The sequence below is a fragment of the Phodopus roborovskii genome, unplaced genomic scaffold (genome assembly GCF_943737965.1).
Source record: "Phodopus roborovskii unplaced genomic scaffold, PHOROB, whole genome shotgun sequence".
Lineage (NCBI taxonomy): Eukaryota > Metazoa > Chordata > Mammalia > Rodentia > Cricetidae > Phodopus > Phodopus roborovskii.
In genome coordinates this window covers 53796874-53864411 of record NW_026126480.1, presented here as the reverse complement: position 1 = coordinate 53864411, position 67538 = coordinate 53796874, and the positions used below count along the sequence as shown (strand labels likewise).

General features: G+C 46.0%; 2 protein-coding genes across 7 annotated transcripts; both read right to left on the bottom strand.

Annotated features, from left to right (window-relative positions):
* Nucleotides 1-10991: 10991 nt before the first annotated feature.
* On the bottom strand, nucleotides 10992-20772 carry LOC127228660 (RNA-binding protein 4B). Of its 3 annotated transcripts, none has more exons than XM_051193597.1 (4): nucleotides 20531-20772; nucleotides 19463-19886; nucleotides 14117-14787; nucleotides 10992-11196 (listed from the first exon to the last, which is right to left on the bottom strand). In XM_051193597.1, exons 2-3 carry the CDS (start codon nucleotides 19872-19874, stop codon nucleotides 14126-14128), a joined length of 1074 nt encoding a protein of 357 aa, XP_051049554.1. In that variant the 5' UTR covers nucleotides 19875-19886; nucleotides 20531-20772; the 3' UTR covers nucleotides 10992-11196; nucleotides 14117-14125. The 3 variants fall into 3 exon arrangements, with proteins under 3 accessions (XP_051049554.1, XP_051049552.1, XP_051049553.1); XM_051193595.1 differs by having other exon boundaries at nucleotides 10992-11115; nucleotides 20531-20771; XM_051193596.1 differs by lacking the exon at nucleotides 10992-11196 and adding an exon at nucleotides 11513-12124.
* A 3943-nt stretch (nucleotides 20773-24715) lies between these two features.
* Nucleotides 24716-64856, bottom strand: Sptbn2 (spectrin beta, non-erythrocytic 2). Of its 4 annotated transcripts, none has more exons than XM_051193587.1 (37): nucleotides 64375-64856; nucleotides 58126-58304; nucleotides 53274-53425; nucleotides 52684-52857; nucleotides 51819-51910; nucleotides 51612-51692; nucleotides 51179-51294; nucleotides 48919-49031; nucleotides 48594-48781; nucleotides 46439-46556; nucleotides 45726-45884; nucleotides 45115-45417; nucleotides 44009-44162; nucleotides 42922-43792; nucleotides 39468-39605; nucleotides 38350-39106; nucleotides 37279-37481; nucleotides 36862-36952; nucleotides 36627-36773; nucleotides 34786-35049; nucleotides 33014-33238; nucleotides 32669-32758; nucleotides 31925-32185; nucleotides 31708-31838; nucleotides 31296-31500; nucleotides 30291-30665; nucleotides 29236-29480; nucleotides 28995-29133; nucleotides 28456-28540; nucleotides 27989-28185; nucleotides 27570-27712; nucleotides 27407-27482; nucleotides 27283-27333; nucleotides 26876-27096; nucleotides 26455-26628; nucleotides 25884-25926; nucleotides 24716-25560 (listed from the first exon to the last, which is right to left on the bottom strand). In XM_051193587.1, exons 2-37 carry the CDS (start codon nucleotides 58280-58282, stop codon nucleotides 25333-25335), a joined length of 7167 nt encoding a protein of 2388 aa, XP_051049544.1. In that variant the 5' UTR covers nucleotides 58283-58304; nucleotides 64375-64856; the 3' UTR covers nucleotides 24716-25332. The 4 variants fall into 4 exon arrangements, with proteins under 4 accessions (XP_051049544.1, XP_051049545.1, XP_051049543.1 ...); XM_051193588.1 differs by lacking the exon at nucleotides 64375-64856 and adding an exon at nucleotides 63713-63862; XM_051193586.1 differs by lacking the exons at nucleotides 58126-58304; nucleotides 64375-64856 and adding an exon at nucleotides 55514-56008 and having other exon boundaries at nucleotides 27283-27318.
* Between the last annotated feature and the right edge of the window lie 2682 nt (nucleotides 64857-67538).

Sequence of the window (67538 nt, the reverse complement as noted above, 5' to 3'; positions counted from 1 at the left end):
TTTTGTTTTATTTATATTAAAGATTTGTTTATTATGTATACAGTGTTCTGTCTACATGTGTGTCTGCAGACCAGATGAGGGCACCAGATTTCATTACAGATGGTTGTGAGCCACCAACCATGTGGTTGCTAGGAATTGAATTCAGGACCTTTGGAAGAGCAGTCAATGCTCCTAACCCCTGAGCCATCTCTTCAGCCTGAAAATCTTTTCTATTGTTTGCTTTCCAATTATTCCTTCAATTGCTTAGTTTTTTTTTTTTAAACATTTATTTATTATATGTATGGGGGGCTTATGTGCTCTGGCATAGTATGTGGAGGTCAGACGACAGCTTCTAAGAGTTGGTTCTCATGGGTTCTGGGGATGGAACTCAGGTTGTCAGGATAAGTGGCTGAGATCTTTCCTTCAGTTTTCTCTTAACCTATTTTAGTTCAGGCTCTGTCTCTACTACTCCAGAGTTAGTTTGCACTAAGCCATGTCATGTTTCATGTTAAAAGACTTAATCTTATTCCTATTCTGTTTGTCCTACAGAACAGTAAGGAAGGAGGTAATAAGACTGGTCAAGAAGGCAGGGATGGGACTGAACATTTCAGGTCTTTTTTTTTTTTTTTTTAATAGGATAAATTTGTGTTGCTGGGTTTTTGCTTGTTTGTTGTTGTTGTATGGGTTTGTTTGTTAGTTTGTTTCCCCCTCTTGACCCCCAGACAACGGTTTCTCTGTGCAGGGTTTTAAGTATATTAGTGATGTGATGTAAATTTAAAGAAAAGTTTTTGAGGAATCAACCTAGAACCTTGTGTATGCTAAGCATAATTTCCCTACCACTGAGCTACATACATCTCCAGACTTTTAACACAAGGTCTGGCTGGCTAAGTTATCTGGGCTAACTCCCTCTAGCCTGGGCTAGTCTTGAATTTAGGATCTTCCTGCCTCAGCTTTCTGGATAGCTGAGGGTAATGCCACTAAAATTGAGGTTCTGCATTTTTTGTTGTTTACTTTATTTTGTATTAAAATTTTTTATTCTTTAGGTGGTGGTAGTGCACACCTTTAATCCCAGCAGTCGGAGGCAGAGGCAGGCAAGTCTCAGAGTTTGAGGCCAGCCTGGTCTACAGAGCTAGTTCCAGGACAGCCAGGACTGTTACATAGAGAAACCCTGTGTGTGTGTGGGGGGGGGGGGTAGGAGGAGAGGTACAAACCAACAGCAGCAGCAGTAGCTTACTCTAGGGTCTATTACTTCCCCAGTCATAGGCTTTTGACTAGATGAGAACTGCCTTCTGTGCAGTGGTGCTCTAATCCAATCAGAAAGTGGTTGGTTGTCTTCATCACAGCAGTCATGTCATTATTGTAGGCATATTTTGGCTGGCAAATAAGTGTAACACACAGCTGAATAACCCTGCTGATTACTTTTCTCCCCAAATTGGTTTTGAATTTACTGTGTATTTGAAAGTAACTTATACTTCTAATCCTCTTGCCTGTATTTCTTTAGTGATGAGATTTACAGGTGCATTGCCTTAAACTTGACTTAATTCACCTAATTTCATACAATGCATTGTACTAGATTCTGAGTATAGGTCAGTATATTTTGACAAATGCACATTAACAAGTGATGCTGGCAGTCATACAGTCAAAATGAAGATCTTTCTCTTTTTTTGTCTACAAACCCTTGTGGTGCTTTAAAGTAGTTAATCTCAACCCCTGATCAATTCTTAGCTTTAACATACTTAATATCTTGGGCATTTTTAGTATTTTGACATTGTCCATTATTGCTTGAAACAGGTTACTTTGTTTTCCAAGGTCTTCCAGCCTCTTCTGAGTTTTATCTTTCCCCTTCTGACCTCTTGGTATAGGAGTCTCCAGAGCTCTTAAATTTTGTTCCTTGTCATCTTCCTGTCTCTAGCACTCCTAACTGATACAGTGAATTCATTTGCTAGCTATATTCAGAAATTACTCAGTTTATATCTTCAGCTCAGATTCTCTTGGAAAAACTTCAGAATTCTGTCTTATTGCTCATTTGACATTTTTGTTTGTGTGATGTTTCTAATATAACTCTACAACTCATCATATAACTAAATTTCTAGTACCCCCTCCAGTATACACCCTCCTGTATCCTTCCATTTTAGTTGATAGTGGCTACATCCTTCACTCAAAACAAAACATTGGGGGTAGCCTGGGAAGAAATCCAGTAGGAGCTATAAGGTGGTATCACACACCTTTAATCCCAGCACTTAGAAGGCAAAGGTAGGAGGATCTCTTGAGTTTAAGGCCATCGTGATCCACAGAGTGAGTTCCAGGACAGCCAGAGCTACAATAGAAAAGAGGAAAAACACAGGTCCACTTTACCATTAGCATCCTAGTCAGAGATACTACATTTCTTACCTAGCTTTCCAAATTGTTTATACTGTAGCACCAGCTAGTCATACTACAGTAGCCAGAATAAATTTTTTTTAATTAGATAATCTCACTAGTAACAACATTTAAGGTTTTTGTTTTGTTTCGTTTTAATATGTGTAAAGTCTATCCCAGGGCCCTAGAATTTCTGTCTTTTTTTTTGTTGTTTGTTTTTCCTACTCTGTTTCAGGTACATTACACACTGATGTTAGGTCCCTTTTCCCTTTGCATTTGGATCTTTCAGTCCCCTTTCCAATGCTGTACCACTCCATGTTCCACAGTTCAAGAGACTTAATTTGTATTCTCAAGTATGTATTTCCTGGGGCTAGTGATCAGGTAAAAGCTTTCCCTCATACTTGAGTTAGTACCAAGACATCCTAGACATATTTGTAATTTTTCTTTGCAGACAGTAGTCCTCAGTAAATCTTACTGGTTGTTGGGAAGGAGAAATAAGAAAAGATAAGCCAGACTTACTGGTATATACCTGTAATCTTTATTTACGCATGAAACTAAGGTAGGAGGATAACATTCAAGGGTTACCTGAGCTATACAAAGTGAATTCAAGGCCAGCCTAGGAACTGACAGGTTTCAAGCATATGATTCTATCTCAACAAGTAGAAGAGTACTTGCATATGGAATACTAAGACACTAGATTTTAGTCCCTGTATTTTACCAAAAGGGCAGTGGGAACTGAGCTAGGACTGTATTCCCCTGTTCCTGAGTCATCTTTGGCTGTTTGACAATCTCCCTCTAGGTGTTTTTGTTTGTTTGTTTGTGTCCACCCCCTCACCCCCCTAGCTTCATTCTGCTGTGACTTTTGGCAATGTCTAAAGGCTACCAGTGTGCCTAGAGTGTCTATTTTTGGTACTTGCCCAGTTTCTTTGTTTACTCATTGACCATTCTCATAAAACTGAGACAGGAAATTCTCTGCCATAAAAATATATGCCCCAGGGCTGGAGAGATGGCTCAGTGATTAAGAGCACTGATTGTTCTTCCAGAAGTCCTGAGTTCAATTCCCAGCAACCACATAGTGGCTCACAACCATCTGTGATGAGATTTGGTGCCCCCTTCTGGCCTGCATGGATACACTCAGGCAGAACACTATACAAAATAAGTAAATTATATATATGTGGGGGGGCCGTACATACATACATACATACTTACATATATGCACCCCAGTGTCTACTACTGATCTCCAACCACTATAAGCCTAATTTTTTTCCTGCAGCATATAAAATGGGCAATTGGTAGTAATTGTTTTATAGAAACTATCCCTTGAATATATTACCCCTGCCTTTTCTGCCCCAACAGGCTCATTTCTTTTTTTAAACTATGTTGTGTGTGCATGTGTGTTACCCAAGAAGGCCAGAAGAGTGTTAGATTCTCTGGGATTGGAGTTAAAAGATTGTTGTGAACTACAATGAGGGTGTCAGGAATCAAACTTAGGTCCTCTGCAAAAGCAGCCAGCGTTCTTTTATTTTTGTGGTGACAGTGGTCTCCATGTAGGTCCTGGCTGTACATCAGCTCTCTATGTAGATCAGTCTGGTCTTGAACTCACAGATTGTCCTACCTCTGCCTCTACCATGTAGGATTAAAGGTGTGTACTATTTCCCCTGGCTAAAAAGCAGCCAGTGCTTTTAACTGCTTTAGCATCCATTTGTTATGCAAAAAAACCCACAAACAAAACACCTGAATGACAGTTGAGGGCCAGATTCTGGATTTTGGAGTGGTACTACAGAACTCGAGGATGGTCACTTTCAGGCTAGAATTGTCCCAAACAATGAATTTAGGAGTTTAGCAGTCTAAATAAAGCCCATGTTAAGTTACCCCTTGAATCAAGTACTTTGGAAACTGGAGGATTGCCACAAATTTGATCTCAGCCAATTCTACAAGTAAGTTCCTGAGATAGAATAAAACTCTAGAAAGTTAATTATGTGGAAGTATCTCCTAGGAGTGCTCATTCACTTGGAGATGTGAGTCCTAAGGGAAGAGCTGCTTCCCTCAACCTGACCTGGGCTGTGCCTGAGGCTCATCTCCTATTTTACTTATTTATTTATACCCCCCCCCCCAAAGATAGGCTTTTTTCCATTTAGCTCTGGCTGTGCTGGAACCACTGTGTAGACCAGAATGGATTCAGATTCAGGAGACCCACTCATTTCTGCTTCCCAAGTTTTGGAATTAAAGACATGTGCCACTATACCTGGTTCTTTCTTGATAGTTCCATCCTGGCCAGCATGGGCCACAGTCAGCTGCCCAGTTGGCCTTGTCCTATGAAGAATGACTTTCTCTTCCTAATATGTGTATGCTGGCAAAACTCCTTAGCTTTTCAGGGCCTTTGCCAGTTTTTGTCCTTCAGTTCCCTCTGGTGAACAAGCACCAGAAATTGGGGTGGGGGCTTTCCTTTGCTATGAGGAATGGCATACCATTTAGCATTTCTAAACTTTAGCTCCTTTAGTTACTGGGAGAGCCAAATATAATCATTTGGTCTTATGGATTAGCAGAGATGATGATGGTGGATATGTGATTTCTATTTGATCTGTATCAAACTAAAGGCACTCTCCAGAGTTCACCTTGTCAATCTTCTATTCATCCTGTGAATTCTTGGAGCTGATTCTATTTCCTGCACTTAAGTTCCCATAGCATAGCCCCTACCAAAAGGATCCCTGGCACATATTCTTTTTTTTAACAAATTAGTGATTCTTCCCTGGAGTATATATTTTTCTCCTTTCCCTCTCAAATTTGCAAGGATAGGAAACTCCCTGAGTTATCCTAGTGAGCCAAATTCTGAAAAGCCATGAACCAGTCTTAGGCAGGCTACTTCCCTTTGCAGTGGGGGGAGGGGGCATTTTGCAGACAACCAACCTCATTCTGTCCTTGGGGAAAGCTCCTTGCAGTACATTGCATACTTTTCTGTGTCTGTCTTCACTGTGTGGCTGGAAATCAGAGGAAAGCAGTAGGTCATAGGCTGTCTCAGGCAGACCTAAAAGATGAAGCAAGGCTTTGTTACAAGAGCTTTTGACAAGCAGAGCTGAGCCTTAGTTCTGTGCCTCTTTCCCAATCCTACAAAGGCACTGCACTAACAGGAACCTGGTAGTGATTTAAGACAGCGTTTACTTTCACAGAATGCTGCTGTTTCACAGAATGCTGCTGCTATGGCTGGGCCTTGCTTGGAGGTCTAGGGCTCTGCCTCATAGCAATTGCATAGGAAGAAAGTCATGGAGGCAAAAGGCCTCTCATTCTCACTCCCCCACCCAAAATGGATCAGCAACTTCCCTCAGTTCTCATCATCTTACATTCACTCTCTCTGTAGGCAACTGATAAGCATAGTTTTTTGTTTGTTTGTCTTCGAGACAGTATCTCATTGTATATTCTAGCTGGCTTGAAACTCATCATGTAGAGCAAGCTGGCATGAACCCTCAGGGATTCATCTACCACTGACATTAAAGGCATGTTCCACCATACCTGGCTAGAATAGTTCTGCTTTAAAAAAAAAAAAAAAACATTATTAGTGTTTTGCCTACATGTGTGTATCTGGACCACATTTGTGTATGGTACCTAGGGTATTGGATCACTTGGGTCTGGAATTAAAAGTTAGGAGCCACCATGTGGGTGCTGGGAATGGAACTTGGGTACTCATTCCTTTGAGACAAATGCTTATGTAATTCAGACTAGCCTTAAGTTCACTCTGTAGTGGAGGGTAACTTTAAATTCTTGATCCTCTTGCTTTGACCTACCATGTGTTAAATTACAAGCGTGTTTCACCTCATCAGGCTTTCTATTCTTAATCTTTAAGTGCAGATAAGTGGTGGTAATGCAGTAATAACACCAGATCTTTGAAATCAGACCTACATTCCTAACCTGCCTGTCATACTCATCTCAGTAGTCTCATTAAGATCTCCAAGTGACTCTGTCATCCTGTGTTCTGTACTATTCAATTAAGACATGGCCTGGCCCACAGCAGGTGCTCAGCTACTGTTGAATAGAGAAGTCAGCTTGATCGGTTTCAGAGGTTTAAGCCTGAGACTTCCACCTTGAATCTGTGAACCATTTCCTATCTACATGGTATTTTTTTCAACAGTCTGTTCATACTTTTTCCATCAGTGATCTTTGAAGAAAAATTAATGAGCATATGATAAGCCTGTATCTTCTGAGAAATTTCTTCACAGTCCACTACAAGGCTCAGAGCATGAGTAACTCCCATCACTTACCTCTTCTGGTTTCCTCCACAGAGGAAATCGCTCCATCCTCAGAATTAATGGTTGTGCCTCTCTTTTCCCTCCATTTGGGATAGCCATCCTCTATAGTACTCTCACGTTTAAACATTAGAGTATATTTGACCCTTCATAGTGCTTAGCACAACTGAATTAAGATTAACATCTTTAGTAGGAACATATTGCTCACCATATTCTGGTATATAGCAGTAGTTCAAAGAGCAGATAAAGGAGTTCCAGGAGCATTAGAGTGAGAGGTATCATGGGACTAGGAACTAGTCTGTTGAGAAACCCCCTCTTGGTTTGTACCTACAACATGCAGCTTATGTAAGAACATCTGTTTACTCCTTGGCAGTTCTAGCTTGGAACCTGTCCTGGAACTTGCTCTGTAGATCAGGCCAGCCTCAAACTCACAAGAGATCTTGCCTTTCGGGTGCTGGGATTAAAGGCACGTACCACCACTGCCCTGCTTCCCTGGCAGTTCTAACTGGCTAAACACTTGAGGCTTTCCCAGGTTTATTACAGAGAAGTAAAAGGGAAAAAATACATATGATTTTATTGTCAATGTTGTAGTAGTCACTAGCCACTTAAATTATATAAAAATTTGTGGAGCTGGAAAGATGGCTTAGCATGCTGTTCTTCCAAATGACTTGAGTTTGTTCTCACCACTCCCATGGTGGCTTGCAACCTAGAACTCCAGCTCCAGGGTATCTAATGCTCTCTTGGCATTCATGGGCACCTGCCTAGAAATGGCATATAGTCACACAGATACACATAATGTAAATTTCTTTAAAAATTGAGTTTCTGAGTACTACTATGTATAGTTTAAATACCTAAGGGTTACATGTGGCTGAAGATTGAAAATTCAGTACAAGTTTTGCAAGTCTTATCTAGCCATGGCTCTATAAAACTATTTGTACATGTTTTTCTTGCATGTTCTGCCAGTGATTTGAGGGTATAGAGGATCAAGATACATTAAACTACCATATTAAGTTTATCAAAAAAAAAAAAAAAAAAAAAACCCACAGAATATCAGTAGAGATTCTGGTGAGGTCAATAATGGCTTTGTTGTTGTTGTTGTTTTGGCTATTTATTTATTTATGGGGGGGTAGGATCTCTCTGTGTAGTCCTGGCTGTTCTGAAGCTTTCTATGTAGACCTGGCTGACCTCAAACTTACACAGAGATCTTCCTGTCTCTGCCTCCTGAGTCCTGGGACTAAAGGCATGTACCACCATGACTAGCTGGATAGCTACAAATCTCTTTCATTTTGCCTGGCCTTATACATACCAATCACAAAGAAATCCCAGTGACTCTGTCTTAATTTCTTTCATATGGCAATAGTCCAAATTTCTGTGGAAATTTGAAATTAACATGAGTCTTTTGTACTGCATTTGCTAGTTGAAGTGTGGGCATGGACCTCTGTAGATTGTCATTCTGGCCTCTACTCAAAAAGTAAGATAACTGTTTAGTATAAAATATTTGGAGTCAGAAGTGGTGGTATACTCTTGTAATAAAAGCATGAGAGTGATGCTGGATGACAGAGTTTGAGACAGCCTGGATAACAAAGCAAGACCCCATTTCACAAGAATGTAAAAGGGACTAGACAGATTGGCTCAGTGGAAGGAGGAGGATCAGAGGTTCAAGGCCAGCCGTAACTACATAGCAAGCTGGAAGCTACCTTGGGGCAATTGAAACAATCAAAAAAAAAAAAAAAAAAAAAAAAAAAAAAGATTGTGGATGTAGCTCTGTTGGTAGGGAGAGCACTTTGTTTTGATCCCCAGGACTGCACAGAACTAGGTGCAGTAGTGCATGCAGGATGATCAGAACACGAAGGTCCTCTTCAGCTACATAGTCAGCCTGAGACTGTCTCTAAAACTAAAATGCTTACTGCTCAGACTCCTGAAAAACTGGGTGCTGAGGAGAACACCAAAGTTGGGAGATGTAGGAAGGGGAGACAAGAGGATCCTCGGACTGGTTGGTCAACTAATGTAGCTAAATAACCTGTATTGACCTCTTACTTCAGCCTTTGTGTATACATATGCAGGTACCACAACCCAAAAAAAAAAAAAAAAAAGGTTATTTTTGTTTTTTTTTTTTTTTGAGACAGGGTTTCTGGCTGTCACTTTGTGGACCAGGCTGGCCTTGACTTCAGATGCACCTGCCTTTGCCCAATTTTGTTTTGTTTTTGCAGCTTAAATTCTTTTAGAAGGGTCAATGAGGTAGGTATTTGCTGCAGAAGCCTGATGACCCAAGTTCGCTCTCTAGAACCTATGGTGGAAGGAGAGAACTACCCCTGAAAGTTTTCTTCTGATCTCCCCGTGCTTCTGCACTGGCATTCAAGCACCCAGTCTCTGTTTCTCCTCTCTCTCCTCTCTCTCTCTCTCCCTCACAAACAATAAATGAATAAAACTTAAACCATTCAAAGGGGCTGGAGAGATGGATCAGTTTTTGTGAGATTTGGTCTCATATTCCAGACTTCATTTGCTATGTAGCTAAGGCTGACATACAACTCCTGATAATCCTCTTGAGTGCTGAAATTACAGGTATATTTTTCTAATCCAGCAAAACTGTCTTAGTGACCCAGGTGTACTGATGGCATACCTGTAATCCTACCACATTAAAGGTTAAAGGGGTAGTAGGATTAGGAATTCAAGGAAAGCTTCAGCTACATAATGATTTCAAGACCAGTTGAACTACTACCAATCCTGTCTTTAAAAACTAACCCTCCCATGCCCCCTCCCCAAAAATCTTAAATATTAACACTTCGAGTAGAAATAATTTTAAGAGCTCCTAAGTGAATTTACATGACCCCCTCCCCCTTTTTTGTGAAGAAAAATAGGGAACTGACACTGGGCTTTGTGCTTCATCATATGGCTATATGCCTAGCCTCTTTACAAATTTTTATTAGTTTTGAAATTTTTATTTTATGTATGTGGATGTTTTGTCACATGCATTCAGTACCCTTGGAGGTCAGAATGAGGACATCAGATTCCCTGGAACTGAAATTACAGACAGTTGTAAGCCACCAATGTGGGTGCTGAGAATTGAACCCAGGTCCTCTGGGAAGAGCAGTCAATGCTCTGGGAAGAGCAGTCCAGCGCCACCCCTCCATCCTCTGTTCCCTCCCACAGTAAACAAAGGATAAACATCCAGAAATGATGGGTTATGTCTAATTCCAAGACTTGGGAGGCAAAGGCAGGAGGATCAAGACTGCTGTCTATTTGACATGTTCCAGGGTAGCCAGGGGTACATAGGTGCAGTTTGTCTCAAAACATACAGGAGTGGTGAAAGATAGATCACAACAGAGCGGTAGGGATGGGGGTGTCTATCAAGCCTGCTGGAGAGGGTGGAAAACGTTTGTTCTCAAACAACTTAAAAGAATTTTTCTGTTTGTACGAGTACCTGTATGTATGTACACTGCTGTGCCCTGATGAGGTCAGAAGAGGGCATCAGAACTGAAGTTATATAGAGATGGTTGTAAGCTACCATGTGGGTGCTGGGAACTGAAGTAGGTCCTCTGCTTGCTCTTAACCAGTGAGATACCTCTCTAGCATGCTATGTTAAAATAAGTCCACTTGATAGCATAAGTAGGTTCTTTAGCCTAGCCGCCTTATGATACAGGACTCCTGTGGGGCTTTATCACTAGTGCCCTGGGTTCTCTGGGTTAGCCTTTTAGCTGTAGGATAGCTCAGGTTATTTGGAGAAAGGAGCCTGACTACTAGCTATACAAAAGTGACCAGTGACTCAAGATTAGCTAAGTTTACTCAGCTGTCTATTTCTGAAACCATATTGCTCTACTCAGTTTTTCCTTCTATGTTTTAGGCATTTACTCATTTGAATTTTGTAGCTCAAGCACAACTGGGGAAAAAAAAATCAGAAGACACTAGTGGTAAATAACAGTCACTCAATTAGGAAAAGATTAAATGTTAGAAACATTTATTTGTCAAAAGGGGGGGGAGAGTAGGATAAAACAAAGCTAAATTTCAGCTAAATGCTGTACCACGATCACAGGTCAGACAAAACCGGGAAAACAAACAAACAAAAAAACCAACCAAAACAGCAACAAAACCCCAATGGTTCTAGCAACTTCAGAAGATTAGCTTCAGTGTTAGAGTCCAGAGGTAACAGAAGTGTTAAAGACTGCTTGCCACTACATGGTCATTTTAAGGGGAAAGGAGATGCTGCAGGATGGCAGGGAGAAGGGCTCACTCAACTCCTAAGGAAAGCAAGATTAAGAGGGGCTCCATTGTACAGGAAAAATGGGGATGCCAGCATAATCCTTACCTAGGGATGTTCAGAGGCTGAGAATATAAGGAACAGAGTGAAAAGCTACAGACAACTGGCATCAAGGAAAGAAAAGTCAATTTAGAAGAATTAAATTAAGAAAGAAAACATAGTTGGTCACAAATTCCTTTGTTTACTGAAACATGAAGCAATGGAAACATCCCGGCAAAGGGAACCTCGAGGACCAAGTTCTCATATATGACCGCAGCCCGAGGGTTCAGTCCGCAATTATCCTACCTGAAAGAAAGCACAACACAAGAGGCTTACACTATGCCTGGAGAGCAGCCTGGTTCCGAGTACAGGGGCCCTGGTCCCGTCCTGTATTCCAGGGGTAAGGGTGGGGGTGGGGGGAAGGGGAGAAACAGAACAAAACAAAATCAAGTCAGACTGGGTTGAATGTATACCCCACAACATCACCCAGGAGTCTAATAACTATATCTAGGAACCTATTTATAGCTATATGCTACACAAGATGCAAAACTGCTAGTAGTGATGATAAACTTAGCTTTCCTGTCTTTTAACTTAGGTAACCCCTGTAGTAGAAGGCTACCACGGCTTCAAAGAAGGTATATATTTTTAATAACTACAGATTAATTTTATAGGAATTTTTGTTCAGGAAAAAAGCAAAAGATGGTAAAATATCAGATATTATCAATTTTGTTTTAAGAGATGGGATTTATGTTGCCAAGATAACCATGAACTTCTGTTCTAAAGCAATCCTGAGTAGCTGGGACTATAGGCATCCACCACCCATGCCCAGCCCAATTTTCCTATTACAAATGTTCCAAAGAAAACATTCAAAAAAGTCACAAAGACTAGAGTATCAAAGAACAGTTGGTCAATCACCCTTTAAAGTATCTACATGTCACACTGTCAGTTCAGAGCCATTAGTTGCAGTAGTTTCCTAATTGAGCAAATATCCCTTGACAAATCAAAAGAAACCACTGCTAGGACTGTCTAATTCTTCCATTGATGATGGGAAATCCAGACACCAATGGCTGGGGATAAAAAAAAGTTAACTCACACCAAGCTCCTCTACTTAATACAGACACAGGGCCAAATCTTGGTCTTGATCTGTGCCAATCGACTTCAAAAGCTGTGATGTTCTTGGATCAGTTCTGTTAGGGTGAGACCCGAATTTGGATCCCCAACAGTTGTGGAGTATTTCATCCTGGCAGCCTCATTAACATCAGGCTCCTGGGACTGCAACCAACTCAGGGTTATTCAGTCCATTTGAGGTTCACACCTGGAAGGTAAGTTTCTTTAAAAGTCATCACTAAAAAGAGGTTAGTTGAACAGCTACTGATTGAAGTTAAAATTTGCTTTTAAAATGTCCTAATACCCTTAAAGGCTATATTACACTAATTTTAATATTTAACTTTGAAACATTCTTAATAAACAAAGTTATCTAATAGACAAATACTAACTTTATCAGAGGTATCTCACAGAGTACATCCGGCTATAGGAATTAAAACTCCATTCACATGTTGAATGCAGAATGATGGTCTTAAGAAATCCCAAGTCTTACTGACATAACTGTACAGCATATAACTTAACATACATGCCATTTTAAAAAAACATACAAAATCAGAATAAGTTGGGAACATGGCATCTCAGTGGTAACTTGTTTAAGTGCTGCTACAGCTCTAACTCAAAGTGATGCTCAACTTCAAAGTACAATTGAGAGTACTGTACATTGTAAATGCCATTTTCATTCTAATGAAATTTACTTATCTCTGAATATCCCCAATTCTTGCCATTCCAACATTCTTTGTACACATTTCTTGAAATAGGTAAACATTAAAATTTTGATGTTGCCAGGAGGTGGTGGTGTATGCCTTTAATCCCAGCACTCAGGAGGCAGAGGCGGGTGGCTCTCAGAGTTTGAGGCCAGCCTGGGCTACAGAGTGAGTTCCAAGACAGGCCCCAAAGCTACAGAGAAACCCGGTCTCATTTTATCAAATGTTACCACCTCTAAGATTTTATACATGTCAGAAATTATTAATTTATCCAATTCCTTGAGTGTTGCCTTAAAAAGCAAAACTTGCTGAAACAGTTACTCTATCACAGGCTATAAAGAACTAGGGCTTAAGTGCCTATATCAACATGCTCTTACAGGAGTAAATACTTCATGGAACATATCATGGAAACATTGAAAACTTAAGTGTGTTAAAACATCAGGGCTTTGGTTGATTTACAAAACATATTTAAGAGCTTCATTTGATAAAGGGTGATGACCCAAGAAATAGTTGGGTTTTGTTTGTGACAGGGGTCTTGTTATATTTCCTAGACTTTGCTAGAATTTGCTGTGTAACCAAGGCTATCCTCTTAGCATAATCCTTTTGCCTCATCCTCCTTGGTACTGGGATTACAGGTATGCACACCATGTGCTACTCCAAGAAGTGGTGTATAGGCAAACTAGAAACTCTTGAAGTTAATTCAATGTGCTGTCTATTACTAGCTCCCTAATGCACTCTTTCACCATCACCACCACCACCGTAGTTTAGTAGTGGGAAGAGTATGATTTTACTTATTTCGGTTTTTTGAGATGGTTTTTCTGTGTAGCCCTAGCTGTTTTGTAATTCATTCTGTAGACTAGGCTGGCTTCAAACTTAGATCTCTTAGATCTGCCTGCCTCTGTCTTCCAAATGCTGAGATTAAAGGCATGTGCCACCACTGCCTGGCTGGAAAGAGTACAAATTTAAGAGATCTGAGTCTGAATTTTGGCTCTATCTCTCATTTACCAGATGATCATAGGCAAAGCACTGACGGTCTCTGGGACTCAGGTCTTAATGTGTTAATAGCTGTTTATACAACAAAGGGCCACTATATGTTAGCTTCTCCATATCTGCCCCATATCATGTATCTGTTTACAACTTTTTTCCCCCCATTTTCATTTTTCAAGACAGGGTCAAACAAAATAGTTCTTGGCTGTCCTGGAACTCACTATGTAGACCAGGCTGGTCTCAAACTCAGAGATCCACCTGCCTCTGTCATTCCTATACTGAGGTTTAAGGCATTAACTGAGCTTGTTTCTATTTCAAAAGTAACACATTGAAATGATACTAACTCCTCAACAGGCCAAATAAACCTGAGGCCTAAACTATAGAAAATACTGAAAACAAGTAATTTGTGCTTTTTAGGCATTGTCTTGTTTGGTGCTCTGGCTCCTCCATGAAGCAAAGGTCTCTTGCAGGGAACTAAATGCAAATTTCAACCATATCCACCCCACTCTCACCTCCAGTTTTTAAAAGGCTGAGTACCGTGCTCGGTCCACATACTGCTCCCGCTCATATCGAGCCATGTCATACAGAGAATTTCGTGTTGCTGCTGAAGCCTGAGACATCTCACTCTCTGGCCCATAACCGTAGCCCTCTCCAACTGCAGGGAGAACAGGTGTATTCCTACGCAGTGGGCTCCTGTCCCTTCCATAATAGGAAGAAGAGGCGGCGGCAGCCATGGCTGCTGAGGTGGCACCTGAGCCAGAGTTCTGTAATAGGTGTCTGTCATAGGGATCAACAGAAGTGGAGTTGAGGTGACTGGGTACAGCTGGGCTCTGGACTTGAGGAAGATGAGACATGGTCTGCTCTGCATAATTGTATGCAGAAGCTGCAGCTGCAGCAGCCACAGCTTCATAAGATCGGACCCGGTAGCGCTTATAGTAGTCGAGTGCTCCATAAGCATCGTTGTAATACACAGATTCCCCATAACCCATAGTATAGGGTGTGCGCACTGCTCCATACTGTTCATTGTATTGCTCAGTAAAGTCTGCCACACGCCCTGTACGGTCTACTGGGCACTCTTTGGACCAGTGTCCTTCCTTCCCACACCGATAGCAACCACTCTGGTCTCCCATCCCAGGGGCAGTCCGAAGTCGGCTAGTTGACAACTGCACATGCATTCGTTTGCCTTGAGGAAATAGATTAAAATTATTACTCATTAACATTCTTTTCCCTTACTCAAATGAAAGTAAACAAAATACATATACATACACACTCCTGTGATTACTTCATTCACCAGTCCTTTCCAAAAAAGTAAATTACAACAGAAGGGAGGGCTAGAATATGGGAGTCCTTAGAGACCATTCAAATCCTACTTAATGCCAGTAGTGTATCAGAATTTCCCCTAATTTCATCTCTATAATTTATTTCCTTCTCCCATGCAAAGATTGCTGTTTTGTTTTGTTTTTCCTAAGACTAATACTTCCAAATCAAAAGATATCTAACAAGACTTAACAGAAATTTTAGAAGGCCTCTTTTTCCTCTAAACAGTTCATGGCAGGTCTGAGCTCAATAGAAAAAGCACATGCCCCTTAGCATGTATGACACCCTGGGCTCAACCTCCAGCATTGCATCACCCTCAAACCCTATAAACAATTGCTGTTCAACAGCATGATCTGTCCACCATGTTTCCTCCAGGAACATGTGCAGGTGCTATGTTGGATATCCAAATCCTAATTTTGCTTATCACTGGCTTCATCTGTACCTGTGGGAATTAAAAGAACCTCTATAGATTTTAACTCCACCCCAGTTTTTTCCTCAGGATCACAACTACTTGAGCAAAGCCTCTTAGAGGAGTTAGATATTAAAACTACCAGCTTCTGGGGCTGGACATGCATCTCAATGGTTGAACACTTTGCTACTGTATGCAAGGCCAAGTTCTATCCCCAGCACCACACAAAAATAAAGTGAAAACAGTAGTAGCTTTTTAGGGTATGTATCCCCATGTGAAAATAATAATCAGCATTTTGGGCTGGGTACAGTGGCCCATGCTTTGAATCCCAGCACTTGGGAGGCAGAGGCAAGTGGATCCCCAAGTTTGAGGCCAGCCTATTATACAGAATGAATTCCAGGACAGCCAGGGATACATAGAAACCAGTCTTGGGGAGGGGGGGGTACTCAAACTTCTGACCCCAGCTGTTAGTAGATGGTCTCCACTGATGCAGTTGACAGATAGCAAGTAGATTCCCAATTATAGTTATTAAGAGCTATTATTAAGAGTTATTAATAATTATTGTGTTATGTAATAGCTATATTACTCCAATTCTAAAGTCAGAAAAACATGCCAATCTAAAAACCCAACCCAGAGACCTAGAAGTCATTATAAGGGGGAAAATTGATTGCTCTTTAGTTTCATAGATTCTGAGAAGTAAAACAGTGATTTTTACCTGGTAATCTCAGCTCTATTCCTACTTTTAACTTAAGAGGATGGGAGTACTTTACCAACATTTGTGGCAAATTTCTGTAATTGTGAAAAGATGCCAGTTTTTTTGTTTTGTTTTGGTTTTTGGTTTGTTTTGGTTTTTGGTTTTGACCTAAAGTTAAAAACACCTGTAATATGAGGTATCTCTATTGTCTTAGATTCTTCCCAAAGGTTAGAAGGACTTTCAATTCAGACTCTCTCAAATTCTGAAAAAGTACTGTACTTCCCTATTATCTTTAGAAACAGGTAGAAGTTTTGCCACTTTACTAGATACACACAGGTGGAACTTTTAAATTACTGAAACTTGCCACTATTTTTTTAGAAAACCAGCCCATTAAAAGTACTTTCTCTTGGAGGCTGGAACAAAAGAGAGTATTAAAATGTTAAAAGTTGGGAGACTTAATTCTAATTTCTGAAATTATATCTTGGGTCCAAAGAAGACTGGAGATGTAACCGATATAATAATGATCCATTGATTTAATGCTGAAACAACACTCCTAAATTCTTACATATCCTTCCCAATTCAGCTGCCCGGATGGTTACTTGGGAACAGCTTCGTTATGGTTTCCAATTCAAACTGCATTCACTGCTGCCTGTGGAGAGGAAACATCTTGAAAAAGACCCAGGTAAACTCAGATTCTATCTTTAGAAGTTATACAATGCAGAAACATAACTTTGAGACAACCATTAATACGCAGAATAAAGGTTCAAAACGTGCACAAGATAGCAACTTTTAGACTAAAAAGGCTTTAAATTGGAAAAATGACAAACTGGCACCTAGATTGTATTTTCTGTAAGATATGTAGTAGAATTATATATATAACCCCAGCACTCAGAAGTCTGAAGCAGGAGGATTTTGAGTTGAGAGTCAGCCTAGGCTATATACATCAAGAATTTGTCTAAACAAAATTCATTATCTAATACTAAACTTTGTTGCCACCTTGGGGGGGAAAAATTAGCTTGTTACAAAAATATCTGCATGCAATAAAAACTAGATTGGTGTAAACCACTCTCTCCAGAAGAGCCAGAAAGAGAACATGAAACCAAATAAATGATTATTCTTTTTCAACTCAGTTTATTGTCTGTACTTTCTATGGAAGTGATTATTTATATTATATATGTGTACATATATAATAAAAATACCTTCGTTGTATTATTCAGATTCCCGTTTCTTATGTAATTATATGTGTTATTAAACAAATACAAGGGCCAAGGAGCATAGTTCAGTACTGTGTACGTAGCACGCTCAAGACCCTGGGTTCATTCAATATTTAGTACCCCACAACCAACCAAAAAAAAAAAAAACAAAAAGCCACATTACTCACCTTTTAAAGCTAACTCCTATTTCCCCATTTCCTTTATACTAGGAGAATTTATATGCAAAGTTAGTACTTGGCTTTAAGTTTTCTTCCATTTTGTTTGTTACCTGATAAGCAAACCCTTCTTCAGGGATGGGAACATACAGGCCAGTGGGAGAGCACTTGCCCAGCATTTGTGGGGCCCTTGGATGATACCAGAACTGAGTTGGCAGGACAAGAAAACTCCTTCCTTACTTTCCCCTGTCCATCTATGACACCTTCCACAGCAAGTGAAAATAATCAGGAATATTTTCAAAGTGTGCTAGCATTGTTTCAGGAAAGAGAGAGAGAGAAATGGTGGCCAGTCTGGTCTACAAATTGAGTTTCAGGACATTCAGAATTTACAGAGAAACCCTTTAAGGGGAGGAGATTTATCACATTTTTAATATTTTTCTAACTAGAGTTGCAAATGGTTGCAAATAGTGTTCATCTTTCATTATAAATTACTTTTATCGCCAAAATGTACTTACTACCTCATTCTAATCTCACTACCATTCTTTGAGGGAGCCACATTAGATATCATTATTTTATAATAGGGAAAAGAACTTGTGGGGGTGGGGGTTCACTTGTCAACTTGCTGGCTAAGGATAGGGACTTAACTGCAATTTGTGCCCTAGGCTTTCAGTACCTAAAGGCCAGGGTGTTAGTGATGAAGCTAGAATACATGATAGGGAGGCTCCAGTAAGCTTCACTATTTGCATACTTAATACTTTTCTGATTAACTTTCCCTTTTCCCATGATTTCATTATTTTCTAGTTTAGCAGAGGACCTTTGTATATTTAACTTTTTTAGTGGTATTTTGGCAAAAAAGGGTGTTAACTTAGGAACTAGAAAAGTAGCTTTGAACCTGGTGGTGGTGTTGGCGGCGCTGGCAGCCTTTTAGTTCCAGCACTCCAGAGACAGAGGCAGGCAGAGCTCTGACTGACTTTGAGGCTAGCCTAGTCTACAAAGCTACATGAGAAACCCTGTCTTGAGAAACCAAAAACAACCAAACAAACAAACAAAACCAAAAAACAAGAAAGGAAAGAACAGTAGCCTTGAATATGTGATCCAACATGATACTCAATAAAAACCTTGTAGAACTAACTGTGCTAACCAATGAATTTTCTGCAATGTGGGCCTGTTATATGTTTCCTAATACAGTAGCCATTTCCCTCATATGACTCCTGTATTCTTGAAATGTGCCCACACTGGAAAAATCAATTTTGAAATTTTGCTTCAATTAATTTAAATTTACTAGTCACATGTAGATAATGGCTATTGTACTAACACAATTCCAGGGTTTTCAGACAAGGTCCTGTGGTATTAATGACAATACATATATACTTATTATCAATATAAGCAACACAGTAAGCTCTATAATAGCTTCATGAAATTTCCCCAGAAGCAAGAACATCATTCCCATTCAACCTTGAATTTCTAAAGAAAAAAAAAAAAATTTTTTTTTTTAAACCTGTAAAAGGTAAGTAATAAGTGGAGCAGAAGAATCTATGACATATTACCTGGCTTTGTAGTCCACAGACTCAACAAATTTGGACACCTCAAAGATACCTACTCCCGCCCCCCCAATGAGACACACCTCAGATCTCTCATACAGTGCTTCTGTAGATACTCTAAATACTCTTTTTCCTCTTTGCATTCAATGTAAATTCATCAGAATATAAAAAAAAGTAAAGCTTCTGGATCACAACAAAAGCAGCCACTAAGTTGTACCTCTAGTCCTTCTCACATTCCCTGCCTAGATAGCTTAACTTCTAGCAACACTCGAATGAATGAAGATCAAAGAAAGTAACCCACAATTTGTGACCCAACAGTTGTGGAGAAACATCTTTGCAAACAAAGTGGAAAATGTTTACTTCCCTAAGAGTAAATTTTACTTAAGAATAGTGAGCATAATCTATTATTTCAATTAAAAGAGAATGGAGGAAGCCGCTCTCACAGCCCCATGGTCTTATTTATGTTCTTGCCTCTGCCTTGAGTTAGACTTCACGAAGCTCTGCCACCCAAGCCCCAGAACAGTTCACCTTGAAACTCTGTGTTGTCAAGGCCCCTGATGGCCTCCACTGCATCCTCTGCCCGCTCCATGTGTACAAAGGCATAATCTTTCACGATGTCACATTCGATGACTGGGCCATACTCCTCAAACTTGGCCCGAAGCTCTTGGTTGGTACAAGTGGGACTGATGTTGCCCACATGTAACTTGGTTGAAGCTTTGCTCTTATTCTTGCTGGCTTCCACATTGATGTTCACTCCGTGCAGCTTGTAGTGGTGCAGGTTGCGTATGGCATCCTCAGCGGCCGTCTTGTCCTCTATGTGCACAAAGCCATAGTTCTTAATGATGTCACATTCCAGCACCTTCCCGTACTGCTCGAAGAGTGAGCGGATCTCTTGCTCTGTGGCCTCCCGGGGCAGATTTCCAATGAACAGCTTCACCATCCTGACAAGAGCCTGGCAGATTACAAACAAGATTTCAAAAGTTAGGCATGAAGTGAGACACTGTATAGCACTGCAGCATTTCCGTTTAATGGCCAATTATTAATCTTCCCAAACTCCACAGAGGTAATTTATTCCTTTTGAGAGAGAAATAACAGTTTGTTCCTAAGTAGTACAAGCTGTGTGACAATGCCAACAGAAGATCGGAGGTCATAACGCACAACTAGGTCCTCCGAGAGGTCAGATACATCTAATCTACAAGGTTAGCTGTTTCAAGGCTTAGAACAGGGAAGAAAACACCAAGCAGAAAGCAAGAAACGTCTGGATGGTCTTAGTTACAAGATTTTGGAGGGAAATCTGTGCCCCTCTCCACAGCGCGGTATCACTTCCCACCATACTCTAAGAACGAAAAGCCCTCTTTCTCCCCACACCTGAACCCCCTTCCTCAGCCACCCAACCTCCAGCTCCAACATCCCAACAAAGACTCGGTCCGACCCCTGCCCCGCCCCCTCCGGAGACCCGGCCCCGCCTCCTTTCGTTGTCTTCCCGGGACCTTCCTCAGAAGATGAGCAGCCCCAAACCTGGGCCTTCCCGGCCCTCCCGAGGTCCGGCCCGGCGCGCTCCCAGGCTCCCCACACACCCACAGCATCCTCTCCTACCTCCGGGTGGTGCCGGCGGTGGCGGCGGGTCCCGCGTCAGAGAGAACCCTACAAAATGGCGACGGCCGCTCGAGCCTCGGCGCGACCGAGCGCTTTCTCGCGCGCCAGCTCACGCACGCGCGAGTGCGCGCTGCCTGCCTCCCCTCCCCCTCGTAGGAGCGGGGCGACCAATCCTGCGGCCGCACACAAATGGCCGCCCCCGTGCGGGGGCGGGGTCATGTGGTGACGGCACTGCGGAGAGGGGGTCGGCCCGCCCCCGGCCCCGGCTAGCCAATCACCACCTTGGGAGAGGGTCGCGGCTTATGCGTCAGAAGGGCTCAGGAAGCAACCACTGCCTAGGAGAAACTGAGCCCAGGGGGAGTCTCTCAGCATCACAATGGATCGTGCTACCAGGCCCTCTGTCGAGGGAGGCTGATGACAAAGGGTTGTCTCACTGGGTCCGCTAGAAGGGGGTTTTCTCAACCTCTATGGCGGTTGAGAGCGATACTTTAGAAGTCTAAGCGCCACATCTTAACCTAATCTCTCCCTTATTTGGGTGGGAAGGAGCGAGAACTTCCTTAAAACAACTTAATTTTCACTGCAATTGTATTGTTCATTGGCGAGGAAATAGAGACTGGAAATCGAGGGGCGAAAAGATGATGTGTGACATAGCTGGGTTAGGACCAAGGAAGGTATTTCTCTATCCAAACTATACTTTGTCATGTTCATTCATGAACATACGTGGGCTGTGTTTTCCTTCTCGTTGTGTTTCAGTCATGGTTCCTGAAATGTGGTGAAAACTCCCCCAAAATGGTGTAGACGTCCAGAGACAGACCCTGTTTGGGGATGTGAGTGTGACGCGGGGATCCACATCCAGTCCAAGCTGCCAGAGGTACAGGCAATTGTCAGGCTCCTGACTTTCAACTGCGGTCGAAGGGCACCTCCTGGTGGCAGAAGGGTACTGGCTAGATGGGTTGTTCACTATCCCATTCAACAAAGAGTAGCCATTAGATTGATGAGTTTATTTCCTAGTAGAGATTCTAGGATGGTTGGTTGTTAAACACCATTCCCCATTGTGGTAGTTTCAACACCAGCTCCTCCAATACTATAAAGACCAGTTCCCCCAAGCTACATGGATTCGCCAAATCCATGTTTCCCATTCATTTCAGAAGCCATTGTCTTTCTAATTGTAATAACAAACACACTTTTTAAATTAAAAATTTTGATTTTGTTTTTTGAAACAGAGTTTCTCTGTGTAGCCTTGGCTGTCCTGGAATTCTCTTTGGGTCTGCTATCACAAAACTTTGCATTTTGGGTTCTTTCTGTAGGAGAAAAGGGCCAGCCAAAGAAATGCATCCTGAGCACAGCCAAAGAAACACACTTTGACCCTGCAACCAGAACCAAAGAAATGCACCCTAACCCTGAAACCAGTGCCAAAGAAACACACTTTGTCTCTAGAATCAGAGCCAGTGAAAGAAATACACCCTGGCCCTAAAACTAGAGCCAAAAGGCTAAAAAAGGACCAGTAAAAGAAACACACTTTGGCCCTGAAACCAGAGCCAAATCTGACCCTTAACCTGAGTAGAAAACCAACCAATTCCCGAGCAGGAGATCTAGCCAGTCTGAACTCAGGGGCTGAATCTGATCAATCCCCACCCTAGAAATCTCCCTGGAAAAATCCGCCCCTAAGAAGCCCTGTATAAACCCTGCGCCTGTTCAGTTTGTGGCTGTCTTCTTCCACTCTGGCAGAGGCAGACACTCTCCTGGATTCTTCCCGCAAGAAATCTCTTGAATGTGGTTTGGGTGAGACCTTCTTTCCCTGAAGCAGAGATGACCCTGGGCAGAGTGAAGCAGAGCAGGGCTGTAACACTTTTCGCCAGGGAAATCTTCCCCTATAGAAGTGGAGTTGTTGCACTCCACACTCCAGGGGACCCAAACAGAACTGTAAAATCTCCTGCCTGAGCAGAGCTGTTAAACTGAGGAAGCCTTTCCCTGAAGCAGAGCTGTAAGCTGCTACACTTAATGTGACCTGTGGCATTCTGTGGCTCCTGAGTGCACACAATTCCTTTCCATCTGAGCAGCCGTAACACATTGTCCCCTTCCCAAATTTCCTGAGGTCTCTACAACCAATGTTCTGTTAACAGATACAATCTTTCTCCTACATTTACATTTCACTCCCTAATTCAATTTTTTTTTTTCCAAGATGGCCTTACCATTTAGCCAAAGCTGGCCAAGAACAGCCTTGAACTCATAACCCTACCTGAACCTCCCCAGTGCTGGAAATGACAGTGATGTGCACTACCATGCATAGTCTCTGCTTTTTCTTTCCTTTCCTTTTTAATATTGAAAAAGTTTTGTGAGCTGGGTGGTGGTGGCACACGCTTGTAATCCCAGAACTCAGGAGGCACAGGCAGGTGGATCTCTGAATTTGAGGCCACCCTGGTCTACACAATTCCAGGACAGCAAGGGGTACAGAGAAACCCTGTTGAGAAAAAGAAAGGTATGTATATGTTTGTCTCTATGAATGTATGCCATGTATGCAGGTACCCACAGAGGCCAGAAGAGGTGTCAGATCCCCTGGAGCTTGAGTTACAGGTATCTTGTGAGTTACACAATATGAATGTTGCTCTTCTACAAGAGCAGCAATTGTTTGAACTGATGAGCCATCTCTCCAGCCCCTGAGACATGACTTTTAATATATATATATTTTTCAATTCATTTAAAACTTTTCATTATAGAAAATTTCAAAACAAAACAAAAACAAACCCACAATTGTAGACTTGTGATTAAATGGTATGTTGTGTAGCTACTTATTCCTTGCTTTTCCCCACTAAGAGTGATGTGTTAAGTCTAATTTCTGTGATATTTCTTGCTTCAGCCATGCATTTCACCTTCCCTTTTTGGAGATAAAATGCTAGAATTACCTCAGTTCCTCAACATCATAAACTAGGTTGTGAATAGCAGTCTGTGTGTAGTCTAATTTGGGGGATGGTGGTGTAAATCCAGGAGTAAAACTGCTGAGTTGTCACAGGAATATATAAAACTAACACGTCTAAGTTTCCCAGAAAAGCTCTGCTAGCATACCCACTTACCTGCAACACCTAAGGGGCAGTTTTTTCTATCTTTATCAAGTTTGACATTCACTTTCCTAATTTTTGTCAAAGGAATGTAAGGTATTAGATCCAACTTGCTTTGATTTTTTTGACTCATGACTAATGATTTTGAAAATACCTTCTCGGGGACTGGAGAGCTGGCTTAGAGGTTAAGAGCACTGGCTGTTCTTCTAGAGGTCCTGAGCACCCACATGATGGCTCACAACCATCTGTAATGAGATCTGGTGCCATCTTCTGGCCTGCAGGTGTGTACATGCACACAGAATGCAGTATACATAATAAATAAATCTTAAAAAAAAAAAAATACCTTCTCATTCTTAAGATCAGGACTGCTTGGGGCCCTTGGCCAGCTATGCTGAAGACAAGTTAGTTTTCCTCAGTCAAACAGACCAAAAACTTCCAGCTTTAGTACTTCCTTTTTAATTACTGCAAACTTTAAGAAAAAATACTTCTTTCCGTCTCTAGAATATATTGTGTGTTTATTTACATGCTCAGGATGTACCTTAGGGATTTCTAGGGTGACATTCTACCATTCAGGAGGTGGGACCCTGCCACTCTTGTGATTCTGTGTGAGCTCCCTTGATTCTATGGAAAAGACAGAAAGGTGCTCACCTTTCCACGGCTGCCTCAGTAGTAGCTGAGACTAGGTTGTAGTAACATTCCTCACCATTCCTTACTGAAAACAACTGAGAAACTTGAGAGTGAGGAATAGTGTGGGGGCTAGGAGTGTAGTTCAATGTTAAGAGTGTTTGCCTAGCATGCATGAGGCCCAGGGTTCCATCCCCAGCACTGTAAGACATTAAACAACTTTTTTAAAGTAAAAATAAAAGTGTGCACCAGGGTGAGTGACTGGCTGCCTTTTAACATGAATACTGGTAATTAACATCAACCCAAAGCACAGTGAATGTCTTTGGTCTAAACAGAGGCTTAGCATAGGTCAACCTGGTGAAACAGATCACTGTAATGGGGAGACTGAGACAGGGAGGTTTTCAGAATCACACAATTCTTTGAGGCTCAAAAGTAGGGGGTCGAGTGGATGTGAGACACACAGAGAGGCTATGGTCAGGAAAGCAAGAACACAGAGAGGCGGTGAGAGAAGCTGAGCTGTTTAATCACCTCCTTGGGTAGACTCAAGGATGTGGCTACTCCTGAACAACTCACACTTGGGAGCCACCTCGAGTGGCTGGAGGAGCAGCCACATGAGTCAGGGTGAGGCAGGATGGGCAGGGAAGGCTTCAGTGTCCCCGACTCCATCATCTGGTGCTCCTGCCCTTGGGTCCTGCTTCAGCTCTGAGAGGGTCCTGGCTGATCCCACAGGCAAAGAACTGGATGGTGGACTGCACACTCTAGCTGTGGTGGCACAATGACCCTGAGGCAGGGACAGTGGTTCCCACATAGCCCAAGTTGAGGGTGACACTATCTGCACCGTGGTGGGGGTGGAGGCATAAGGCTTGGGAAGAGGTGACAAGGTGGGGAACAGTGATATTAGGGGTTGCCTGGGTCCCACCACCAGTTGAATTAAATAGCAGAAGAGAAGGTTGTTTGTGGGAACACTTGTTTGTCCCCAGACACAGTTCTTGGTGATGGGCTGACCTTAGCAGCAGACCCTAGCAGCAGGCAGTTGTCCTGACAAGAGGGATGTCTCTGTCGATAGTCCCTGGCAGTTTCCTGAATGGAGGGAGGGAGCTGACCTGGGAATCTTGCCCCCAACTACTTGTTCTTCTTAAAGAAGCTGAATCGTTTTTCTCGCTCTCTTTCTCTGCCATCCTTGCTGCGAAGCACGATGGAGCCCTCAGGCTGTGACACTGGGGGCATAGTCATGGCCCGGGTCAGACCTCGGCTGGCACTGGGCACCACTGGCTCTTCTGGCTCTCCAGAGGCAGAGGATGCAGTGGCAATGGCTGCATTCACCACTCTCAGCCATGAGCTCATCTCTGCCTGTAAGGGACAGGGAGACATCAGCTCATACTCAAAGACTTTGACTGGAGGCCACATGTAGTAGACAGAGGGAAAGTATGAAGTAGAAAGAGATTGACTTTTGTTTTAGGAGGAGAAAAAAGGATCCCTTTAGGTTGGGAGCTTCAGCTGGCCATGGTGAAGCTGTGAACCCAGACTCAGGAGGCTGATCTAGGAGGGTTGCTATGAGTTCAAAGCCACTTTGGAATAGGAACCAAGCATAAAGAGAGAGACCTTGTTTCATAAACAAAATGCTGGGGGAAGAGAGAGAGAGAGAGATCACAACAGGACAGGGGAAGGCTCACCTCATCCTTGGCCTGGAATAAGTATTCTTTGCCATCCTGTAAGCTGTTGGGAGAGAAGGCACAGGGCAGAACTAAGAACCTTTATTTGGCACATCAGTGCTTCTGTGAGCTCAGTATTCTCCCAGAACTGGATTGACTGCAAGAGCACAGCCCTCAATGTCAGACCACATTTTACACATTCTTCAAAGTTTCAGGATTTTTCAGATGTGTAAAAGCAGACTCTTTCTAAGAGTGCAGGGGGCAATATTAAGCTCATTTCCATCCAAAGCCATGCAGGCTCTTGCTGGCAGTGAGCAGTCCCCTGGAAACTAAAGTGAGTTAATATCCTGCTCTCACATTTCCCATCTAAGATAACTTTTCAACATATGTCTTAGCTCCTCCATTCCACTATGATTCAGGAACCAGAATCTCCACTTCCACCTACAAATGTACCCAAACACCTAGCAGAGCAGCGCCATTCATGTGCTCTCTTCGGGTAACTTCCTTCACTCTGGACCTTGCTCATGGTCCACCCACCTTGCCTTACTTCTGACTCCTTCCATCCCAATCTGAGAGCAGCCCTGGTTCCTACCCCAGCTTGAAGACATGTTTGCGTTTCCGATAGTCAAAGGCCACACTGCCCTGGGCCCTGGCCAGACTGACAGGCACTTCTCCATGGTATGGCACTCCTGCACTAGCTGCCCTGGCATCCTTGTAAAAGCCGAGGCTCCCACGCCGAAGTACACAGTACACATTTTGCCAGGACCTGGGGAGACATGGCAGGGTCAGAAACCTAGGAGATAGGTGGACTGGCAGCTTTGTGGGACCTGTAGCATGTAAGTTCCACAATAGTCTTTAGGTCACTTGTGACCCTCCTCTGAGCCTGAGAGAGTCCTGAGTTCCAGCCCTTTCCCAAAGGACAAATTCCTATAAAGTGTCTAGGAAGTTTCCAGGACACGCCTCAAAAGCAGGAACTTGAGAGGCTACAGGCTCTGCACAGCCAGGCCTGATACCTGTTGGCGGCTTTCTTGTTGAAGGCCTCCATCTCCTGTTTGCGGCACAGCATCCCTTCCATCTGTTCCTGAGCAGAGAGCTCAGGGCCACGTGTAGGCAAGGTGGCAACATGGGCTGATTCAGATGATCTGCTCTGGGGCATTGGAGAAGGGGCAGAGCCCCGGGGCTGGGTCTGCCTCTCTCCCCGGGGCCCAATGGACTCATCCCCTGTGCCAGATCCCTGTGGGGGGAAAGCAATGTCACTGCTAATAGGTGGTATGGATAGTACCTTGCCTTGGAGTCAGGAAGTTCTATGCCAAGAGCTGGTCTTTCAGCCCAAGCTTGAGCCTCATACCCAGGACCCCTACCCACTTCTTTTGTCCCTTCATCTCCCAGGTACCAAATCCACCCCTCCAGAGGAACTCACAGGCCCTTCTGGGACACTGCTCTGTTCAAGTCTTTGCTGTTCGAACAGGGGCTGCAAAGATAAGAAGCTGTGAGGATGTGGGGGCTGGCAGGGTTGAAAGGAATATTCACAGACATTAAATTACCTGTGAAGACTCTGTATCTGTGCAGACCCCATTAATACTGGGTGCTTGTGTGGATGGTGGCAACTGTGACTGGGATCTAGAATGATCAAATATGATACAGAATAATTATCTGTGGCTTGCTGAGGCCAGCCTCAGCCTTCTGGCCCAGGTGTCTAGCTCTTACCCATCCCAGGTAGTGTCTGGAGTTTTCTGGCCATCTATTAGACTCCCTTCAGGCCGACTAGCCATGGGCTCTGGAGTAGAAGGCTGTTTGCTCCGTTCTTCCTCCTCCCTCTTTCTCTTCCGCTCCTTCTCCCGCTCTTCCAGCTGTCAAGAAATGCTGAGGTCAGTAAGTATCATGGTGAGGAGAAAAGCTGAAATGTCTCAGCTCTAGCCCAATAAAACAGGAAAGATGGAGAAGAGAATCTAAAAGAAGGTAGGGCAAGAAGCAGAGTGATCGCAGTAGCGCCCAGGTTAACTGACATCTGTGGTCTCAGAGAAGCGGTGCAGTGGGACGAGAAGAGATGCCTTCTCTGAACAGTAATGAGAGCAGGACTGGGGCTGCAGTGGGGTTGGACACCTCTGAGGTCCCACAGTCCTCACCGCAGTAAGCTTCTCCAGTGCACTGAAACGCTCCTCCCAGGCCACTGCTGACTTCTGGAAGGCTTCATGCCGCTTGATGAGGCTCTCTACTTCATCCACGGTGCAACCCAGCTCTGCACTTCGTACCAATGGCTCCTGGCTGCATAGCCAGGCCTCTGCCATCCCTGCATCTCTCCCAAACACAAGCACCTCCAAAACTGCCATGGTCGGTGGGCGGGGGGGTGTCAAAGAGATATGGAAAATTAGAGTATGTAGTGGCAGGGCATGACAGCAATGGCAACCTCAAGTACAGGGACAGAGAACATCATTGTCCCAGAGTACTGTCAGAGGTACCAAGTATAGTATCCTGGAATTCCATACCCAGGGTTCTTGGTATCATGCACTGTGGCCACCACAGATAGGCAGTGCCCAGGCCTTTCTCACAAGCCCCCCCCCCCCCCCCCGCTGACATCCCCACAGTGGCTTACCCAGCTGCAGCCAGTCCATCTTCTCCTGCCACTTGTCAGCTGTCTCTTGGCGCCGGGACTGTAGCTGAGACAGCTTCTCTGAGATCTGAAGGTAGGGAAGAAACCTGACTTAGGACCTAATGGAGCTTTTCCAAGGTCCCTAGGAGCCACTGAAGTATAGCAATGACTTCTAATATCAAGAGGACAGAAAAATAGTTCTAGGGGGAGAAGTGGAACTTTGGAAATCCCTGGATAGCAATGAGAGGACAGTAAAAGAATTCTCACTAAGAATGACAAGAAGAAGACAGCAAAAAATCAAAGCTGGGCATGATGGTGCACACCTGTAGCTCAGTACTTGGGAGGACATAGTGAATTGTGGCCACCCTGAGCTACATGGTGAGACCATGACTCAAAAAACAAAGACAAAACAAAAAACCCAACTAACCAACCAAACAAACCCCAAAACCACATGAATAAACAAAATGAACAACAGAAAGAGAAACTTCAGGAATAACCCATGTTCAGTGTGGCTTGCCAGGTTCTCTCCAGGTCTCACCCACCTCCTCAGCAGCATAGTGGCTCCGGGCCAGCAGCTCCTGGCCCATGTCAATGCAGGAGGAGAATCGGTCTGCTCTGGCCTCTATCTCTGCTTTGATGCCTTGTTGGTTCTTGATGACTAAATCTGCAGAGGACACATCCCTAGGCCGATACAAAGATGGTATCAGCAGCTACCTCAGGTCCACCACAGCCACCAGTAGTATCACATACCCTGTGGAGTATGCCAGGCACTGTGGGTCTCACCGGGGCCGCTCCTGGGCATCCATCTGCAGGTTAATGCCATCCATCCAAAGCATCAACTCCCGGACAGCCTTGAAGAATCGGAACTTGTCTGTGGTGTCCAGTAACAACTGACGACGGGCAGCAGAACTTCCTTGGAGCTGGGCCCAGGCCTCAGCCACTGCCTGCATATGACGGCCAATCTCCTCGGCCTTATCTCCAGCATAGGCCTTCTGTAGCCTATGGCCATCGTCCTGAACCTGCTGGACCTGTGGGTACCCAGGTCTGAGTCAGGCAGCGCCAGGAGACAGAGACACCGAAGCCTCTCTCATCCCTGCACTGCTTTTTATCTTCTGTTTGTTTCACCAGCCAAAGAGGTGGTGGGAAGAACCAAGGTTGAGAGCCTTACCTACCATCCTCTGTCCTATGGAACCTCATCTGGGGCCCAGGCCTACCCTAGGGGGACAGGGCTCTAAAATCAAGTTGAGCTATCCTATCCAGGGTAGGATAGGACACTGAAAAATCACCAGAAGGAGAGGTGCAGCCTGCAGAGTAGATTTGGGTTGAGGGACAGCTGGTCATATGGGGTTGAAGGAATGATCTGTGTTTATTTCATAAACTCAGAATTCTAGCCTGAGTAGCATTGATGGGTGGGTTTGAGCACAGCGAGGAGGATCTTGCAGCCATTGGGACCATTGGAAAAAGGCATGGTTCTTCATTACAAGTATGAACTTGGCCAGTGAGATGCCTCAATAAAAAAGCACTTGCCCAAGCCTGATTACCAGAACCTAAAATCCAAGGATAAAATCAAAGCCGTCCCCTGACCACCATACATACATACATCAAGGTACGTGTGCTCTGATGCATGTGCATGCACACCCATGTTATAAAACAAGCCTGAATGTGGTAGCTGGTATCCATTCCCAGAGTGATTTTAACCTTATCTCTAAATGCCCCTCTGTGGGTGCCATCCTCCCAGTCCCTCAGAGATCTTCCCTGCCACACAAAACCCCTCCCATTTCCCACCAAATAGTTTCCTCTCAGCTAACCCTTCCCCACCTGCTCAGCTAGGGTCAGACCTGGGTACTGAGGGCTTGGATGTCATGCTCGTAGGCACAGTGCCGGCGCTGCAGAGCCTCAGCAGCATTGAGGTCGCGGCCAGTCCCGTCTGGAAGCTGCTGCTGCTTGTGCTGTACCCGTGCCAGGGCTTGGCGGGCCCCATGTAGGAAACGCTGCAGCTCATAAGCAGCAGCCAGCACTTGACCTCTTGTGTCCAGCAGTTCCAGCAGGTCAGCCCAGGCCTCGTTGAGACTGTCCTTCCACTCAGCCACAGTGGCCCGTGCAGCATGGCCCCCAGAAATGAGCCCATTGGCTAGTGCATTGGCACTGTCTACGCGCTCCTGGCCAATGGTGCTGGTGTCCCGGGAGAACTCTCGGAATTTGTCCCGGAGCATCTGATGGAGGAAGCATTTGTAGAAACAGGGATGAGACCTGGTGTGTGAGTTCTCTGCCTCATGGAGCAGTCATTTCTCTTCCCCAAACAGAGAAATCAATGGTCAGTGAGCAGGTGTGGCAGCTTTAAGTTTACACTTATATGTTGCTTAACAGTTGGAACACATCCTGAGAAATGCATTATTGGGAATTTCACCAGGGTGCATATGTGAACTAAGATGGCTAGGGTGACATAATAGCACAGTTCTATATGGCACCTGACATCCCAAAGACACCCAGAGACACTTTGAACTTTAGCCCTTAAAAAGGACACCCTAACTATAGTATGAATTTCTTTGTCAGAGGGCCCAAACCTCCAACCACAGCAAAGACAGCAAAGAATCTGAAGCTCACCCTGTTTTGTTGAGATCTGTTTGAAAAGAATAGCAATTTCATATTTATCCTCTCCTGTGGTCACCCCTACACCCCTCTTTCTGCACAACTGCTTAAGTTATATATATATAACTTGAAACCCATAAAAACAATCCCTTCTCTGTCTGGCTCTGTGTCCAGCCTCAGCATTCTGTCTGAGCTAAGGCTTGGTCTCCCTGTGGGCCCTGATCCTTCTTGGTGCTGATCTGTATGAGACTCACAGTCACATGCTCATAGTCCTGGCCCAGCTCATGGGAGGCTGCCACAACTTCACGCTCCTGTATCCACTGTTCCAGGTCATCCAGTTCTCTGCGGAGCTGGCACAGCCGGAGGTGTTCCTGCAGGCGCTCACGCCGCTCTCCTGCCAGCTCCTTCAGGCTGGCATATAACTTGTCCACCTGGGCTTGGCGGATTGTTAACCTCGTGCTGCAGGGGTAGGTATGGAGAATGGCTTGTTCCATGGAGCTTTGTCTCTTAGTCCCTAACTAACTGCTTGTCAAGTCCCTTGCTTCTCTCAACTTTCTAGTCTGTTCTCTATGCACATGGTTCAAAAAACACTACAATTGCTATACTTTTCCTGAACTAGCCCTCCTCTCTACCAGTGTCTAGGTTCTTTGATACTCACACACTCACCTCTCTGGGTGGTCATGGTCAATCATATCTTGGCTGCTGGCTGCTAGTTGTTTGATGGTCTGGGCATAGTCAGCAAGGGCTTGTTCCAATACCTGATGCTTCTTCACTTCTGCCTGGGCACTCAGCTCATCCTGGGAGAGGGAAAAGGGGACATCAGACAGCAGGGACCAGGGTAGGAAGAATTGTCCACACAAACAACCATTGCTCTGGCTCTCACCTTGGCTTTCTCCTGGCCCATCATGTGTAACTCCTGCTCACCCATCCAAGCCTCGGCCTCTGCAGCATCACGATAGAATTGCTGGGCTCGAAGGGCTTCTTCCAATCTCTTACCCCGAAGTTCTAGCTCATGGCTCAGGCGTTTCCACATTTCCTGGAGCTCAGCCAACTCTGGACCTGCGGCTGCTGCTCCCAGAGTACGTTGCCTCTCTTTGAGGTCTGCAATCCGGGGTTCATGGCCCTGGATCTCCTTCTGCAGGGTCTGTCCCAGCCACAGAAGATACACTGAAAGGCTTGCAAAAGGAACTCCAAGCCTATATCCTCTTAGACCTGACCCAACTGGAGCCCTCCCTACATTCTATTCCTTCCTGAATCCTCTTGCAGACTCATTTTTCAGGGTTAGGGATACAATGTGATATTCCTTCAATCCTCGTGCTTTCCTACCAACAGAGGCTACTTTCCTGAGCTAGGGAAAGTTAAATTGCCAGATCTAGGACTACCTAGCAACAAGATAATGCCATAGAAACCCTACCATAGGAGAAAACAAAAGCATACATATACCTTTAATACCAGCAGACACACTTGGATCTCTATGAGTTCAAGGCCAGTGAAGGATACACAGTAGGACCTAGTCTCAAAGCAACAGCACCCATCCCCCACCTCCCATCATCACTCCCAAAAGGAGAAAACAAAGCTCTGAGGAGGCTCTTGGAAACTTGGTTTTTACCCTTGCCCTCTGCCTCACCTGGTTTTTCTTCATGAGAAGCTGGACACTGGGCAAGTCCTTGCCATGTTCCATAGAGCTGGCCATGGGTAGCCGCTCGGTCACCCACAACTGGAGAGAAAGGAAAAGTTAATAGAGGTACAAAGAAGACCTATCTAGGGCTATAGATATATATAGGGAGCAGCCATCTCATTCTAGGGTAGAGGGCCTTGCAGAACACCCATGAACATCCTTAGAGGGGACACTCTCAACATACAAGAGAAGAAGGAACAGAGTACTGTGAACATCGCCCCAGTGCCCAGAAAGAGGCTAGAGAGTCATATAGCTGGAGTAGCCTGCCATTCCATGCCCAGCCTGGTGACTCACTATCTCATCTTCCACATCCCGGTGGAACTGGTGCTGCTCTCGGGAGGCTTGCAGGCGCTGGCAGCGTTCCTTCATGGGTTGGCACAGGGCCCTGAACTTCTCTTCCACGGCCCTTGAGGTCCTTTCTACCTCCCCTGCACTCTGGTCTTCCTGGGCCAGGGCCTTTGCCTGGGCCTGGATCGCTTCTACCTCCTTCTCTCTCACAGCCATCTCTCTTTCCAGCATCTACAAACACAGAAGAGAAAAGAGATGTCAGTGTCACCTTTAAACTTAGAAGGCATAGCCTGTATCAAGCAGGTCATGATTCCTGATCGGCCAGGGATAGGTCAGTCCCAAAGTTTAATATATATTAAATATATACTAAATATTTAACATGCATGATATATTAAACATATTAATACTATACAGTATATTAAATACATGTTAATATATATGGGTTACACACACACACACACACACACACACACACACACACACACACACACACACACACACACACGAGTTCCAGGACTGTGTAACAACTACACATATTATGAATTCATTGTCTTTGAGTCCCAAACCTAAGTCTGCCTTACTCTGAGATGCTGAAACTAGACTAGTGCATTTTCTTTTCTTCTTTTTCCAACTGGTACAATGCCATCCTCATCAGAAGAGGGCGCTAGAGGCATAGCACAAAGCACTAGAGGAAGCATGCTTTGCTTTTTCCTTGGGCTTCAAAATTGCCCACAGAGAACAAGGTGATCTAGTAGCTCTTTCCCCTCCAAGACCAGGTCTCTACACTTGCTATTCCAGGATTCTTAGAGTCAGGAAATCAGCAAATATAGCCTACTTAGTAAATAAAGTGTATTGGAGCACAGCTCCATTCCTCTTATGTAATTTGTGTATGGATGTTTTCTTTTACATGATAAAGTTGAGTTGCTATGATAGAGCTCATATGACTTACAAAATACAAACTATTTATCATTTGATATGTTGAAAACGTTGTTTGGGTTTTGTTGCTGTTACATTTTATTTATTTGTGGAACAGTTTCTTTCCTTCCACCATTTAGGTCCTAGGGATTGAACTGAAATAGTCAGGCTTGATGATAAGCAATTTTACTGGCCCTACTATCTCTTTATAGAGAAAAGATCCGACAGCTGCTGTAGAATTGTTTTTAAGGTTTGATTCAGCTTAGATGTGGTTTGTTTCCTCCAAAATTTACACTGAACTCTCAAGATAAAATGTAAAGGGACAGTAGACAGGCCTTTAAGAGCTGACTAGGCCATTAAAGGGATTCATGTAGTTCCCATGGGACTGGATTAGTTACAAGAGCAGGCTGTAAAGTGAGGCTGCCTCTTGTGTTTCGTCTTTCACATGAGCTAATTTCCATCCTGTTCTTCTATCATCTTATGACACAGTACAAGACTCTCATCAGAAAATGAGCATATACTGATGCTATACCCTTGGACTTCCAGAACTGCAAGCCAAAATCAACTTTAAAAAATAAATCACCCCATTTAAGGTATTTTATTGTAGCAATAGAACAAGACTGAGACAACACCTTTAGTAATAACACCATTTACTTTTTTAAACTAAAGTTTCCCTGTCCAAGTGGTTTATGTGGCCTGTCTTCTGACTTTTCCCTGACTGACACACAGACTGTGATGCAGCCTTTAATTGAAATCACTGTCAGAAATCATAAAGGTTGTCATCTACCAGGCCTCCTGAATTTCAAGAGCTAGGTACCCTCTTCAATTCTGTTATTCACTCTCCCCAAAGGCTCCGTGCATACCTGTTGCTTCTTAAGTAGAATGTTGACGCTGGTGAGGTCCTTGCCATAGTCATCTGAGTGCAGCTGGGCCTGCAGGCTCTCCAGCCAGCTCTCCAGAGCAGAACAGCTTTGGGCAAACAGCTCTGCCCGGTTGGCATCGAAAAGGCTGCGGGCCTTGGCTTGGGTGGTGGTCTCCAGTTCATCCCAGCGCCTGTGCAGGTCTCCCAGCTTCTCTGACACTAGGACTTTGAGTTCTGGCTTTTCAAGAGTCAACTCCCGCCCTTCCTGGGTGACAAGACAAAGGAAGTGTAAGTGCCAGAGTTAGACACCACTGAATGTTGCAGGTTGATCACGGGCTAGGGATCTGAACAGTAGAGAACTGGAGTTGTACCAAGTAGTTCTAATTTCCTGTGTGAGGCAGCATTATAAGTAGACCCTTCCCAGAGGTTTTTTTTTTTTTTTTTTTTTTTTTTTTTTGTTTGTTTGTTTGTTTTTTAAAGCCTTCTAGACTTCTCTTCACTATTGATCATACTTCATCCTTTTTCAAGATCCAACTTGACTCTCACTTAGGAAGGCATTGTAAATTAGGCCTGCAATTTTGGCAATTGGGAGCTGACACAGGAAGGCTGCTGTGAGCTTAATGTGAGCCTAATCTACATAGCAAGATCCTGCTTAAAAATTTTTTTTTTCTTAAAAGCCACCTGCAATCTTTTCTTATTTTGGGTTCCTTACTTCTCACAGCTTCTATCTAGTCTTAAGTTGCACATGAACTTCTGCTGTCATTTCATATTCCTTAGTTCATGTCTTCACATGGTCTCCCCATTTTTTAGCCTTTCAGCTTGAAGACTTTTGTTTCTGTGGAAGTACAGGAAGCATTGAACAAAGGACCTTGTACATGCTAGGCAAAGCTCCAGGTCGTTTTTACCTTTCATTTTTGAAAGGGAGTCTCACTAAGTTGTCCAGAACAGCCTTGAACTTGGGATCATCCTACCTCAGCTTCCCAAGTAGCTAGTAGTTAGTACTACAGGCCTGTGCCACAAGACTAACCTTCTGCTCTGGATCTGACTTAACCGTCTACATATATCTCACATCCTGGCTACAGTGTAGTCTGAATCAGTGTTAGCATCACCTCCTTTCTCTCTCAGAGCTTTGCATATGGTACTAAGTTTATATCTGCTGAGCAAATGCAAATCCTGAAAACTGCTTTCCTCTCCCCAGTTACTTCTGAGGAAGGAACAATGTCTTTTAATATGCCATGTACCACCTAACAACATGCTAGCTCACATTACCATCTCTAGGAATATTTGCTGAGTAGAAGTAAATATTCACTTGTCCTCAGCAATTGAGGCAGAGCTGTGTGGGAGACAAAGTCCTAAGAATGACAAGATTAAAAAACAAGGATTGTCAAGCCATGGCAGATGGATAAAAATCTTCCCTCTGCTTGTTTTTATAAAGAAAGTTTCATTGGAGGACAGCCATGCTCATTAGTTTCTATGACTGCTTTTGTGCTGTGACAGCAGAGATGAGAAGCTGCAACACAAGCTAAAAGGCCTACAAAGCCTGAAGCATTTCCTGTCAGCCCTTTATAGATGTTTGTAGACATCACAGCAGAAGAGACTGTGGTGCTGCAGATCCAGAAACAGTTATGACATTGAATCCACTGACTCTGGTTCTCTAGTATACTGTTATTTTCTTTAAGTTCTGTGTGATAGAACTATATCCCCAAGCCCTAACTTTGCAATTTGGTAATGTAAGCCTCAGGAAGGAACTATGTTCTGGGGTTAGGTCCCCTCAGCCTATCTGAGTCCAGGATCCACCCAGCTCCAAAGCACTTATCTTGCGGTTATGGCCACACTAGTTACCTTGTCCACTTTGTCCAGCCAGTCTTTATTGGCTGCCAGCTCAGCCATGAATGCCTGGTGCTTTTGCCATTTGGTGTGCAGGTTGCGGGCCTCATCATAGGACACATCCTGAGCTGTCAGCATCTTCTCATCAATCCAGAGTTTTAGCTGGTACAAGCATAAAGCAAGAATGAATGAGTGTGTGTGTGTGTGTGTGTGTGTGTGTGTGTGTACACCAGGGAACTGAGAGTCTCACCTCCTGACAGTCTTGCAAAAAGTGTTGCTGCTCTCGGTTGTCCCGAAGGCGGCCCAAAAGCTGCTGCACTGCCTCCTGATTCTTTCTGTGTCTGCAATGACAGCCCAGGATGAAACCTTAACCCTTAACTCATCTAGAAGGCCCAGTCTTCCTTTTACATGAATAATGTCCCCCAGGGGGTCTCAAAAGATATCCAAGGAATATTGATTTCAAGGCCTGCCATCCTAGTAGGCTCCAATTTGCATCAATGTAGCAAGACTCCAACCACTCTGATATTCCTCTATTTGGTCATCTGCCTCCAACCCCTGCTGTCAGTTCACCTGAATACAGATGAACTCTGCTGTCTGAAGCTTTAGGCCATTCTCTTTCCCACTATTTTCCTCTAAGTTTCTCATTTGTCCACCATCCTCATCATACCTCTTCTCGATGGAGTCTGCCTTCTCTTGGATCTTCTCAGCATGGATGTTGCCTTTGGAGACCAGCTGGCGTCCAGCCTCCAGGAGTCCACGAATGCGCTCTCCATTGGCATCCATGGTGCTCATGAAGTCTTCCAGCTTTTTAATGGCCACATCTGCAGCCTGGAGTGTCCCTGGCATCTCCGTGTGAGACAAAACATATTCCTGTGTAGAATAGACAGTAGCAAGCTTACTTCTCATAGCATGTAGACTCTACCCCTTTGAGAAGACTTGCTCAGATGTACACAGGGACCAGCCTTGTGAGGAACAAGGTAGTTCAGATGGTTCTGTAGACAGAGCAGGGGCTCTTACAACACTGCAAGGCAACTGGGCTAGAGAACTTTTACCAGTCCAAATCCTGTCCTTACATGTGTAACTATTGATGTACTTAATAGTTACAGGACTAGCCAGGCTTTTCATCTCTTCTAAAGTCAGTTTGGTTATGTTTACATTTAAATTTTGTTAGAATTATTATATTCTAATAACACAGCAGTTCTCAACCTGTGTGTTGTAACTCTTTGTGGGTTGTATATCAGATATTTATATTACAATTCATAAGTAGCAAAATTATAGCTATGAAGTAGCAATGAAATAATTTATGGTTGGGGGCCACCACAACATGAAGAATTGCATCAAGGAGATCCAGCATTAGGAAGGTTAAGAACTACTGTAATAACATATAAAATATGTTACCAGAACATATTTCTAGGGGCTGGAGAGATGGGTCAGTGGTTAAGAGCACTGACTACTCTTCTAGAGGTTCTGACTTCAATTCCCAGCAACCACATAGTGGCTCACAACCACCTGTAATGAGATCTGGTAATACCCTCTTTTGGCCTACAGGGACACATGCTGGCAGAACACTGTATACATATTTAAAAAAATAAATCTTTTAAAAAACATATTTTTAGTATGTTCTTCCTGCCTGTATTGTTCCCCACCCACTAGTAGTGCCTACCCCTTCTGCCACTTTCCTTTGTCTTTCTCCTGATCCCGATTTTCCTAGTTGGGACCATGTCCCCTGGGCTCTTACCTGGCTGCTGAGCACACCCTCTGCTTGGCGAGCATCTCTCAAAAACCCCTGGAAGCCATGGGCCTGAGCCAAGCGGCCTTGCCGGCTCTCCCACATGCGGCCCAGCTCCTCCCAGCCGGTTCCAAGAGCTTCCAGCCTCTGCCTGAGGAAGAGGCATTGGGGATCAGCCTGGTCTCTGGTCACTTCCTCACCCAAAGTCCTGAGGCGGCTGTACTCGCTCTGGGCTCGCTCCACCTCTCCCCGCAAGGCTGCATGCTGGGCTAAGAGGGCTTCTGCCTCAGGCAGGGTGGCTGGCCCTTCTTCAGAGGCTACAGCAGTCTGTGTTCGGCCTAGCCATGCCTGGAAGTCATCCAAACTGCGCAGGAAGTCCTGTAGCCTCCGTGCCTCACCCAGGGACTCTTCTCGGCGCCGCATGGTAGCCCGAAGATCCTCCCAGCCAGCTTGTACTTCTCCAAGCCGGGAGTTGATGGCAGGGGCTTGGGCTGGGTGACCAGCAGCCAAGACATTTGCCTCTTGGGTCAGCTCACCCACCCTGGCAGAGATGGCTTCCAGATCTCTCTCGGTGCCTGCCAGTTTCCGCTGTAGGGCCAGCACACCAGCCAGATCATTGCCCAGGCCCTGAGTAGATTCAATGACCTTGGTCTTCTCTCTCATCCAGGCCTGGGTCTCTGTGCACTCTAAGTGGTAATTCTGGATGCTCAGGGCTGATGTCAGAGCTGCCTTCTTGCCATCTGCCAGGGACCGAAACTGTTGCCACCTGTGGGTAGGGAGAAAGGTCTACATGTGGAACAGGCTTCGGTTCCTTGCCCTGGCCAAGCACCTGGAAACCTCTTCTTACTGCTCTTTGCATGCACCTCCTGCTTCTACTATCATAAGGGTTACTCACCTCACCCCCGCTCTTTGCTTCCTTTTCTGATAGTTCCCAGCCTCTTGGTTCTGACCTCTTCTATTCCTTTTATCATTTCTCTCAACATACTCCAGTCAGGTTTCTTTCCTCAACTTCAGCCACCTTCTGGGCCCTACCACATTCTTCCTCCAACTGCCATCTGCACTGCCTAGTAAAATCTGCCTTTCTTTTTTTAGTAGTCCCTGGGACTGCTTTCCCACTTCAAGCCCACCTGTGGTTGAGCTGCTGCTGGGTGTCGATGATCCGGTCCTTGCCTGGGGGATTGGCCTTTAGCAACTGCTCAGCAATGTCATTTACAGCAGTAACGCGTGCACCCAAGGCATTCATTTCAGGTTCCAAGGTCTCAAACCTGAGGCAAGGGTAGAAAAGGTCCTGGATGATGTGAGGCAGCAAGGAACCCAGGTAGCTTCCCGCAGATGCCCACAGAGACACTGTCCCTTAAGTGTTTTGTGGTAACCTTTTCGTACACTGTGAAGATGTGTCACTCTCTTTGGGTTAATAAAAAGCTGAATGGCCAATAGCTAGGCAGGACTTCCAGGCACAGAGAGCACTGGGAAGAAAAAGGGCTGAGACACCAGGAGACAGAGGAAGCAGGACGGGCAGAACAGAGTAAGGGTAACTGAGCCACATAAAAGAACGTCGATTAAAGACACGGGCTAATTTAAATTATAAAAACTAGTTAGGGACAAGCCTCAGCTAAGGCCAAGCTTTTATAATTAGTGATAAGTCTCCTGTGGTGATTTGGGAGCTGGCTGACAGAACAGGGAAAGACTGGCTTAAACATGAGGCTACTGTCCCAGCTTTGCTGTGCTTCTCGGCCTACAAGGTCCACAGTACCTGTGGGTCAGAGCCCCAACCCTTTCAAAGGGAGGAGGAAAACTATCCACTGTAGGGATGCTCAAAAACATAGTGAAGTTTAAAGGCAGAAATGTCTGTACAGCAAGTCAAACTCAACTGTGCCACAGGTGGGTCCCCACCCTCATCAGAACCTCGGCGTTTCTCTTGGGGCTCTTATCCCCTAACCGCCTGCCCAAGCCCCATCCTGCTATTACCAGCTAAAAAGACAGCCAAAAACAAATGTCTAAACATAAAGATATGAATTACAATGTCTTTGGGGATGGGGAGCACCTGACATTTCTGTAAAGGGCCATGTAAGTAAATACTTTTGGCTCTGTGAATCACAGTCTGAGCCACAGTCCTCAACTGTGCTAGGTGGGATGAATATAGCCATAAAGATCCGTAAATGAGAGTGCATGGCTCTGCTCCAATAAAATTTTACTTACGAAACAAACAAAAAAGCCAACTCAGGCAGCAGGCTGGATTTAGCCCAAGGGTTATAGTTTGGCAAACACACACTGTAATAGGAGACCTTAAAACTTACAAAAAAAAAAAAAAAATGTGCTTACATTTCAAAAACTGCCAGGAAATTTGATTATGGATCAACAGTGGTTGATATCTGAGTTACTAATTTTGTTTTATGTGATGATGGTATTGAAGTTCAATAAAAATATCCTTTTGGAGCCGTACATTGGTGGCACATGCCTTTAATCCCAGCACTTGGAAGGCAGAGGCAAGCAGATCTCTGTGAGTTTGAGGCCAGCATAGTCTACAGAGCTAGTTTCAGAACAGGCTCCAAACCAATACAGAGAAACCCTGTCTCAAAAACCAAATATATAATCTCCTTTTGGCTGGACATGATAGCATATGCCTTTAATTCCAGCACTAAGGTGGTAGAGGAAAGAAAGAGAATCTCTGTGTTTCAAGGGCAACCTGGCTTACATTGCAAGTTTCAGGACAGCCAGGCTACATAGTGAGAATCTTTCTGGAATGAAAGAAAAGGAAGGGGGGAAGGGAGGGAGAGAGGGAGGGAGAGAAAGGAAGGAGGGAGGGAAGGAGAAAGGGCAGGAAGGAGGGAGGGAAGGAGAAAGGGCGGGAAGGAAGGAGGGAAAAAAAGATATCCTTTCTAAATGACTGTAAGGTTTACTGTTCTTTGGTTACTGCTCAGGTTTTTGTTTGTTTGGTGTGTGTGTGTTTATACACATGCGCACACCCATGTACATGCGCATGCACACCAGCAGAAACAAGAAGATGGTGTCAGATCCCCTGGAACTTGATTGGAAAGCAATTGTGAGACACCTGATATGGATGCTGGAAAGCAAACTCAGAAAAAGCATTGCGCTTAACCACTGACCCATCCATCCCTGCAGTCCAGCTCCAGCTATTTTGTTTTTTAAACCTGGAACTTGTGACACAGCTCACAACAGTCTCAGACTTATAGAGGCGGCCACAACTTCTTGGATGCTGGCATCATAGGCATACTCCATATCTAGCTTCCAAACACATACTATTTTAAGTCCACACACAATTTAAAAGTATTATTATCATATATAAGGACACTTCCTCATCTTTGTTAAAGGGGCTATCTTGAGGAATCATATTAGAGACTTGTTTTTTAAAAGGGAAATCAATCAAAAGAGCAACTTATTGACAATTATGGAATCTGGGGGATGGACACACAGGTTTGTTGTGACATGTCTACTTTTGAGTATGCTTAATGTTTTCATTAAAACTCTAAAAGGTTGGGTGTGGTGACACATGTGTGTAATCATAGCACTCATGAAGCTAGACAGGAGGACTATTGCATGTTCACCAAGTCTAGGCTCTAGAGCAAGATCTTGTATCAATGTATTAAAAACAAGAGCAGGAAAGGTGGCTCATTGTTTAAGAGCAATGGTTACTCTTGCAGAGTACATAAGTTTGGTTCCCAGTACATGGTGGCTCAAGTACCCATACAGTAACTCCAGTTTCAGAGGATATGTTGAGAGAAGAGAAATTATAAAAGGAATAGATGTCAGGGTAGTCCAGAGAGGCTGGGAACTATAAGAAAAAGAAGCCAAGAGCAGGGGCGACTAGCCCTAGTTCCAGTGCCTCTTCTGACTTCTGGGGGTACTAGGCATGCAGGGATGCACAGACATACATAAATATAGGCAAAACACTCACACACATAAAATACATCTTTCATACATACATACATACATACATACATACATACACACACACACACACACACACACACACACACATACATATATATGGGCAGTGGTGGTGCACGCCTTTAATCCCAGCACTCGGGAGGCAGAGGCAGTCAGATCTCTGTGAGTTTGAGACCAGCCTGGTCTACAAGAGCTAGTTCCAGGACAGCCTCCAAAATCACAAGAGAAACCCTGCTCGAAATCCCCCCACCCAAAATACACACACACACACACACACACACACACACACACACACTAAAATGAGCCAGGTAGTGGTGGCATGTGTGCCTTTAATCCCAGCACTTGGGAGGCAGAAGTAGGTGAGTTCAAGGCCAGCCTGATCTACAAAATAAGTTCCAAGACAGTCAGGGCTATTACACAAAGAAACCCTGTCTCAAAAACCAAGTATGGATGGATGGATGATACACACACACACACACACACACACACACACACAGAGAGAGAGAGAGAGAGAGAGAGAGAGAGAGAGAGAGAGAGAGAGGAGGACCCCATAAAAAGAATACAGTTAAGGTTCAGAGAGATGTTACTGGCGCTTTATAGCAGTACTTGCATCCCTGTACCAGGTCCCCAGGTCACAGGTGATGTATCTCAAAGAAAAAAGGGAGGCCTTACCTCTGCTGTACCACCTCCAGGTCCTCCAGACGCTCAGGTAGGGCCAGCCCATTGAGCCACTGCTCCTTCTCCTCTACCCAGAGCCCACAGGCCCCAGCCTCACTGAGCATGGTATAGAATGCCAGGGCTGCCTCCAGGGCTCGTGCACGTTCACCCGCCCGGGCCTGTAGCTCCTCATAGTGCTGCTCCAGAGAGGGCACCCTGCCCTGAACCTCAGGAGTATGGCTCAGTGCAGGCGGCAGGGCTGCAGCCTGCTCCTTCAAGGCATCCAGTGTGGGCCGGTGGGCTCGGATCTCCTCCTCAAGGGCCCGGTGCTGCCTGGCCAGGGCCTGTGTGGAGAACTCATCATGCCCTACCTCGGGGCTGGATACCAGGCGTAGTGCATCCACCAACCAGGCCTCCATGTCATTTGCATCTGCCTGGAACTGGTAGAGGCTGGCAGCCTGTGCTAGCCTCTGGGCTCGCTCCTCAGCCAGGGCCTCCAGCCGCTCCCATTGGGCCTGGAGCTCTGCTGCACGGGCTGAGGCTTGGTTGGCTCCGGGGTGGCCCTCAGCAACCAACTGCTGGCCTTGTTCCAGGGTGAGCTTCAGGGGCCCCAGACGGCCACTCATCTCATCCCGTAGGGCTGTGTGCTTGTTGAGCAGGCGGAGGACACCGGTCAGGTCCCGGCCTGTCTCAGCTGAGGCCAGGAGGTGCTGCTGCTCCCGCACCCAGGCTTCAGCTTCACCCACTTCCCAGAGGAACCTCCAGAGACGACGTGACTCTTCCAGACGGGCCCTTCGAGCTGCTGCCAATTCACACAGAGCCTCATAGCTCTGCTCCAGAGAAGCCACCCGCTCTGACACCAGCTGTGGGTCACATGGTCTATAATCTGAAAAGAAAAAAGAGGGCCAGAGCTTCAGTTGCTCCCCAGCCAGCCTTGTTGGGAATCACTGAAGCTCACTCTGGATCTCCCTTCTAGATCTAGCTATTACCATTACCTGCCCCATCAGTGATCCTGCCCCCAAGTTTTCCCAGTGACAAGCCTGTTCCTTGTTCCCCAGTCTTTCCATTTCCTACTCTTCCCTCCCCCGCCCCCAGTTTTCACCTTTCCCTGGGTCACAGAAGCGCAGGGCAGAGGCGCTGACTGCTCGCACCCTCTCAGCCTGCACTGCGATGTCTGCTTCCACCAGTTCGTGTAGCTGCAGCAAGTCTTCCACGCCAGCCAGGTGCTTGCCCAGGTCCTGAGACTGCAGCCGGCCCTGCCAGACACACACGGCATGCCGGTGCCCGTCTGAGCACTGCCTAGCACCCTGCCAGCATGCCAAATCACTGCATCTTCCTTCCCTCTTTAGGTAGCTCCATGTTACTCCCGGCTGAGCGTGCCTGCTCGCTCACACACACGGGACACCCCAGTCCTGTTCTCACACTTGGTCCTTTATCCTCATGCCCACCCATGGATGTTTTCTTATGAAATCCTGCTCTGGAATTTTTATTGTGAGTCATCTCAGCTCCAGAATCATAAATACCTACTACTGTACTGTCCCATTCCAGCACCCTTCACTATCTCCTCCCAGACCCACCCTCAAGCCCACCTCTCACTTAGAAGATGGCAGCCTGTTTCTCTGCTCCCACTCTTGCTGCCTACAGACCTTCTGCACACAGTAGCCCAAAGGGCCTTTTTAAAACATGAGGTGGAATCACACCTCTTCATTTCTTTGCAACCCTCTAAACACTTTAAATATTCCGTTTGAGTAAACTCCAAATTCCTTGACCAATCCTGTGGGGCTCTAAGGGAGTCAGCCACAGTCCCTCTTTATAGACACTGGCCTACCTTTGCAAACCCCATGTGCCCCATTTGCACAGACCAGGGCTGCAGCCTCAATATTCCTTCTGACAGAGCCTGCTCTCATCAGAGTGTTCTGGGCTGGCTCCTTGCCTCAGTTCAAATGGCCTTCTCTCAGAAAGACCTTGCCCAACCAGCTGCTCCAATGCTCCCAGACCTTAGAACCGCCTGCTATGGTGTCTATGGTTTTATCAGCCTCTTTGCCCCCAGGCTGGGAGCCCCACAGGGGCAATCTGTTAGCTTTGCTCATCAGAACCAGGAAGGGATGGCTCTGCATTAATAAAGAGATTGGCTGAGGGCGTGAGTGAGGAAGACAGCCATGCCTCAGGACTCCTGCCTTGGCGAGTCATGGCACAAGCGGCTACTACCTTCATCTCTGCCATCCAGTCCATGAGGTAGAGCAGGTCCTGAAACACTTTCTGCAGCTCCAGGTTTAGAAGAAGTCGCTCACGTCGGGCAGCCACCATCTGCCTTAAGAAGTCCCAGAGCCTGGCCACGTTGTGTTGCCGTGCTGCGATGCGCTTTATGTCATGGTAGTGCTCAGCAGCCAGTTCCGCAGCCACAGCATCCACGGCCTGCACCCTGCCGCTGTAGGCCACAATGTCTGTCTCAATGGCTTCGTGTTTCCGCACTGCAGCCTCCACTGCTGCCAGCTCCAGCCCAAAGTTGTCCTGTGGCAGGGGGGGGGGGGCAAGGTCGGAAACCCGGGGACAGTACTTCTGCTTGCTCTGTCTGTTCCCCAGAGCATCCTGGATGCCAGATGCCAACTTTAGGTAGTGGCTCTCTGTCCCCTCTGTATCACCTCATCCTGCCTCACTGTCTTTTCTCCTGAGCAAGCCTTGGGCCCCCAGATCCTGAGTTTCCTGCATAACAGATACTGTGTTTTATCATCTCCCCCACCCTATAGGAACCCTTACTGGTACTGTCCCTCTCCCATTTCTCCCCACCAGCCTGGATATGCCTGGAACATGAGTCCCACCTGGGACACGAGGCGCTGGTTCTCACTCAGCCAGGTTTCCCGCATGGCAGCCTTGCGGTCGAAGCGAGCAGCCAGTTGCTCCAGCTTCTCCTGGCGGATCAGCTCAGTGCGCAGGGCCAGCTCTCTCTCGTGTTCAGCTTTCTCTAGCCGCTCCCAGGCCTATTGAGGAGGAGACTGAATTAGTACAATGGGACCAGGGTAGAAATGAGCAGGGCTGGGGTAAGTATGCACAAACTTGGTCTAGTGGATTCACAGAATGGCATCACTAAGGTACCTGTGCCTGAAAACAGGAGAAAAAAGGGAGAGGTGCCAGGTATACTGCGAACCCACAAAATAACTGTTTGCTTCTGGATGACATGAGGTCATCTATGGAAAATGCCTGATTTGTTTGCAATGGTGGGACTTTGTGGGTGAACCTTAGTTTACCTCAATTAGTCTTATAATTCTGTTTGTGAGAAATATAAAGCAGAAGTAAAGACAGTGAAATGAGGACATGTTGAACAAGACAAAGGACTTGAGGTCTGATTTATTTACTAGCTCTATATGGAGGGTGAATGGGCAAAAAGACCACAACCATGAGAAGATACAGAGTCATATCTAAGGGTGTAGCAGCGGGTACCAGGACATGGTAGAGATCACAGGAGGCATGACTGGTGCCTAAGCTACAGATGACCAAGATGGCCATCTGTGAAAGTTAAAAGGGGAACACAAACCTTGTTGATATCGGAGATGAGCCGGCCTTCACGTGGCGTGTAGACCTTCTGATTGTTGGCCCGCAGCTTGCTTTGGATGGTGAAGAGCAACACCTCCAAGTTCCCTTTCTCTGTGAACCTGGAGCAAAACCAAGTCAAGATCAGAAGCACAGACCACAAGAGACCCAAAGCCTTGACTCTACACCAGAGTACTCACACTGTTTTTCCTCTTACAAAAGTAACGTGTGTGTGTGTGTGTGTGTGTGTGTGTGTGTGTGTGTATGTGTGTGTGTAAAGCCCAAAAATACTAGCAAGTAAGCCAAAAGAACACACTTTGGTTTACTTCTTTCTTTTTTTTCTTGGAGCTCAGTATGTTGACTGGATAGCTTTGAACTCAGATATCTATTTGCCTCTGCCTCCTGTGGGCTTGGATTAAAGGTGTATGCCACCATGCCTAACCCTCACCTTGTTTTTCCTTTTTTTTCTTCTTCCTTTTTTTTTTTTTTTTTTTTTTTTTTTTTGAGACTGGGTCTTCCTATGTAGCTCAGGGGCTAGCCTTGAACTCCTCTTAACTCAGCCTTTAGAGACATGGCATTACAGGTGTACATCACTATGCTTGGCCCAAGAACATCATTTATTTATTTTTCTTTCTACTAATTCATTTTCTGACTGAAGCACTGGGGTGGGACCCAGGGCTTCACACATGCTAAGCAAATTCTCTACCACTGAACTACATCTTCATCTCTTTAAGAAAACTTTCTGCCAGTTAATGGCACACACCTTTAATCCTAGCACTCAGGAGGCACAGGCAGGTGGATCTCTGTAAAACCAAGGCCAGCCTGGTTTACAGACCAAGTTTTAGGACAGAGAAACCCTGTCCCAAAAAAAAAAAAAAGAAAGAAAGAAAGAAAGAAAAAAAAAGAAAGTTTTATGTTTGATCATAAGTCTCACAAAGTTACCCAGGCTAGCTTTGAACTTGTGATCATCCATCCTGTCTCAACTTCCTGAATAGCCTGGAATATAAACCTGCAACTCCAGGTCCAGCAGGAACACCATTTTAAAGCAACCAAAAACTCCACAGAAATGGTGTCTGCTGTTGCCCATGGAAGTGCTGCCTTCTTCCTCCCATAATGGGGAGCTAGTATAACCAGAGCCCAGCTGTGACCAAGACCTTGGCTTCCAGCACTTCTCAGCGCTTTGCACATGGTAACTACATTCTCATCCTTCTTTTTCAGGTAAGAACACTTAAACAAGCTATGTAAGTCGTCCAACACAACAACTGCTCAGTGGCAGAGCCAGGATCTGAACCAGGCACTTTAAACTTGGGTGATTAGCACTTTGTTTAATGTGGCTTATGAAGAACTCATAACGACAATCTTTAACTCATTTTGGGGGATACTATTTTCAGTGATTACTTCATGACTTATTATTATTAATTTTACAGAGGTCATGTCGGGAAATGTCCTTGAGTTTACATCTTTGTTGAATACAGAAAAGGATTTTCCAGGCAAAGGACACCTCAAACCATTCCCTGGGCTGTACAGAATAGTTGTTTTCTAGATGAATATTAGTTTTGGAACTAACATATTAACTCCAAAAGAGCTTGATGATGATGATGATCTCCCTCTCTCTCTCTCTCCCTCGTCTGTGCTATACAGAATTGCTAAAAGCAATCCTACACATTGAAGAAATGAGTGCTACACAGAGTTCCCACACTGAGAATACAGTATTACAAAACCCCAACCAGTATTTTTTTCTTTTTTCAGGCAGGGTCTTACTCTGATGCCTAGGTTGGAACTCAATATGGCTGGCCTTAGAACTCACAGCAATCTTCCTGCCTCAGACTCCCAAGTGCTAGGATTTGCAGGTGTGGGCCACCACAGCTGGCTTGCAACCAGTAATTTTATCTGATGGACTGCACTGACTTGACATGCCATGGCAATCATTCTTCCATGGCATGCGTTTTAAAAATGGCTAGTCATTAGAAGATGTGTTTTGGAACAACTGCGCTATTTGGATGCTTCCAGCACTTTGAGCTGAGGGAAATGAGCCTTGGCTGCATTTCTGTACTGCCAAATGTCTCTCCCAAAAGGCCGCCCTCATTTAAGCTTTCTCTCAAGTGAGCACAGCTCTAGGCAGGCATGCTCTGGCAGGCAGGGGCCTAGGGGACACCTACTTGGGTGGTTTCTCCACAGTTCGATAGGAGTTGAAAGACTGCAGCTGGTTCTGGACTCCACTCAGGGAGTTGGCCAGTTGCCGGTCATTGAGGGTCACAATCATTTGTTCAATCCACTGCAGCAGTTCAGAGGCCAGGGACTCATACTTCTCTACCAGGTGTTCTGCCTCCATGGCATGGTCCAGGACCTATGCGACAGGAGACAAGTAAGTGTGTGTCTCACACAGTGCTATGTATGGCTCTACCCTGCCCCATTTTAGGGGAGTAAGACCGACAAACGCTGCCTTCTTTGGCCCTTAAGCCTAACGTGTCACAGTGAGGGTACCTTGCCAATTCTTTTGCCTTCCACAGCCAAGGCTTTCATTTTAGAGAAGTAGTGGTAGTAAGTGGCCACGTAGGTGATGATTGACTTCTCATCCGGTTGGTCCACATTCACATCTGAGAAAGAAGGACCATCTAGGTGAGGTGAGGCAAGACACCAGAAACCTGCTTCCCCTCGAGAAGTATGCCTAAAACCTGACTGTCTCACCTCATGCTAGGGGACCCACGGCCCGCCAAAGCTAACACATCTCTGTAGATCCCTTTAGAGCAGTTTCTCAACTGTCCTAATGCAGTGACCCTTTCATGCAACTCCTCATGTTATGGGGACCCCCAACCATACAATTAGTTTCGTTGCTACTCCATAACTATAATTTTGCTGTTATGGATCATAATGTGAGTAGCTGGTATGCAGGATATCTGATATGCAACCCCTGTGAAAGGGTTGTTCAAAACCCCCCCCAAAGGAGTCGCAACCCACAGGTTAAGAACTACTTCGTTAGAGCCAAGTAACAACTCAATCATTTCAACTTTCTCTTAGATATGGGAAAGGCCTGCCTAGTAGAGAGGGAAAAATCTAGAAGCCCAGGAGACTTTACTCAGTATATGTAATATACACTAAACAAGCAGAGAAACAGCCTTTCCATCTGGTGGATCACGGTCCCCAGAGGCTAGAAAAATGTCTAAAATGTCAACCGACTGAGGGTCAGTCAGTGGGACAGACATCACAAACTAAGCCCTTGAACCTGGGTGCAGTATAGCGGTGGCAGATACCACCAGCTCTTAGTACCATCTCAGGGCATGGTCATTGCTGTTGCCAATCTAGTTCCCAAAGTTCAGCCATGGGTATACAACAAGGAGGTGAGTATCAATTCAGAACAAGTGTTCCCTCCACACAACCACAGCTGACAATGACTTGGGATCCCTGGGCCATCTGACTTAGGCCACATGCTACTCTCAAAGGCCAGACTAGGAGCCTGGAAGCCCCTCACAGCTTCAGAAAGCACCCAGGCAAGCTAGAACTCCTGACATCATCTCAGTCAAGGCAGGAGAGCCTTCACTTTACTCCTATGTCCTGCAGAATAACCATGCTTCGCAAATGTTCTCTGAGGAACTTTGCACTTAGCCTGAGTCTGTCTCTAAGTAGCCAAAGTACTCTGAATGACAGCTGAATGACATGTTTGTCATTCTGAACTAAGAGGGCTACTGGTGGGATGAAAACCAGAAAGAATCAAATCAGCCAGACAAGCTAAGAAGGAACGTTTCCAATAGGGGCTTGCGGTCTGGTTCTCCTCCTTTTCTGGCTGCACCCAGATTGCTCTGCCCTGTAGAAGCAGTGGAGGAAACAGGCTCTAGAGCTGGGCTGAACCTGAATTGCAGCTGTACCAGGTCTATGACCTTCAGCAAGTCACCTGATCCTTAAAGGCCCCATCTTTTCCGTAAACTGAGGATAATAATGGCAGAGACATTGTTAGGACAAGTAAGGTATGTCAAGTGTAGGGCAGCACCAGGTTCAAAGAGCCCAGTGGCCATAACTGACCTAGCACCATGGGAGGCATCAGCTGGGACACCTGGCCATGGGCTACTCCTTAGTGAGTACCAAAGGTCACACAGCTTAACCAAAACCCCAGAGTTTCATAATAAATCAGAGACCATGTGGACCAGAGCTCTCTCATTTTATTTTTTAAATGTTTAGTTATTTTTGTGGTGCTAGAGTGTGTACAATGACCACTCTGCCTCTGACTTTTATTCCCAGCTCTGGTCTTCTCATTTTGGAAATGAGGAAACTAAGCCAGACTAAGTAGCTGCCTCTAAATCATATAGGTGCTCTGGGCTAAGAAAGAACCTATAGCCCAGAGCTCTCTCTGAGGCAGGGTTCCCTTTATTCTTACAAACTTTGTTTGTTTTGAGGCAGTCTCATGTAGTCCAGGCTGTCCTCAAACTTGCTATATAGGAAAGCTGGCCTTAAATTCCTAACCCTTCTTTCTACCCTTGCCTGCTGAGTATTGGGATTGCAGGTGTAGGCCAACACACAGGTCACACAGGTACCTTCTCTTTTCTTTCTTTTTGAGATGCAATCTTACCATAAAAGTTATTCTTTTAGAGTATGCAGTTCAGCAGCTTGAAGTGTATTCACATGGTTGTGGAAATCATTGCTACCACCTAATTCCAGAACATTTGCATCCCTCCACTGCTGCTGGTCTTCCCCTGACAACCCCAATTTGCCTCTGTCTTCCCTACACCTGTTTCACAGAGCTCTGGCCCACCTTCAGGATCCAGCAGCTTGGTCAGGCCCAGTTCTTTTTCAGCCAGATTGAAAGCATTCTGCAGATTGTAGTGTGCATTGCACTTCTTCAGGGACTCAAAATCCAGCAGGTCTGGCCTGGAGGGGGATGGGTAGAGGGACAGAACACATCAAAAGCATGTCAGGGCCTAAAGAAAACTGTAAATTCATTCCTGGTTGGAAGTACCCAAGCCAACTCGAAGTACACATCCTACTTCCTGGCTCCTCTCCCACATTCTTTTTCCCCTTGTTCTTTTTGAGACAGGGTCTACTGTTCTTCTGCTCTTGCCTCCCAAAGACTGACATTTCCCTTCCTTTTTCTCTCTATAGCTATGCTGTAACTCAGCCACCCTCCTGGCCTCTGCTGTGTTCTCCTGGGCCATTAATCCATGTGTTCACTAAACCCGTTTTCTTACCGGTGTTTGTGCACGATGGCATTAAAGGCCAGCCCATCTCTCCAACTGGTGGTAAAGTTGTGCACATTGACATTGGGATACCTGTAATGGATGACCAGGAAGAAATAGTGAGTGCTTCAGAGCCCTGGTCTGTGATAAAAGGTTGTGAACCTGAGAGTCCATCCCAGTGAGGCCAACCCCTGTAGCCATGCTCCTGTGCCTCCTCACCCTGCGGTCTTCATCTGGCACCACAGCAGCAGGGCGTCCTTGGCTGACTTCTTCTCCTTGTTGTCTTCTGTCTCCACACTGATGTCTTGGATCTGAGAAAGTAAGAAACAGGGCCTTCACTCCCCATTGGTGTCTTGGTGATACCAGACACTCAGAAAAATCACAGGAAACTGATCTTTAGGAATGCTGTATGATGGAACAGAACCTGGGCCTTTATTTCCCGGGCTAATGACACATATTATCAGCTCCAGAGGATTTGAAGGAGGATGTCTGTGGAGCAGAAGTACCTACAAGAAAGGGAGCTGGTTCTTCCAGGTGGAGAATGAGTGGGGAATGAATGTTTTCTAGCTGTTAAAGACAGAGCTGAAAAGAGCTCTGCTTTGGGTGAAAGGGGGAGAGGGCAACTGGAGAAGGACAGATACAATTAGAAGAGTTGAGATGGCCCTCAGGTAGAGTATAACATGGAAAGTGACAAGACCCCCTCCCAATCAGCTGCATGGATATGCTTCAAGAGCAAACTGCTCTAGGAAGTTCTACACACTCCACTTTTTATTTTATTATTTTATTTTTATGTGTATGGGTATTTTGCCTGTATGTTTGTCTGTGCACCATGTGCGTGCCTGGTGTTCTCAGAGACCAGAAGAAGGTATTAGATCCCCTAGAACTGGAGTTTCAAGTAGTTGTGAGCTGCCATATGGGTGCTGGGAATTGAATGCAGATCCTCTGGAAAAACAGCCATTATAGTGCTTTTAACTCCTGGGCCATCTCTCCAGCCCCTCAATTGTCATGGACCATCAGTTAACAGAGTGGGAGTATAAAACTGGTCGGTGCACAACCCACATCTTAGATAACACCTGGAGGATACCTGGAATCGAAGGATGATGGTCCACACCAGCCCAAGGGTCAGACGGTGGTTTCCATCCACGATATCATGGGAGCCCATGTTTTCTAAGTGCACTTTCTGCTCCTTCAGGAATTGCAGCGCTTTATCCACATTCTCCAGGCAGTGAATCCGCATTCGGCCCTTCGTGGGCTTTGGCTGTGGGTGGATGGAAGGTACAGTGGCATGGGACCACTTTCTTTCTGCCTAATTTTCTCAGCAACCTGCCCCATACCTCCCATGATCTCCTCTGGGAATACAGAGACAGCCCTAGGGTCAAGCCAGAGGTCATGGAACCCAAGCAAGGTTGCAGATGATGCTTGGGCAGATTAAGATTCCCAAGGTAATTAATTACACCCTAGTGGGTAGGAGAAGAAAAGTTTTCAATGGGGCCACTGTTCTGTCTCTGCAAAGCATGGCTCCCATGTAATCCATGTAGCAAAGCCTCTTGGAATGAGACCATCCTCTAGTCAGAGGAGCCATGGTATGTTGCTCAGCGCTCTATGGCACCCGCTGTGGTTTGTTCCCTGAAGTTCCCTCCCTCCCTCTCTCTTCTGTCCAGTACCCCAGCTCACCAGGGTCTCTCCCGAGAGCACCTCCAGGAGCCTCAGGAGGTTGCGCCCGTCCCGCAGGTCGCTATACAGGTCTCCCACCCGGCATGTCACCCGGGCCAGGTGGGAGTTCACCCACTTGGTGAAGGTTTTCTTCTGCACAGCTTCGCGTTCATCTGCAGCGACAACAAGGAGTCATTTCTGTCCTTCAAGGACAGTACTGGCATGGTGTGGGATGGGGTGTGTGAGAGAGTAGAAGTGACAGCTGGGATCGGGCAGAGTTAGGATTGACCAAGAGAAAAACTCTAAATCAAGAGGCTTGGATGCGCTCATGAGCAAAGGAAAGGTAAGAAGAGCAAGACAAAGCCTTCAATCCCAGGTGGAGACAAGTAAGTGGCTCTCTGTGAGTTTGAGGACAACTTGATCTACAGAGAGAGTTCCAGGACAACCAAGGCTACATGAAGAAACCCTGTCCCTGAAAAAACAAACAAAAAAAAGAAAAGCCAAGACAGACCAAGAAGGCCTCGAGAAGAAAGGGGCTGGGGTTAGGCTTCATGCTGTAACAGAGATGAAATACTGACAACTTACTCAGTGCCTCAGTTTCTCTACTTGTAGGATAGGCATATTACTTCCTACCGTATTGGGTCACTGTAGCAACTAAAGGAGATACTGGGTATGACACACTTAGTGGTTGTCCAGTGTGATGCGCTCCCTGTTGGGGAGCTTTGATAAAGGCAGGGCCCTTCTTCAAATGTGGACAGGGGAGAAGGTGTGACAGATCTCCCAGGTGGTCAGCAACTGGACTTGGCAGTGGAGAGGTTGTGTGGGCCTTTAAGGCAGCTCCCTGTTCTGGATCATGTACAGAAAAGTTAGGCTACTATACCCTGAGGCAGGGTTGCACAGTTGGCTATAGTGGATGCAGACCTAGAACACCAATACCCCAAGACTCAGAAGAATTTGTAAGAATTTAGGCCAGGCTTGGTGGTGCATGCCTTTAATCTTAGAAGGCAGAAACAGGCTTATCTCTGTGAATTCCAGACCAGCCAGGGCAGATCAAAAACAAACAAACAAATAAGAACTTGCAAATTCAAGGGAGCAATGCAGGTGGAATTGAGTGTCAACCTTCAAGAGAGGTAGGAAAGGCCAGATAGCCTAGTCCCCAGAGAGAGCTCCTCACTGGGGATGCTGTCAGGCTGCACAGGAACTGATGATTTAATATGTTGTAAGTGGAAAGGGACAGGTAAGCCTTGCACTGGATTCCTGCCAGTTGCCCTCAGAGAGACCCATGTGGGGACCCAGCCCCAGTGGTACGTGTGTAGAGTCACGCTTACCTCCATCTCAGCACTAGCACCTCAAAAATCTAGACTCATCCCTTAAATTTACATTCCTGTGTACCTCCCCCATAAAACAGGCACACACCCAAGTCTGTCCCTGACCTTCTCACCTCCACTCCCTGTGCCTGTGCCAAACCTGGGGTCCCAATCACCATGTGGGACACCCCAGCACTTGTGATGCCTATGGTGACTCTGCACCTCTTTCAGGGTTCCAGGCCCTGTGTGAGCTGAGGACAGATTAAGTCATCTGACCATTAATGAATCCAGGGAGACTCTGATACCAGGCAGGCTGGTGTGAGGCACATCGGTAGACTAAGGTGGAAACAGTACCTAGAAAGACCTGGTAAAGCCAGACACCAAAGTGTAACATTACAAGACATCCCTAAACACACATGCCATGAAATAAACTATTCTGTGCCAAGATGAACATTCCTGTTCAGACATCTGTGGGACCTGTGTGTACAAACCCTCTTCTCTGACACAAGGTCTCCATTTTCTACACATCCTCCCTTCACAGTCATTCAGAAGCCCCAGAAAACACGTTAAGAGCTCAAGGTCCTAGGCCTCCAGACCATTCCCCTTTTCTCCTTAACAAGGCCAGCATGGCCTAACCATGAGGGTGAGCCACCAGGGAAGGCTGCTATGGCCTCTCTAGCTGATGAGACGAACCCACAAGCTTCCTTCATCCTCATCACCTTTGCAACCAGCAGGACACCTCAAGGTCACATCCCTTATGCCACCCCCACCCAGATCTCATTGGGTGGGATTTCAGTTGTCCACGTCTGGGTTCTCTGGCTACTTGCAATGATTCCCTATAAGTTTCACCAGGTTGTCCCTCAACATAAACATTTGGGTAACACGGATTCGGGGCATGCTAGCTTTCCAGGCCCCCTTTGGCACACAGGCTTCCCTCTGCCCGGGAAAACTCACCTTGAAGCTGTTTGAAGCGTCCTTCCAGCACACTGGCATACTGAGCAGGATTGATGAAGGCAGCTGGTGAGAGCAGGACGCCCCCGGGGTTCTGAGACCCTTCCACAGCCTCATAGTAAAACTCAGCAGGCCCGTGCAGGCCATTTCCATGTATCCTGCCCACTCCGTTTGCGCTCATGGTGCCTGCTACCTCCTACTCAGCCTGTGACCCAGAGTCCATGCTCCCCTGCCAGAGCAGGGCCAAGAGTGTGTGTCCCCTGAGCCTGTGCCGGGGTTCCAAAAACAGGCTTCCGTACCTTTTAGGGTGGAGTTGTTTCAAGGATGCTGGGAGTTTCAAGGAGTGGGGGAAAAGTTATGGGATGCCTGAGCTTCTGAGACAGTGTGTAGGGCACACCTGGTTGTGGGGAGAGGAGACAGAGGCAGCTCCAGACAAACAGGTCGGACAGTGGCGGGGGAGGGGCACGCTACTCAGGAGGCGGAGCCAGTTGGGGCTTGGCCAGGCCCTGCAGGGGCGGAGGAGGGAGTTGCCAGCACCCAAGAGACCTGTTAGGCCACTAGTTGCCCAAGACTAGGGAAAACCTGCCAGAGGGGGCCCCAAAGCAAACTCCTTTCAGAACATCTGCCGTGGGCAGGCCTCTCTAGGTGGGCTATGTCAGGACACCTGAACTTTGATCTCGGCCCCTGGGAACAGAGAAATACAGAGGCAAGGGGAGGCAAGGAGATCCTGGAAGAGAAGCCAGGTGTGTGCGTGCTGACTTCTATGGCCTACTCTGGAGAGTAAGTATTGTGAATGTCCTCCAGCACCAGCCCTTTTCTTTGCCCACCAGGCTCCTCAGTCAACATCCCAGCCCCCATACACCCTAATATTGGGCGCAACTATCAAATGCCCTTCCTTCCTCTTTCTGAACTTCTGCGTTTGTCACTGGCTGCCTACACTTGTTCCTCATCATCCTCAATCATTTAGGATTCATTTGGCACCTACTGAGTGAGTGGCACTGTGCACAGCAAAGCCCATTCAGAGATGCCTTTTCAGGGGAGCCAGTCTTGAGTGGGAAACAAACACTAGATGAGATCATCAAGTGGTGTGTGTGCATCCGGTGACTGTTCTGATCGGCACAAGTCTTGTATGCAGAGTTTGACAATATTGGGATGTATGTGTCAAATGCTCAGACATGGCAGCTGTACTGGGTGGCATGAGGCATGCTCACAGACATGGTGAGAGCTCTGAGTAGCACCTGTCATGTGAGCTAGACCTGCAAGATTTACTAGGTGGCATATAGTATGTACACATAGATATAATGATCACATTGATTGGCATGTGACTAGTACAGACACAATGACAGCTCTGGGAGTATGTGTCATGGCAGATATCACCAGAAGTTTGGGTAGCATGTGCACAATGACATTAATGATAGTGTACCAGAGGACACCTGAATCTAAAACCAGGGAGCCAGGCAGACTTCCCCAAAGAGGTGACGTTTCCGGTACCCGACATTTCTTGTCTTCCCTGATCTACTGAAGTACCGGTATTCGTTCTCATCAGCCAGTCTTCAGCCCTACTCAGGAAGGTGTCAGGAGAAAGTGATCCATGAACCCCACAAACTGTAGCCATTGTCTGGTGCTGGGTGGGCTGAGTATAATTTCCTGGGAAAGCTCTTAAGAATCATGCATTCTGAACTATATGTCTAAAGGTTCTGAAATTCATCTCTCTCAAGAACCTACATTTGTAAAAATCATCAAGGCCTCCGAATCTCTTCTGCTGGGAGCCTCCCTGCTGGGAGCCGCTCCTTAAGTGGAAGTAATGATCTCTCATATTAGAACTGGCTGGGCCATGGGCAGGTCAGTAGCTATGAAGAGGGTGGGATGAATGTACAAGGCAGATTGGGTGGGTGGCCTTAGGGTGTGGGTGACTCAGTCCCAAAACAGCCACTGGCTGATGGTGTCAGGTAGCAGCTGCACTCCGGTTACCATGACCCCCCCCACCATGCCCTTACGGGGGAAGCCTGTCAGACTGGTTTGTTTGTGTCCAGCACAGCTATGGGGAGAGCCCTGGCCATAGGGGAAGGCAAGGGCTGAGGTGGGGTGGGTGGAGAGCAAACCCTGGGAGAATGGAAGGGCGGCTTCCCTGCTTCAGGGAACAGGTAAATAAAATAATGGGAAGAACAGGCGGAGAGAGTGCCAGGAAGATAATAGGGCCGGATGGAGAACAGGTGTGGGAAATGACAGATGTGTAAGAGAAGGTACACAGGAAGGGGGGGGGAGGGAGAGCGGAGGGAAAGGTGGGTGGGGGCAGAAATGACAATTAGAGTCAAAAGGCAAAGCACTGTAGGGACAGGGACCCGACTCAGGCCTTAGGTCATCAAAGTAAGCTCATCCATCCAGCTGGGCACTTGCAGGGTTAATGTGGGTGGCATCTCTAGGCTAGGGGAGAAGGAAGCTGAGGGATGCTGTACACTGTATGACATTTGACCTCAAAGGGCCTGTATCTGTTGCTTCAGAGCAGCAGCCTAGAAAATGAAGTCAGCCTTCTTCTCATAAAGACAGAAGAGTCTGCCTTCCAAGCTCATAAACCCATCTCCACCAATCTCATGACCTCTCTGCCCATCCCTTACCTGCCAGGGCCTTGATTCTGGACCTCTCAAAGAGGCGGGCTGAACTGCTGTCATTGTCCCAATCTGAGTCGGGCAGGTCCCAGCGGTTGTTGATGTCACTATACTGGCCCTGGATCTCCAAGCTGTCGAAGTCTGTGGGTGACAGAGTGCTGCTCATGGTGGTGGGTGGCTTCCTGTTCCTACAAGAAGAAAGGCTTGTGAAGAGCACCTTGGGGATGCTGAGCCTGCCACTCACGATACCCTTCTTATTTTTGCCTTCCTTCCTAGGTTTTGAAGCAAGATTATTTTTGACGTTTTAAAAGAGAGGATCTTGCCCCCATCCTCCAAAACAAAAAGTCAGGCCCAGCACTTGGGAGGCAGAGGCAGGCAGAACTCTATGTGAGTTCAAGGCCAGCTGGTTTACAGAGTTCCAAGACAGCCACTCCAGGCTACTCAAAGAAACCCTGTCTTGAAAAAGACTTTTTTTTTTTTTTTTAATGGCTATGGATGTTTTGGTACATATTATGTACTTTATGTTTGCCTGGAACCCAGCAAGGCTAGAAAAGGATGCTGAATTCCCTGGAACTGGAGTTACACACAGTTGTGAGCTGCCATGTGCTGGGAACTGAACCTGGGTCCTCTGAAAGAAACACCACTGCTTTTCATCACAGAGCTACCCTTCCAGCCCCTCTAATTCATCATCATAGCTTCTGGTAGAGACAACATTAACATCTCCCCTGACCATCCTGGGGCCCTTAAGCAGTGCCTTGAGGTATCAGCATATATCCCAGGCTTCCATGGCCTAGGCTACTTTATCTGGATCATTTTACTTGCCAGTACTATTTATGACCTTAACTTAAGCAAACATACTCTGTCCTCACTTCAGATTAGCTGCTGGGGATTTTTTTGAAAGTCTATAAGGTCCAAAGTTCTGGTGTAAAACAATATTTACTAGCCACTCAAGGGGATAGGGAGCAGAGAGTTGTAACTTTAACAGAATTCTAAATCCCACATTTTTCATTTTCTTAATATCTCTTCAACACAAGACAGTTTAAACTAATGAACTACTCCATCTGGGTGGTGGAGGTGGATACCTTTAATCCCAGCACTCAGGAGGCAGGGCCGGTGGACCTCTGTGAGTTCTAGGCCAGTCTGGTCTACAAACTGAGTCCCAGGACAGTCAGGGCTACACAGAGAAACCCTGTCTTGGAAAAAAAAAATACCTGATCTGGGAAGGAAGGAGGTGAGCAAAGTCCCATGGTTTGGGAAAGGCTGGGTGGTGAGACTCTAGATGGAAAGGAGTGTGCGTTCACATGGGCACACAAAGGCAAAATTTAGCAACTATCATCAGCTGCTTCCAAAAAGCTAACCATGGCCCTCTCTAAAGGCCTGGCTAGGCAGCCCTGCCTCACACCAGTATTTTCCTGAGAGTAAAATGAAGAAAGTATGTTTCAGATTCCTTTCAGTTGCTGTTATAATGCCCTCTGAGGGTTTATTTGACTTATACTTTCAAGTTGCAGCCCATCACTGAGGGAAGTTAGGGCAGCAATTCATGCAGAAGAAGCTATAGAGGAATGCCCTGCTAGCTGGCTTCCTTTCAGAAACATGCTTAGTTGGCTTTAAAAAAAAAAAAAAATACATCCCAGAGGCTGGGCAGTGGTGACATACACCTTTAATCTCAGCACTCACAGGCAGAGGCAGGCAGGCTGCTGTGAGTTTGAGGTCAGTCTGATCTACAGAATAAGTTCAAGGACAGGCACCAAAGTTATAGAGAAACCCTGTCTGAAAAAAAAAAGCAAAACCAAAAAATACAGTCCAGGACCACTTGCACAGGGAATGATGCTGTCCACAGTGGGCTGGAGCCTCTCATATCCATAACCATCCAGACAATCCCCCACAGACATGCCCATAGGCCAGTCTCCTGTAGATAGTCATCCTCTCAGATGACTCTAGGCTTTACCGCATTGACAGTTAAAGCTAACTAGGCCAAGGTGTGAAGAATAAAAAAAAAAAAAGGCCTCTAGTTCCTTGATTTGGTCTTTCATTACTCTATAGATGGATATGGAGTTTAATTTCTACTATGCCTAGAACTCCTTTCCCATCACTTTCCACCAACAGAGTCACTGGATTTGCTCTGTAAATATTTATATAAAACTAAATTGTAGGGCAGAGTTGAATCACCCTGAGCAAAGAACACTATAAGCCAGGCATGACCTGAACCAGCCACCTAACACTTTTGTTTTTTGAACAAGAGACTAAGAGTCTGACTCAGAAGCACTGGCCTTGGCCCTACTGTGTTTAGAATTAAAATCTCCTAACCAGCAGCCACTCTCAGTTCAGCTGAGGGTCTTAGAACCCAATCTATCCACAGACCATCCAACAAAGGCACCTTCAGGTGACATCCAGTTTCTCCTCATTAGTTTATTATACTATTTTCTTTTCCTTTTCCTTTTTTTTTTTTTTTTTTTAAGACAGGGTTTCTCTTTGTGGCTTTGGAGCTTGCCCTGGAATTTGCCTTGTAGAGCAGTCTGGCCTTGAACTTAGATCTGCCTGTTCCTGCCTCCCAAGTGCTGGGGTTAAAGGGGTACACTGCTGCCACCGACAAGCTTAAAATGTGTAGCTCAGGCTGTGATGCTCCCAGCTCTGCCTCCTTCAGAAAATCCTATTGGCATGAACCACACAACCTGCTATTTCCCTTTTACAGGAGAAGAAGGGGGGGTTAAAACACTACAAGCCCCATTTCTGTGCCTTGACAGTCAGTTTTTAAACATTCTAGCTCTGGACCCGCACATCGTCTTGTACAATGTGTTTTCTGTGTTCCAGCAGCTGCCAGCTTCAGAGTCTTGTGGTTTTCTGCTTGAGATTTTCCTACCAAGATCATGTCTTACATATGACCTGGGTCTCCATGCTCAGACTTACAGCAAATCCCCAGCCACATGACTGTCATCCCCCTTCAACGGAAAAATCCTCAATTTTATTCTCCTCCAAGGATTCTTGAACTCTGGCAGAAGAATGGTGCCACCATTAATCCAGATTACAGTTCTGCTTCTTTCCCCCTCGTTCTTAGCCGCTGACCTCAGCCAGGTCCAAGAAGCATATGTGGTTGCTTAGCACCAGAATAGCTTTACCCCCGACTAGCTTCAGGCCAGAGGTCTTGCTAGAAACCTATGCCCACCAAGTATTGCAGGATGCAGACTCTGCTTGGCCAGGGTTGGTCCTGCAGGCAGCTGGGCCCTCTCTCACTTTCCTCCATTGGCACTGGTTTAAAAAAAAACTAGAAACCCTATTTCCTGTCCTGCCTTGTCCTGCAATTCCTCCTCACACCACATCCTGCTCCAGATTAATTCCTTACCTGCCTTGGAGAGTGTTCCTCCTCCTGCTCCATTCACCCCTCTGAATGCAGCTATTACTGTGCCTATCTCATTTATGACCGCTAGCTGTTTATGTCTCTGCTTGTTCCTAGTTTAACTCCTTGAGAACAGACAGGGGTCTCTCTCTCTCTCTCTTTCTCTCATTTCTTTCTGGGCCCAGCAGAATAGGTATTCAATAAAAAGATATCACATGAATTCACCATAATTCTTATTTGGTCATTGGATCAATGTTTCTCTTAGGGATGAAGAAAACACTCATGAAAAGAATGGAGATGGGAGAAGGCGTGCTTCTCTGCTAGAGGACTTTCAGGGCTAAGCACTAAACATCCGACCAAGGAGTCGCAAATACAGATCACATGACCTGAGTGCTGGACCACTGAAAAAGATCACTGCCTCCCTCCACACCCCACTTCTGGTGTGGCAGGTCTGCAATGGGCCTGGGACTTTGCATAACTAATTCATTCCCGGGTGGCTTAAAAGATGGTTTATGAAAGGTCAAAGGCACACACTCAAAGGGCCGCTGACATCCAAGCAAGCAGTGGGAACTACTTAGGGAAGCTCTGAGGACTGAGAAGGCACAAAGTTTCAGGGGTGAGTGTGACTGTGGATGACTTCTGAGTGTGTGCAGGCCTTATCTGGGGCTAAACTAAATATCTCTTCCCTCTCTGGACAGGAGCCAGAGCCCCAGGCTATGACAGGAAAAATGAAGATGAAGTGGGCTCTAGAACTAATCAAACTGAACCGATACTGAGAGGAAGGAGGGCAGAGTTAAACAGCCCTGGGATGTCGGAGTTGAAAAAATGGCCAGAGTGAATAATACATTAGGACAGATAGGGACTTGAGCAAATCTCATCTGACTCAAAGTATAAATGGATGGATTGGCAGGGAGAGAAAAAGGGAAATTCAGTGAAATTCAGGGTGTTTTCAAAAACAGGAGAAAGAACGAGAGAACCCCAGCCTTTCCCCAGGCAGTGTTCTTAATAAAGCTTAGGGTTCTGCTGTGAAGGATTTGGAACTGGGCTGAGAAGTGGGTTTTTCATTTTCTCCTTTAGAATCTGCTATTTAGGCCGAGAATGGTGCTGCACACCTGTAATCCCAGCACCCAAGAAACTGGCAGGAAGATCACCTGGTCTAAAACCTAAATAAATAAAAAAATCTGCCACCCGAGGCATAATTATTCAGACTCATTTCCCCTCCCTTACCACCCCCGTCCTTAAGCTCGAGCTTACATCAGTTTCTTTACCAGGAAAGTCTAAGCTCCATCTTAGCTCTTCCCAACATGCCAATAGGTTGCCCCACGCTCAAGCTGAGATACACACATACACATATGGAACTCACTCTTCTCTCTTTACCTTCAAGAGAAACCGGGTTGTTGATATCGATATCAACTGACAATGCCTTCAAACCCAGGCTCTCAAAATTGGAATTGTAATGAGGGGCAGCAGCTGAGAAATCATATTAGGACAGGGGCAAGCCTGTATCTCAGACAAGCATGCACTGTCATGGGGATACTGGCATGCAGAAGGCTGGAGTCAAGAGTGGTTGGTGTAAATGGATGGTGGAGCTGGAACTGGAAACTCAGCCAGGAAACCCTGCTGGATAGCTGTATGATAAGCGGACTCCACAAGCCCTGTAAATGTACTGAGCCCCCAAAACACCTTATACAACGCTTCCTCACAGCCTGGAGACGTTTCACCCTTTCTAGCAGCTACAGTCATCTCCACCAATTCTGTCTACTTCTCATACCAGTGTGAGACCTAAAGGGCAGCATAGAGCTAGCTACCACAGAGGTGAGGAGAAGCCCACGAAGCCCCATAGCCAGCTGCCAATAAGGTGCAGAGCTGGAGGAAGCCAGGTGTTCACAGGCCCCGGACAGACCCGAGCGCATCCCCAGTCCCACGACCGGCGCAGGCCGGTCCACCGCAGGAACCGACGCACCACTAAAAGCCTGCTCTGCCAGACGCGCTCCGAGCCCAGGCGACCCCGATCCATCAGCGCGTCTGTCAGCCCAACTCTTCCAGACTCTTCTCTTCGCTCCACTAAGGTTCGCGTGCCACAAGCCTCAACCCCCACAGTCTTCAGTGGTACCTGGATGGCCCGCAAAGAACCGGGCACTCGGCGTCGCATCCTCCCTCCCGGGGTCCCCAGGACCGACCCCGCCGCCTGCATGCGCCTTCACAAAGCACGCCTCCTTGCCGGCCGGGACAAAAGCAGGCCGGGTCGCCGGCGGCACCTACCTGGGTGCAGAGCGCCTGCCGGGTAGCGGGAGCGTGGCCGGTCCGGGCGCACTGGTCGTCGCCGCGCCTACAGCCGGGTCGCGAGGGGTAGTAGCGGGCGGTCACAGGCGGCGGCAGTGGGGCGGGCGCGGGGCGCACGGCAGGCGGGCGCTGTCACAGGGCGCGAGCGGCGCGGGGGGCGCGCGGGGCCGGCGGCCGCGGGGCGCGTGGCGGCTGCGCGCGGCCGCGAGCGGCGGGACTGCGGCGCCGCGGAAGGAGGACAATAGCCTCCCCCTGCCGCAGGCCGCCGGCTCCCGCGGGAGGCCCGGGACCATCTGGAGCTCGCGGGCCCCGCGGGGCTTGGGGCGGGGCGCGAGGCACCCCCTCCCCGTCAGGCGCCATGGCAACCGTGGCCCCTCTTGGTTCCTACAGTGGTTCCCCGGCTGGGGGTCGCTGACCTTCCCCGGGGCAAATTCAGGACCGCCGCTTCTCTGCCGGCTCCCGACCCCCCACGGTCTTCCGCGTGGATGCTTTGCTTGACCCCCACCTTCCGGTCCTTGCCTGCCCCGCGACACCCCTTGGGCGCCTGGGTACCACCCACAGTTAACGGGGCTCATTCTTCCTAGTTTGGACACTGCACCTTTGTCTTTGCTAGGATGTGCAGCCCTTTTAATGTCACTCACCTCCGAGGTTTCCCCGAGATGCGGCCTCCGTTTCCTTTTCAAATGTCCCTTTTTGGGCACCTCCAGGCCATCTCGCTTAAGCGTTTCTCTCTGCCTTGCCCCCTTTCTCTCGTCCTCCTTCCGGCAGGTAGGCTGGCCCGCTTTCCAAAAGCATCTCCATGGTGCTCCTGGAGATTCGCCTTCTCACAAATCAGATTCTTGGAACCGTCATCACAGCGGCTCCTCAGCTCCTCTCATTTATCAACCAGGAGAATTCTGGCCTAGTCACTGTCTTAAAGGGGTTGGGGGCAGGGATGGACATTTCTAGGCCTGGCTGGGTTTCTTCTTGGTTTATTAGCCGCTGGGTGGTCTACGGTTTAATGGCTTAACCACGGTGAGCTGCTATCTGCTTAGGAGAGGAAGGAAATATGCCCAAATGAGAGCAAATGCACAGAGTGGGTGCTCGCAGTGGGTGCTAAAAGTGCGTTATGTCATGTGACACTCCCACCCCCACTCCAGCCCTGAAAGTACTGTTCTTCCAGATTGGAGAGCTAAGCTCAGGGAGGAACCAGAAGGGGGGAAAAAACAAAACCTGGAGGAATTTCGTAAAGCCTTTGGGTTATATACTCCAGGGAAGAGGTAGGTCCCTTCAAACCTGGGAAATGTCTGAAATGGACAAGTAAGACCAACAAAAACAATGCATGTTCAGTGAATTGTTGGGCTTAAGGTTTTTATAATGTGTTTTATTGTTAGCCAATTTTTGGCATTTTGCCTTTTTTTCTGGAAAGATGCATAACTAAGACAGTTACATGTATGATTTTCATAAAGTGAAGTCACTGTGCTAAATGTACTTTTAAAAATCTGCAAGGTAAAACACAATCCTGTTACCATTACTAACCAGTTGCATTGCTTCACCCACCTATGTGACCTTGGTTTTCCTTCTGTGTGAGTCTTGAGAGGGACTGGGGAGTTTTGTTACAGACTGCTAATCTGACCTGAGATTCTACTATTAAACTGGAATTTAACCTTTTCTGGTACAGCTCACTGTAAACTGTAATTTAAAAAAAAAAAACAGTCACTTGTGTTGTATGTGCTACACCTTTAATCCCAGCACTTGGGAGGCAGAGGCAGGCAAATCTGTGTGAGTTCAAGGCCAGCCAGGACTACAAACAAAATAAACAAACAAAAACCTACATCACTCTTCTTCAGGCAATGGAATCAAGTGAGGACATAAGCTTCTACTGTCTCCAGAGGTCAGAATTATTCTGAATGTTCAGGAAGAAAGAGGCCAAGGTGTACATAATGGTTATTGTGGAAACGTGGCCAAGGGCATTAAAATTGATGATGGGATGGGAATTAGCTGACCACCAAACAAACTGGAAACCATTTATTGCTGCTACTCACGATTATGGGAACTCAGGGTCTCAGGAACAGCCTGTTAGATTGTGGCCAAGTTGGGGGGGGGGCAAGGGTGTTATTAAGTCTTGTGATTGACATAAATAATAGCTTTTATAGATTAACTTCCCATTTTCAGCATTGCACATCTTCCAAAAAGCCTTGTAAAATAAGCATTCTGATTTTCATCCTTAATTTATTGATGAACAAAATGCTATTCAGACACCCAAGTGGAAGTCCATGTTAATAGAATTAACTCATAGTAGACTCCTTATCTTAAATTCCTAGTCTGACCAGAGGAAGAGTATGGCAGAAAAATGAAAGTATAGATTTGGACTCTGGGATAGCTTAGTGGTAGCTCACTTGCCTACATGCACAAGACCTTGAGTTTAATCCCTAGCACCAGAGGGGTAAGGGAAGGAAGTCAGCAGTGGTTTTGGGGTTAGACTCCCTAAGATTAATCTATAGTTAGGAGTTGTGAGTGGTGGTTCACACATGTCATCCAAGCAATCAGGAGGCTGTAGCTTGAAGGTTACAAGGATTTGTCTCAAAATAAATAGATAAATAAAATCCAGTTTTGTTGTTCAACTTTAGCTATTTCCTCCCCTCTTTGTGACTGAGTTTCCTCATCTGTAAGATGTGAGGATTGAGTGAATTATTGCAGGTAAAGTATTAGAACAGTATTCTGCTCACAGTCACACTCAATCCATGGCAGCCATTATTGTACCACATCCCTACTGCACTGTACCGTTTCCCAATTTGGAAAGGAAGCATGCTCAATAAAGGGAGTGCTGAGATCACTGTCTCAGCTCTACGACTGGGTTGCTCTGGAAACTTGTTATTTTGCACTGTAGTGAATAAGTACTCAATGACAAAGAGAACTGCTTCCTTTTCCTGCAAAAGTGAATGGGATGACGTCCACCAAGCATGCTGAGCTGCTCACAGGATTTAAGTGTCCTGCTCAGGTTCAGCACGATTCAGGAGAAGGTCTTTGCACTGTCACACTGTCTTCCTGTGCCATGGAAGAGGTATCTCCCTGCTTCCATCTGAGGCTGATTCTTCTGGTTCTGGCTCTAAGTCTCATCCCCCCCACCAAATCTCACGGCCCTCACTCCTTCTGGTGCACATTTAAACATGCTTAATTATCTACCAACCAAAAGAGCAGGAAATTTTGTTACCCTATATGTACTGTCACCATCTCCCCTCCTCATTTTTCCTTTTGTTGGCACTGAACCCATGGCCTTGAGCTTGCCTGGCTAGATACAGCTTTCTTGAGTCATCTACACCCATTGGCTCTACTTCCTCAGCTCTATCGAGCATTCATTAAAAAAAAATGTTATGACTTAGTATGTTCCAGATACTTGGAGGACCCTCTGGTGGGGGTCACAGACTGTAATAAGATGACTGCTTCATTATATCCACAAAATACAATCAGTGTTATGAATGAAAACTTCAGATGTTACAAGACAGTTTAACAGAGAGCATAACCTGGTTAAAGAGAGAATAAAAGGAGCCTCACTCAGAATATGTCACCTGGGTTGGAAATGAGAAGCACTGACAAGTCAGAGATTGGGGAATAGTAATAGCAGTCATATTAATTAAAGACTACCTATTTCTTGCAGCTTACACTCTACTTCTCGCCCTTCCTTTTTCCTTCCTTCTTTCTCTCAGGGTCTCACTATGTAGCCATGGCCAGCCTGGAACTAACTAGCTTACTATATAGACCAAGCCACCCCCACTCCACCCCGCCTCAACTTGTTATGATTCTCCTGCCTCTGCCTCCTGAACAC

What these genes read in the sequence shown, in the direction of transcription:
- LOC127228660 (XM_051193597.1), bottom strand. Translation starts at nt 19,874, where the DNA reads ATGGTGAAGCTGTTCATTGGAAATCTGCCCCGGGAGGCCACAGAGCAA. An exon ending in TGACAACACAGAGTTTCAAG is followed by an intron (nt 14,788 to 19,462) that starts GTGAACTGTTCT and finishes TATTTCCTCAAG; the next exon opens with GCAAACGAATGCATGTGCAG.
- Sptbn2 (XM_051193585.1), bottom strand. Translation starts at nt 55,691, where the DNA reads ATGAGCGCAAACGGAGTGGGCAGGATACATGGAAATGGCCTGCACGGG. An exon ending in TTCTCATGAAGAAAAACCAG is followed by an intron (nt 32,186 to 32,668) that starts GTGAGGCAGAGG and finishes TGGCTGGGACAG; the next exon opens with ACCCTGCAGAAGGAGATCCA. An exon ending in GATGCCCAGGAGCGGCCCCG is followed by an intron (nt 29,134 to 29,235) that starts GTGAGACCCACA and finishes GTATCGGCCTAG; the next exon opens with GGATGTGTCCTCTGCAGATT.